We start from the raw sequence: 72,089 nt of genomic DNA, 5'->3' as shown, positions 1-72,089 counted from the left end.
CTATATAGCCCTGTTTATGATTAAAAAACTTCCCCTGATCTTCTCTTGAATCATAAACGGGCTACACATTTTCATACAGTGTGGCATCGGCGGCACACTGAATCTACAAGTTACACGCTACAGTAGGTGGGTACAGTAGGTGGGTACAGTAGGTGGGTACAGTAGGTGGGTGTTATTTGAGCGTCATTCACATGACTATGTCTCGCAGTCCATCACGCGATATCTGTAATGCTGATATTCCCCTCCTCGCGAGCCCTATAGCAACAACAAACTTCAATAACATTGATTTACTCGTCACTTGTTCGAAATGTAGATTGTGCCAGTGTGAAATACTTGATATCTGTACCAATAGGACATACGTGATAGGTAACTTAGAACAATAACTCACTGACTCACTCACTGACTCACTCACTCACTCACTCACTAATAATGGCATGTGAAGGGTCAGTGCCATGCAATGCTGAAATAGAACACATATATTTGTGTGTCTGTCTGTCTGTCTGAATCTGGACCAGACAACCAGTGATTGACACCATGCTCCCCTCCCATTATGCTTGGTAAATATATGCGATTGAGGGAAGAGCGAGGGTGGTGGGATCTATTGTCTGACATGATTCTTCGTGTGAGGTTGTCATGTTTTTGTTTCGTCCAATCAACACACCAAAACATATGAAAGGACGGGTACAGCATTAAGAGTTGTGTCTTTGACTTTAGTGCGAGCATTGAGCTCTGAATTCCATATTTTCTTAAGTCTACATTTGTACTCTTCCCGAAGTCTTACCTTGATATGGGCATTCTGGAGTTTGTCCCTAATCTGCATCCCTGAGTACGTATAGGCCTTCCACGAGATGGTCAATAACTCCTCCTCCAAGTCAACTGACTTATCCTCCCTCCTCTACCCTGCCACGTTGCAGATAAAGAATGTTGCATTTGTCGAGTCCAAAGGACATGCCGATATCATTAGAAAAGGACTTGACAAGGAGAATCTGTTTTTAGTGTGGATTCTTAATTGGCTATAGGGGGCATAGTCGTAAAAGGCGCCGCGATTCACTGTGCAGAGTTGCGTCCCTTGGGCACGCCAGAAACCTATGATTGTGGGTTCGAATCCCGGTTCGCCCCGATTATGTTTCTAGGTTTGTCAGCACTATAACCATGCTCGTGGGTTTCACTGAGGTGGGAAACGTTTGAGACCTGCATCACTTCGGGCTTTCCTCCCACATTTAGCTGACACGACTTAACACTTGGTACTAGAATTTGGCCAATGAATTAATTTATGATGTAGATCGATTCGCTTTGCTTCGGAAACGAATTTTTAATAAACAACGGAACAAAGATAAAGTTGACCTGGTTCTTTTATGACGGTGCAATAGTAGATCTAGTAGTATTTCATTTATTAGATCGGTGCGCAATTTTCCACAGCGGCAGCAATATTGAGACACGAAGACATTATATTATTTCACGTCGGAATGGAGATAAAAATATTAAAATACGGACAGCCTCACAGACTTCGAAACGATGTTCAGATAAATATTTGTTCACATTCATTCTGTCATGTGCGTGAAAATGGGTTTCAACATTATTTTCATCAAGCTTAGATTCAGGTCGCTGGCTACTTCGGCATTAACAAATGTTTTGTCTCGAAGCTCAAAGCAACAATGTTTCTCTCTGACGAACATCTGTCATAATGTTAATGCCTCAACAATCTTCCTGGGCAGTTGAATTCAACAATGTAATACACACGGCCTCATTCAAGGATTCCTTCCAAATACCCACCACGTGATCAGGGTTACGACCTTGGGATAAACTATTAGATTATTTTGCATTTGTAGAAAAGATGTTTTTCGTGAATAGAGGTTATCACGCGAGTGTGTTTGGGGTGTACCATCCCCAAACACACAAGCGTGATAACCTCTTTATCATATAATGTCATTCTTTAATTCTGTGATTCAAAATCGGTTTCCCTCTCTCACATACATAACCGAAACATTGCGAGTTTTCCTGGAATGCGCGCATTAATATTTATTACGTCACAGGGTAAATGATGAGTCAGTCGGACAGTGACAGTAGCCAATGTAGTTCCAACTGAAATCTGTTTCTTATACAGTGGCGAAGCAACATGTACGCATTTCGCGGCAATCCATCGGTCTGTCCGCTAGAGTAACTGTCCTTTGTCAAAGGGAAGCTACTCTAACCTATTAAACATCACGGCCACGGGCAGACGTTGTTGACAGTCGGTCTGTCCTGTCATAACGTTAAGAAGTGTAGTCAGATGTACACACAGCGACAAAACGAAACAAGGTAACAATTCAAACATATTTCGACCAAATCCAACTATTTAAATTTGTGGAGAAGGTTTCAAGCCGCAGAGGTCAACAAGCACAGATATGGCTACTGATTCCGCTTCGCTAGGCCTCGTGCCCTCGCAAAATTGTTTCGAAATTTATATTTCTAAAGTTGCCCAAACTTATAAAATGCCGTAGCTACGTCACAGTTAGACACTTATTTTCAGTATATTAGACTGTTCTTTTGATAATGATAGCAATTATCTCTGTAGTTTATCCAGATTCCCGATGGTTATTTCTTACTCGATCGCCCAATGACGAGGGCGACGCCATGTTTGTTTATAAACAGTGAAAGTAGTCCCTACTTGACCTTTGATATTTGCATCTCTATCCGCATATGACCCCAACGGATATCGTTTTTATCCGTTGGCTTTATCCTGCCGAGAAACCCACCCATTATATGATAAATATTATTATTAAAAAATATCCTGTACATGGTACTTTTGGATTGCACTGCGTATTTCTTTTATTACTTTCTAAAACTTTTTTGTTTTCCCCTTTCTGACCACGCGATCTTCTAGCAACCACGCCCCCTGAGCGCATCGACTGCTGCTTACAACTGTCAAGAACTTTGCAATTTTGCTTGTCTTCAATATGAGCAACAAAACATTTTCATGTGAAGCCAAATTGGACGAAGAGTTGTTCGAGATAATCAGGGAGCCTTTGGTCCTTTCGATTATGACATTGGTGACTTTATCGTGGAGAAAGTTCCAATTCAAGATGACATCATTCCGATTCACAACTCGAATCGACAAGATGGCGCCTCTCTTCTCGCCCTTGCAAGTGCAAAAGAAACTTTGATAAATTCAGTGACGATTTTTGTGAATAGTGAATCAGTTTCACAGCTAGAAATCATTGTGGAACCAGATGAAGCTGAATATGTCTACTGACTTCTTTTGTCAACCATGCGTGACACGGCAAGGCAATCGAAGTTAGGGAATGGTGCGGCCACCATGTTGCAGAAATTCGTCGATTCGAACACATTGCTTGTGGATTGAGCTAAATAAACGAAGTGTTTGGAGAGATTTCAGATACTTGGACTTGAAGAAACGGATATTAAACGTTGCAGCAGATGAAGGATTGGTGTGGACCAAACAGGAAAGGGATCCCAGATTGTATTTTAAAACTTGTGCGCGAAGTGTATCCAAATACCCCGAACAAAAAATACATGGGACAAGTGTGGATCTAATGATCAAACTCAGTTTTGTGTGTGAAAATTCTGTGAAAGAAAAGGCAATTCATTATTAAAGTTCTCTTGGAATATGTGTATTGGAGTCTTCGTTTGTCGTAAGAACAATATTATCTGGACACGCTTTCTGTAGGTCAAAACATCAAGTATATTTCGTTACTTATTTACCAGTTGCTTATGTGCATTGTTATGTTGATACACGTGACATATTCATCTATTGTAGTCAAGCTGAGAAATCATTGTGCTTCAAATTAGGCCCCTTCCTAAACACTAGTTGAAAAATCTGTGTAATAATTTTTAAGTTTTATGAATATAAACTGATTATTGTGTGGCACAAATCTAACTGTTGAATGCAAATGACCAAAACTAAACAAATATCTGTAAGTTTCGGAATGAAATGAAAGAATCACCTCGTCAATTTCGTATTTAAGTATCGTTACTGTTACATTTACCGAAACTGATGTTCTGCTGCTGTTCTGCCGTAAAAATATACAACACAATACACTTTGACCACAAATGCATTAAATGTTTCACATGTACACATGACCATGTGCTTTGCTATTTATAGCGCAACCGGAAATAAGTTCCGCCCAGTGTGATTGATGCAGACGCCAAACACGATCGATTCGATTTTTTATGATAAAACTACAGAAAATTTATTGACTTGATATGTAGCCATTTGTTGTATCCATGGATTGTCATTCAAGTTGATATGAAGTTTGACGGTCAATGGTGATCTGGTTCCCGTATGGTTTTCAAAACACTTCTCCCGACACTCGGTTGTGTTTACATTGTCAGTCATTGTTCGAAACTGAAACACCGCCACCTTGCGGGCTATTTATAGACAGGGTGGGGCTTTAAGAACATTTTTATTTTCAATACAGGCCTATCTGGTTTTAGTTACAGTCTAAAAGGAAACTTATAACCTGAGGGAAATAAACACACAAACTAACGCACACAAGCAAAGCACGTATGGAGGTGGTCCCCCAATCTGGACCTCGTCACAACTGGTAATATTTCTGTAAGGAACTGTACATGGATTTGTTCGACCGGTTATACATTTTCAAAACCCCAGATTTCAAATCCACAGAATACAATAGATTTAACCAGCATCACGGATACAGCTAACAGTTATTAGGCAGATGACAGAAGCTTGCTTCAGAGGCATGGTATTTCGTACATAGCTTCCGATGCTTCATTACATAGGTATTTGATGGATTTTGAAAAGGAGTTTAAAATGTGATAACTAGTTGATTACTTCTGCGGGAAACATGTTTGTGCTTCAGACAACATACCTTCGTCGACGTCTGCTATAATGAAGATCACGTGACAACGTCAATACAAGCATATCAATCAACCAAGACTGAAGATGACACATTTAGGTCAGTTATGTCGACACCGTATGTAGAATATAATACCCCACCTTATCTCATACTATGTACTTGACTCTTTTACATGTATACATGTACGTGTCACTGTGGGCCGTCTATATGATTCAAATCGTGCAATGCAACGATCGAAACAAACATGACGCACGACGACCTTTGACAAAAGCACGGTGCGTTGATCACAATGTGCATACTTTGTGTTGGATATGGAGTTAATCGAAGCTTGGCACTCCAACCTATGTCTATTGATCCAGATGCTTAATATTGCATTGGGCTGTCAAGTGAACACACGATAAGTGCTACAAAGAGGCCAAGGTCAACCCCGCTAGAACAGGGTAAGCAGATACCCCGTGTGTGGGACCAGCTACCTCACAATTTAAGGTATGGTGACCTCAAAACGTACCTGACAGATAACACTTCTGCGTGTTGTGCCGCCTACTGAGATTAGAGTACACGTAGAATGGTGTTGGTAGTTAGTCCTACCCCACCTTTCTTGCAATAAACCCCCGTGAGGACCCCGGGTAGACAAGAAAGTGTCCTCAGCGCCCCATTGCTGGTCGTAAAAGGGGGTTGCACCCCTGTCTTGGTGGAGGACGGGATGCTGGTGGTTGAGGGCACTGGGGCCAGGAACCGGTGTTTCACACCACTTCCACCCTTACTTCACCTGGACGGGTGGTAGAATTGGCCCCGATTCTATCAATGGGCTAGTCACGCCATGCTCTAAACATTGATGTTTCTTTCGACATCATAGAGTGATGACCAACTTTTGTTGCTTAAACTTTTTATAACATTATCATAGCCCAAATCTGCTTAGAGTCCTATGCCAGAAACCTCTAAATTCTATGTTTCGCCAGAAAAGTGTCATGGGCGAACCAGCCTGGCATTTTCTTCTTTCAGATTCCATAGCTATTCAAGTTTCTGTAAAAAAAGAAAAAAGTTAAGTACTCCCTATTTTGGAACCATGACAAATGGCAAAAATCATGGCATGGGATGACTGACCACAGAAGCTGGGCGATACCAAAGTCATCCGGATAGAAGAAACATTTGACAACAAATATAGAAGATATTGGTGAGTTGTGATTGAGACACCAGAAATGGGCTTCCCACATGGTACCCATGTCGGGAATCGAACCCGGGTCTTCGGCGTGATGAGTGAACGCTTTAACCACTAGGCTACCCGACCGCCCCGTAGCATAGTGTGATCACTATCTGCAGAATCAATATCAACACAACATTAGTTCCTTCCTTCATCTGTTATCTGTGGGTGGTTATAAATGGTACAAGGTAAGAACGACTTGTTTAAGTGTGAGATTATCTCTGCCGTGACATTATTGCAATACCTCTGAAACAAAACCCATGACACATTTCCCCTAGCATTCCTCAACAACATGACAAATGTATGGAGATAATGATATCGATCCATGCTGCGTGGAAGTGGACTGCGAGTTGTGTATAATCCTGTTGACTTGTTTAGGAGGTAGCTATTTGATAGACACTATATTTTTCGGACATCAAAGCTAACAGGACCAGCAGTATTGCAAGGCGGTGGATTGTGACACGTTAAATCGCGTCACCATACATGTCCAGAGGATGGAGCCCCGGGCCAACCATATATAGATAATACAGGTCAACTACTTAGGGTCACAAAGGTGAGAGAGACAAAATACTGCATTAGACGTAATTATAATGTCTGTACCTGATGTGTCAAAATTCTGTTAAAACGAATGCCGCTCGCCTAAACATAATCCTATTGTGGCATGTTGACGTTACTTCAATGATCTATATTGTTTGCATAAACCGGTTCGTACCCATTGCTTTGGTTTAAATACACAGGGGTTGAGTTTCGGCAGTCCATACACACGACCCTGTGTCACATTGTAACATCAAATGAGGAGGATTTTCTATTTCCGAAACTCTACAATTACGAACAGCTCTTACAGTATCTTACACCTTTTATTGAAGTGAGTAAGAAAGAGATACAAAACTTAAGCCGACTATCACGAAGGACATCATATTGTGTGTCTTGTTGAATGTGTGTCATCGTGTTCCTTGCTGTTCGTTGCACGTGTTGTCAACCAGTGGTTGCTTGGAATAGTCTCGAATGTTTATAGGGCGTTGCCATATGGCTTAAACATTGGTCACTGGGGCCTAAAACAACATGCAGTTATTCACAAGAATAGAACAACCTCCCCGTAGATCCCAATCCCCAGAAGTGAATACTTGATCCCGGCTGATAGATCCAAACAAATAAATTTGAAATGAATTCAAAACTTGTCCTGGTGTTGCTCTGTTATACCTTCGTTTATATCACAGATTGATTTGGAAGGAAAGCCCGAATTGATGCAGGACTACGTGTTCCCGTTCAGGTTTCACGTGTCACCTACGTACATGTATGTCGTTCTGTAAGTCTGCAGAGGAATCGTGATCAGTATTGCGCTCCATGGAATGGACTCGACATGTGGCTCCAATGCTGGGCATATTTCTACATTGCTGACCTGACAGATGTTTGTGGCAGATGTGACAGATGTTTATGAAGCAATCATCATTACAAATCGAAACACGGACAGGAATGAACATTGTTGAGGTTACACAAAGAATCATAAACAGCCATTGTTACCGACTGGTGCTCGTTTTTCACATTCACATACATAGATATTAAAGATGATATACTACTGACCAGCGTCAGGGTACATGGGCTATAGGAAGGTGCATGTAGATCACGCTTGCATTGTTCAAGCTAAAGGTTCTTTCTTATCCGACGAGTGAGTGTGTATTACTTTACGACGCATGTAGCATTATTCTAGCAATACCAAGAAGCAGTAGGTCGGTGTGATGCACGTTCACCTGAAGAAGAATAAAGGTTTCATCAATAATGATGAAAACTATTGTCATGAATATGTAAGGCCTCTTTAGAATTGACCTTCACTTTGTGTGAGTTCATTGGAGTATGAACCTTCATAGAGTGAGGTTCATACAGTGTTTGGCCCGCACTCTAGTCAATTCTTATAATTTTTTTATCACAATTTCTTACCTCAAAGGATGTAGGCCAAGATCTAAACACAATTTTATTTAGTACGTGTGACTTCATGTTTACACGGACAGCCATACAACAACCAGCTATATCGCGGAGTAAAATAGTTCCTCAAAAAGAGAGGTGACATGGGCGTATGGATGCACAACTTGCTCTTCAGAAACATCTTAAGCAGCACGTGTGTTCAAATCATATCCTCATAAGATGAGAAAGGTCTGTAAAGAACTACCTCAGTAAGTCAGTCACAATGACAGCGCGTCGTAATACATTTACATCAAGTACAAGACGTCAAATTGGCCGACACGATAAACGTGACGGGAGAGATTTCCCAAGTTGTTAATGAACGTGTGGCGGATACATGTGTTAGTCATCATTGATCAACTGGCCGATCATTGAAAGGTGAATAAAGATGCGTCAAACAGACACTAAGGTAAATTCATAGATTGCTGGAGACGGTCAATGTCAGCCTAGGCACGGATCGAGTCGACACTACGATAGTTTAGATGTGCATTTCATCGTTTGTTCATTAGGATGGGCCGCAGCGAGGATATTCGTGAACAATCATGCAGTCACGCTCTCTGACATTTCTCAATGTATACTGAAACGCTGAGACCACGAATAAAGGTTCTAAATGATGAGAAAGAACGCTTATGTGTGTTTTCGTGCTGGGGAATTCCCAGGGGTTTCCCCAGGAATGTGGAAGTAGTCCATCAGTGTTTACGTCATTTCAAGAACACGGTCTCGTGGAAAACGTATGAACGTCAAATTGTGTCGTTCATACACTTAAGAACGTCAATTTCGCGGTCATGTGACCGCTCTCTCGTCCAATGGAAAAGCTGTATATCGTGTAAACTTCAAATTAAAAAATTATTAAAAGATGAGCACACAAAGTCACTCGACACGGTAATTCGTTTCAATACAAGAAAAATGTGTTCCCATGCAAATAAATAAAAGCGACAAAACCCTTTCTATATTCATATAAAGAAATCTCCGCTGAAAGCCGAGTCGATTGTACAATTCCGACTATATCATGAACATTAAATTTTGTTTGTGTCACTATCAAAGAGTGATAATACAAGGTATCCTGCCCCACCGGTGGCACTCGTCACAAACACATGCAAAGCTAAGTACTAATTCGTCCGTCGTTGATTTCGACGGTAAGATATAAATGTACTGTTGACCTCTGCCTATAAAATGCGAAGATGCACTGACATTGGCCTCTGTCTATAACATGCGAAAATGTACTGTTGACCTCTGCCTATAACATGCGAAAATGAGTGAGCTAATGTTACGTCAAAGGAGACATCGCGAATCCGCTTTAGACATAACCCTTTCGGGGGTGTCAACTGGCGTCTTCAACGTGATAAGCAATCGCTTTAGCACCTTGGCTGTACTATCACAGAATTAATCACTTAGAAATGGAGTGAGGTGAGGTGAAATGGGGTTTAACGTCGCGTCCAAGATTATTGCACTTATATAGCGACGTGCATGTACGTGTGTGTGTTTGTGTGGCTGCTTGTACTAGTCCGGACTGATGCCGATTTATAGTGCTAGCTCACTGAGATACAATGCCGCAGTTTAACATGAATACCCCACTCAGACACAGTAAACTGACTCCGAGCCGACCAGTCCTTGTTTTAGCCCCTTAATGCCGATCGCCAGACAGGGTAACAACAAGTACCATCTTTTAACGTCTTTTGGTATAACGCGGTCGGGTTTCGAACCACGGACCTTCCGCTCTACCACTAGACCACGGAGGCGGTCACTTAGAAACGGGACAGAGACACATTAAACACGAGTATATAATTATCCTTGCCAATTGGTTTCATAACACCAAAGAGACTATATTATCAACCTGTATCAATGTGTGTACATGTGACACAAGGATACATCTATTTTATGGCGCTCTTTACATAATCAGTACCAGAGGAACCAGTGGCTGATAACAGTAGCAATGATCCTTGCCGTCGGGAGTTTCGATGACCCATGACAAGCCAATAAATGTATTGTAACCACCCGATTAACAAATGTTATATTTGGGATAACACTTTCTTAATTAAGTACAGATTCTCGATGGAGTCCCATACGGGATTCGAACCCACACTGCCAGAGTGAGGCACCTAGCCGCCAGCATACAAAGAGATCTAACCAACTCAGCCACCGAGGCTTCCACTAAATGAAAGTCCGCCAACAGGTAGGCTAGATCACGCACTTTGTGTACCCCTCTGACAAGTAATACGTAATCTGGACGACCAGTTGAGCGGATTAGATCTCTGACTTTGTGTGCTTTGTACTTTTCTAAGAAAACGTTTTCCAAAATATTACATTTGTTACATTTGACCTTTTTCGAATGGCATGGTGCGTTCACACCCGATTAACACTGAAGAAGTGTATTTCTGTTGGGCACTCTGCCCCGGAATCCTGTGAAGGGTTCAGAGACGTGTAAAGGAAATGTATTACATACAAGCCGTTATTATCAACAGTTTATTGATCATCGTAACACGTATAAATAAAATACAAAAAGCATTTAAAACATGTCTCTGTCAGTCAAAAGACGTAATTGTTGTAATTATCTGGTCAACACCGATGGAAGCGTTATTGAAATACTTCACAAATGTAAAATATCACACAGCGACAGGATTTCCAAATGGTTTATTCCATCCATCCCATTAAACATCGTGTCTAAACCATAACGACGTCGCATAAAATCTTTCACGTTTGAAGCGTCCAAAAATATCCCCACAGCTACATCCTATCACTGAAAGTTACATTAGCTGAATGATCCCCTTACCAAATGAGTTGAAATAAATCGCTACCTGAATTTAAACCTCCACTGCCGCGTTGTTCGTAAGAAACAACACAACATTCGGATCTAACTATTGGTTAGTCTATCCTTCCAACAACCAATAGGAGCGCCCGTACCATAAAACATTTGTTCGAAATACATGTAATTAATTGAAATGTCATCGGAAGATCGGATTTGTGTTGACAGAATATACATATATTTCTCAAAGCAGCGCGCTCAAACAAGCAATAGGTTCACTGGTCATACGCTAACCAACATGTAAAACATCCCTTTTCTGCCACAGCAGCCGTCAGTTGTCGTGACTGGAGATGTGTACATGTGTGTGGGAACAATATCGCCAGTCAAACAGATTAACAGAAAACCTAGAACATAACAAAATTTGGTATAGCTGACAATCTGGCTAGACAGGAAGCAACGCGAGCATTCGACAGGCTATAAAGCAGATCTACATGTAACCATGATGACTATAAACTATAAACAGAAACAACATGATAATAAAGCCGCTTTCGTGGCGAGGGAAAGAGACGACCATGTTATATTCTGGGTTGGACGATTTGTTTGAGACGGAGCATTTTGTCAGTAAATAAGTATAATTCTTATCTGTAACTCAAAACAAATTAATTACATTACTAAATATCAACCATATCCAGTGAAGGAATCATTTTTTTCTATTTTTCATTGCAAAAACTGAGGGCAAATTATTTTTATATGTCTTTTGTGAACAGATTCCTCGCCCCTCCTCGCCCAGAATATCAAGTAGAAGACTCCTGAAGATCTTCCAATCTTCCAATTCCCAAGGAACACGCATTGTAGAGATTATTTGAGGATAAATAAGAGATCGATCATTATTTTATATATATACATATCATACCTTAATAGTGCTTTTGTCAATGATGTTAACTCGTATATAAAAAAACAAAACATCCCAATTGGCACTCTACTTTAACCAAACTCTTTAAAATCCAGACCTGATTGAACAATTACTGTTCATTGATAATTATCCTTAAAGTGTTTCTCAAGACCAAGGTGATTTGTAAACATTGCATCCAACTTCAGTTGTAGCAACGGCAGATTAAATATTCCTTGTAATCACGTTTTCCGCGAGTTATTTTTCAGTTGTACACAAAACTGAAGCTGACAATCGTCACTACGACAGCTCTTGGCATGATGGCAGCACAGAGCAATTAACTGTTTACAGGTCGTGCATCCGCCACTCATCTTCTTGGTGCATGTTTGCATGTGTCTGACGCCTTCTCGTATCCTCTGGCAATCCGTTACAGTGCAGGAAGGGTCCTTACATTTCACGGCATGTACTAACGACTGCACATAGCCCTCTATTTCCTGCTTGCGCGTCTTCTTGGGCGGTGCAGGTTTGTCGCCGACATCCTGTTCTCCATCTCCGGGGGAAGTCTTACTGTCAACCTGCCAAGAAAAGAAACACTGTCTGAATACCCTCCAGTGAAACCATGTACCTAGACTAACATCTAGTCTCTGAAATGAACATAGTTTACAGACAAAAAAACAGTTGTTAAATTGTAGCTATGAAATATAATAAAACAGAGCCTAGAGACTCTGTTCATTTCCAGACTGATATTATCTAGACTTGCCAAATATGATAGACTTACATAGGATGTATTGGACATATTTGTTTCAGGGTCTGTATGATAGACTACCCTGTACCCTGGACCCCCAACTGTATGTCAATATAGGTACAGCCTGATCACCCGATCCCGTTGGTCGCCTCTTTCGACATAGTCGCCTTTTACAGCAAGCATGGGTTGCTGAAGACCTATTCTAGCCCGGATCGGCACGGGGTTTTGTGAGTTGGTCCCCATGGATGTAACAGGGCAACGCAGGTTAAATACAATGGCCGAACGATCGCATCACAAAATGGAAGAGATAAGAAAATCGGTATTAGGAGAAAAGGTACCGATAATGGCAGTGAGAATTGTGAGAATATTCAGGAAATACCAATCTTAACCCCTGTTTATAAAATGGACTTGTCCGATATTGCCGATTCGGATTGTATTCAGGGGTCATCCTTATTTGAATACGGGCAAATATTTTTAAAGCTTGTAAATTTTACTAACATGCTTGGGGAGCTTGTAAATAATGTTGATATCTCAGATATGAAATGAACGACGAGTGGGGGTTGTTAATCGTGCAATAAAACACTGTAGGGAGAATAAGCCACGAGGGGCGCAATGACGTGTTTGAAGCACGGTTTCCAGATAGACTATTCGAGCAAAACCGAATAAGATGCTCAACGCATGCTTGTCAACATCTTACTGTATCAATCTCTCCCTCTTTCAATGTTGCTGTCACCTCTACAGGTTCATCTGTGCAAGTTTTCTCGGCATCTGTAACACAAAAATCCAACCAGGCATATGTCAGTTATATTCGGTTGTATTGATTACGTTTGGTTGTACGCAGTTATAAACAGCACCTCAGTTAAAAAAGGGTGTGTCAACTTATATGGGAGGAAAGCCTGAAGGGTGTAGGTATTTGACATTTACCACCTTGCTGAAACCACTAGCAGGGGTACGGTGCTGACAAAAGAAACATCACAACAATCCTACTTGAAAGGAACGCCTCTCGGGCCCTGTGGCAACGTCATCGGCTTGGGGGGTGTAATAATAATTATAATAATAATAATAATAATAATAATAATAATAATAATAATAAAGCCAAACCAGCCTGACTGTGCAAGGGTCACTCAAGCCCTCTTTGCTGCATTGTTTATCTTTATCTGCACATAATTATGATGCTATTATATTTTCACACCACACTGGGGCTTACTCAAGCCACATCATAATTACTGAAGTCAACGGGAATCGTGTGTACTCGATTTTCATTCTCAGCGCCCTGGGGAGGGCACAACGGAAGGCGCCCTGGGGCGTACACATGACCACGTGCCACCACAGGTGAACGGAGAACAAAGAACAGATGGGGGAAACGAGGGTTTAATGAGGGTCTCGTCTCGCGCATACACATTATACTGATTCAAGCCATCCAGTCATTTTATCCCCATATGCCGAGGTAGGCAGGGTAACAACAAGTACCTTCTCTCAGCGTCCTTTGGTATGACGTGACCATGAGATCGAACAACAGACTTTCTGTTCTCGGGGGAGTCGCCATACCCACAAAAGTTCGGAGGTGGTCACCACGGAGAACAGAAGTTAAACAAACCAAAAGCACTTCGACTTTTAATTTGAAACTGTTCGACTTTGATATAATGTCAGTGTCACCGATGGGACTGTTGTCCTGGCTTGACACCGTTCCAGGATCCGCTAGGCGCGGGTTTGAATCCCAGATTTACCGCGATTCCGTTCCCAAGTGGTAAACGTCTAAACGTGGAAAACATAATCCAAATTAACCAATATTGGGTGACTTACAGAAATTATCAATCAACAGCAAAACGAATATTGCTACCAAATTCAGGGATTTACCTTGACTGGTACAACTGATAAATGGGGAACAGTGAGTGAGGTTTACGCCGCTTTAAGCAATATTCCAGCAATATCACGGAAATGGGCTTCACACATTGTACCAATGTGGGCAATCGAACCCGGGCGTCCGGCGTGACAAGAGAACGTTTTAACTACCAGGCGACCTAACCGCCAGACTACCTAACCGCCCCATGGGGAATTTAATAAGATGGAGTATGGCTTTATTGATACCTAATTAGATTGAACACATGTGTTGCAGTGAACAGTCATAAAATGATAATCACTTATGATAATCACACTCTTTCCATCACAGGCAAAATGAACATGATGAAACAAATCAATTTCGACATTGTATCTGTTATGTTTAAGACTCTGTTCAGTTAAATATGTAATTCTATAGGAGATACCCTATTTGAGTTTCCGTATTTGATCTGTATGCGAAACATATATTATGCTACACTAAGTGGATCCAGGTGATCCAGTAGCCGATGGCGTCAGACGACTGACATTGCCCCCAACACAGGGTATTTCGACCACGAAAAGTGTGTTATGTTCAAAAATTACTAAATTCATCGATAGGGAAATTTTCTACCTAATACTTGGTTATATTGTACATACTTAGTTTTACACAGTTGAAATATTAACCCAGTAAAAAATAATACTTCGATTTATTTGTCATACCCAAATCGTTCTGCGGTTACCCCGAGGACATATCCTCAACCGCCTGACCCGTTCTACAACCCGGAAAACAACCTACAATCCAGCCATTAACTAGGTTTCACTTCTCACTGACTGTCGCGTCTCGTCTATTCATAGGGGTAGAGCCTTATTGTTGTCACCAGGAAGTTAGCGCATGAATAACTCGTAGCTCGCGTATATTCATCTCTCTAACGATTCAATACATCGGGGGAAACGAGATCCAGCTTACAGTCCAGATTGGCCGGAGATTGTGGTCAGTAGTATCATAATAGACTTACCTGGTTCCCCCTTGCTGACGCAGGCAGGCCTGAACGCAACACACGATGCCAAACATGACCGGAGTCTGGAGCCCATGGCCCCCTAGTGGCAGGTATGAAAGGTGGATAACTCTAAGCCCTTGTCTGTGGTATTGCGTGTGGTCCCGGTGTCGCTTCAGCTATGTGCAGGTTAAGGGTCCTGTCAAAGCATAGGTGTACACAGGGTGCACCCACAATGATGTGTACCTATCTGACGCATACACTATATATACCAGACTTATCTCGACGGCATACACCGAGTCTTCTATTTGTTTCCAAATGCTTGACATGTCAAACTTATTTACCATTTTAGATTGAATTATATATATTTTCGTAACGGAAAGACTAATGTGTTTGTAATGCATACCCTATTAATGTCTATACACAAAATTCCAAGCATACATGCAGAGCTATGTAAGGATCCACCCACCCCCGAATTTCTAATGAGGGGTCGGTCCCTTAACACGTATGTATTATGTAGGGGGCTGGGATTTTATCGAAAAATAATTTGTCCCGTAAATTTCTTGATAACAATGATTATTACTGTTGAAAAAAAGCAATCGCCTGCCACGAAAAGTACATTGTTGCATGGTTGTTGCATGACTAATACTGTCAACAAACATGACACATGGTGTACCGTCTCTGTATTTCTTAAACGTGTTCATTGAGGAATGTGCAATGTTTTAAAATTAAAATAAATCTGGTTTGCAGCTGTAGCTGAAATAATATCTTATCGCGATACAAAGTCCCAACACACACACACACCTCACACAAACTACACACACACCACACGCACACCACACACACACCACACACACACCACACGCACTCACACAAACACACCACACACACACCACACGCACACCACACGCATTCACACACACCACACCACACACACACCACACGCACACCTCACACACACCACACACACACCTCACAAACACCACTCACACACACCTCACAAACACCACACACACCACTCACACACACCACACGCACACCTCACACACACCACACACACACCTCACACACACCACACACACACATCACACACACATCACATGCACGCACACAAACACACCACACACACACCACACGCACGCACACAAACACCAAACGCACGCACACCACACTTACATCACACACATACCACACGCACACGCACTCACACACACCACAGGCACGCACACAAACACCAAACGCACGCACACCACACTTACACCACACCGTACCACACGCACACACACCACACGCACGCACACAAACACACCACACACACACCACAGGCACGCACACAAACACCAAACGCACGCACACCACACTTACATCACACACATACCACACGCACAAGCACTCACACACACCTCACACACACCACAGGCACGCACACAAACACCAAACGCACGCACACCACACACATACCACACGCACACGCACACGCACACGCACTCACACACACCTCACACACACCACAGGCACGCACACAAACACCAAACGCACGCACACCACACTTACACCACACACATACCACACGCACACGCACTCACACACACCTCACACACACCACTGGCATGCACACACACCACCACCACCACCACACACCACAAACAACCATACACACACACCTCACACGCACACGCACGCACACACACACACACACACCACATACACACACCACATCCCTTCAGAATATCGACTGGTCGATCCTTTAGATAAACAGGCGTATCTAGTTAATACACATGTTGTTCCACCTGTTGCATTGACCTACATGAAAGACACGCCTCGGGAATCTATACTTGGATAATGTGCACTGTGTGTATCACATCAGGCTGGCGCGTGTCGGGCTTACGGTTTGACAACATCCCAATGCTTCATCAATACAAGTCTTCTATTTAGATCAAATACCGAACAACGTTTACAATTATATATACTGAAATCGATGAACAGGAAAGTGTTGAGTCCAAATACGTCGGACAGGTCCTAGGCTCCCGAGTTACCCATCTGATCGTAAACACACATCTGTGGAGTAGGTATAACGTGAAATAACAAGGAAGAGGCGGTCATATGCTGAACAGGTGTTATAAAGCATAGCTACTTGCGAGGCCGTTGCTGGGTAGATCACCAATAACAACAGTTTATAGCTGGTCAAAGTTTACAATGGGTATTATATAGAGGACATGTCCCCTGTGCTGTTACTTTGTTAATAGAACTGACGGGACATAAATCACAATGTCTAGACACGTGGGCGATACAGGGTCACACTTCAAGACACCGGGATATGTTGATGTCTTCTGTGTTCCCATAACAGTCGGACTTTGTATGTGTACTTTATGATCTCTGAAAAACAAGGAAATATTTCGCCACATTATTTAATTAGATATCCCAAAGTGAAGCAAATTCCTAACGGGGACAGATTAATGCTTTCTTTGTCAGTGGTAGGTGTTGCTGATAATTCGGAATTGTGTTTGTTGATTTCATACCACTTTCAGGTGAAAAAAGAACGTCAGATGTGGGATTGTCGAAGACTCTTTAACAGTCCACAACCTTTTTCACATGAGTTAACGAGTCTGATATTGTACAGGGATATATGTTTTGTTTGTATGAATTCGTCATATCCTTTGGGTTTTTTTATACTTTCCATGTGACTCCGATTCTGATACAGGACACTGATAGGTTGATTCGGCTTACTGTTTGAGTAATGGCTGGCTGGGACTGATATTGGCTTGGATCAGCAACACTGAGTGGCAGGATCGTGACAACCAAGAATAAATGTGTTAGCAGAAAACAAGATCACAGTAGATAGTTTTCATTTTCAATAGTTTATTGTGGAATAGAATAATGTTAAAAATAAATAAAAATAACAGTTACAGCAGCGTCAGTATGAATGACCATTTTCGACACGTACTTGTTGTTTGTTTATGTGTTGTTTAATGCCGCACGCAACAATATTCCAGCTATATGACGGCGGTCTGTATATAATCGAGTATTGACCTGACAATCCAGTGATTGACATTATGAGCATCGATCCACGCAATTGGGATACGATGGCATGCATCAACTAAGTCAGCATGCCTGACCACCCGATCCCGTTAGTCGCCTCTAAAGACAAGCATAGTCGCCTTTTACGGCAAGCATGGTTTGCTGAGCACCTATTCTAACTAGGACCTTCACGGGTGTGTACTTGTAGTTCATACTTTAACAAATTAATGTTTCGAACAACGGTAACTTGTTTACAATGTATGGTATAAGTCAGTTCAGCAAGCAATCAAGAAAGGGTTTTACTTTGTCACATCACACTGATGTCATATCTCTATGTCACCTCATCACCACAACATATGACGTAACAGAACTCCAGTGATAACAATAATAGACATATTCCTTCATCCATACACATAGCATCGTACCACTAAAGCACCAGCATATGTCAAGATCTTCGTGTTACTTACACAGCGATCTTTGATTTGGAACTAAGGCTAAAGGTGATGTATAACGTATTATCGATTAACACATTCGACAAGAGAGTTCACATATATATAAAGATTGTTAAAACAGTCGGCGTTGTTTTGCCAGGCTTTTTCAAAACGAAAGATCTCATTTTTGTGAATTATAGAATCTTCACAATTCCTCAGTCATCCGTTTGTCTCATGAAATATCCACCTTGTTCCGTTAATCGTTGTTTGTCGAGTTGTACAGATTGATCGATGAGATTTGGGTTGCATTTCCCCCAAGCACCAGAGATGAATTTTAGATACGATTATCTCAATAATACAGCAGCATCGTACCCAGCAAGGCCTTGCTTTCCAAATATCCCGTTCAAATCTGCTCTAGAAACATACAGCCCTAGTGAGTTCTAGATACAAAAACGCATTTGCAATCTTGAAACGTTTTTACTATATGCTTAAGTTCACAGACGAACGGTAGAATAAATAAAAGGGAAAGTGCCAATAGAAAATTACATATACACGGTTATACACAAAACGATATATTCTGGTATACGTCCATGGACTATTTACAATATATATAACAGGTCATAAATATGGATAGATGTAAAGTTAACAAAGCCATCTCACAATACGGAGCCGCGAATAACTGTAAGATATTTACGCACCCACTCACCATAAAGAAGGTGGGGTTCTAACCAGTGAGAACTGATTCTGACACCTGACATACGCTGTGTGGCGAGGACAAAGCATGGAACTATCTGCAGTGGTACCGGACAGGATGGGATGTTCAGTAGTTTGCTGACTACGTAAAGACTGCCTCACACTATGCTGCAGGCGGTTTACCTCGCTGTCGCCGGACTTGTCGTAACCTTTCTTCTATTCTCCTCTGCCGCATCTTAAGTTTCAGCCTCTCACAAAAGGAAACCGAACAGAGTGTTTCGTTACATCGTTTTGCATGGAGACAACACAGTGCAATAAGCTGTCTGCAGATCGAACAGCTACCCGTCCGCTTCCTTTCACACGACTCTGTGTGTCCGATAACTTTCTTCATCATTTTGCATTTTAGAATAGTGCATGCTGGATCTTTGCAATGTGCAGTATGCAGTAAGGTGTCGTTCAAAAGATGTATTAATTGTAAACGTGCTTCTTTAGTGAGTTTCTGCGGAGAGTCGACATGTTTCTGTTCACCCGCTCTGGCACTGTTCCCAGGGTTGTTAACCTGCCAGAAACAAAAGTCATGGTTATCTGAATACGATTTAGAGAATAACAAAGAGCTGCGAGGAATTTCGGATTTATATGTCCCGAATGAATGCATTGTGGAAGTCGCGAACCTTTCATCATTAATTCTCGAGGGACAGAGTATCCATATTTCCGAGTAGGTTGCTATACATTCCTCATTGGTGTTTTTGGAAATGTCAACCCTACAGAGCAAATACAATGCAGGCAGCCTATTGTTAAGATTTCGTATTGAAATCAATGTATGACGTCATGAACAATTGATGACGTCATTATATGACACACGATCATTCTACCCTAATTGATAATATGATATAAGGAATTCTATGATGTCAAGAATATGAACCTTTGAAAGATTCCTGGATCCGCTGATCCTAACCATGACTATTGCCTATTATTGAACACAGTAAAAAAGTAGACACGGGGTGTGGAGGTTGAGATATTTGTTTGGGGTGTGGGGTTAAGTGGATCGGAGTATTGGCCTCAGTTTGGTATCACAGTTGGCATTGTTATAATGATACATCAGCCAGAATAATGTATGGGGGAAACTCATGCGAATCTGTTGCTATTCACACACACACACACACAGTCACATAGACACACACACAGACACACACACACACACACACACAGTCACACACAGACACACACGCACGCACGCACGCACGCACGCACGCACGCACACACACACACACATATTTAATATGCTGGAAGAGGTATTGGATTTTTTTTCATGTCTTCAAACGACTACTGGCGTTTCTATTCAGGAATTCCAGTACAAACTTTACCCGGTAAAATCTGAGGCAAAATAAAATTTCCATGAATATGACATCATCGGTCCCTTGGTTGGTATCCCTCAGAATGTTCCAGTTAAATAACCTAACCCTACCCTACCCTACCCTACCCTACCCTACCCTACCCTACCCTACCCTACCCTACCCTACACACGCACCAAACTATATACATGAAGGACTAATGTCCGTGATTCTTACTGGTTCCATCTGTTCCGTGGTTTTAAATGCTGGTTTGTCTTCCGTTTCCTTGACTTTGTTCAGTATCTGTAAGAGGGAACAATCTACAGACATGTAACAACAGTACGTGGGTTGTAGACGATGTTTGTCGTTCTGCACAATGAACCACGTCACTTCCCGACGAATAGAACATATGCTAAACTACTTATTCATTTACATTTATGTATGTATTCATACGCTTTTCGTGTCATCACTAATTTTCAGTGGTCCATTCTTATAAAATTCACAGCTATTGTGCCCTTAACACCAAATGGAATCTGTTTCGGCCAATAATCTAGACTGGCTATTGTCTTGCATTGACACTTTTAATCAACAGCAATATGGTTCGCAGAAGACACTGGTACCTACACCGGGGTAATGCCCCTTGTACTGGTTCTGTGTTGAGTCAGATAAAGGGTAGTTATTCACTTCTTATTATTTACATTTTAAGAGTTGCCACAAATGGGCGTTATCATAACAATAGGGTAACTATGTATGACGTATCACCCTATTCTTCTTGTTATACTAGAAACAGGTTTGTCTGCTGGTGCAAATTCATATACACGGTAACTCTCAACATTCTCCCAAAAGAGTTATTATATTATTTGGTCAAAAATGCCAAATTAAAAAACACATGAAATATATGTATATGCTAGGGAGACAGCGTTTTGAAAATATATCACAAATAGAAAGATACTTAAATCCATGTTTCGTTAACAATCTTAGTAGAACGTTTACTTTGTGTCAGGCCAGTTAGAAATTAGGCAGCTCATGCTATAAAGACTTCTACCAGGAAAACCCTATTTGCCAAAAATTACACCTATTTCGAAATCGTCTGTAAGACCAACACGGTCACTAAGGGCATTGGCGTTGTCATTCTGTATATTGATGTTAAACACTATAACTGAATATACGTTCATTATAGATATCCAATGTACTATACCGTTGTGTAAATAGCCGTGTGCTCTATCGAAATGGAATTAAGGTTTTGTACATACGTCTATATATATATATATATATCAGGGAGAAGAACATATTACATGGGCCGTTTTCAAAATATACACTTCTACTTTAAGAGCTGACGTCAAGCCCGCGATTATATATGCCTCTCTGACCCGAGACCAGGAAGTAAAACGTAAGAATCAAGTACCATATATCTGCATACATAGTGGGCATTAGTCGGGCGTCTTACCCATTACATTACAGTGTTTCACAAGTCAAGGGATACAGTACATTAGAAGAGTCGGGTAAAGGGTTACACGCTTGATATCTGATGTTCTTACCTGTTGAAGACTATGTTTCTAGACTGTAAGCTTTAGGACAAATATAAACAAGTGCCAGAGCCCTCTTGTGGTAAACTGTGAAAGGACGACAACTCTATGTCTCCTAAAAAGAGTTGGGATTAATTGGGGTTTAACGTCTCGTTCAAGGTTATTGCACTTTTAAAGAGACGTGCACGCACGTGTGTATATGTGGCTGCTAGTACTCGTCTTACTTACTTACTTACTTTGGAGATTTAACGTGCGCTCTCCGACTAATGCGTACTCGTCTGCATTTATCCCGATTTTATAGTGCTAACCCACTGAGATACCATGCCGCAGTTCAACATGAATACCCTACTCGGACACGGTATACTGACTCCGAGCCGACCAGTCCTTGTTTTAGCCCCGAAAGGAGATTTACAGTAAACTATAAATATGGGATTAAATCATTTATAAAGCATATTGAAACAAGTGTATTGAAGGAAAAACTTCCAAATGCAATATTTGTTACCATAAAAGTTACAGCCTACTCGTACCGAGAGTTAATGAGCAAAGTTGTCATCACGCGACGTGACGTCATAGTGGAGAGATGACTTGCAGATCACTGTTTCTGTACGGTGTTTGGTAGATGACTAGCGTTCGCAATGGCATCACCTGACAATGCCGTCGATGAAAACGTTGAATTGTCGCTCAGTGACCTTACACATGTCGTCCATATCGATATGCGTCAGTGGTTAGTCAAAATAGTCGTGACAGCAGCGAGGAAATTGAGGACGAGAGAGAATACACTCTGGTGTTAGACGCTACCGACGCATTTCGAAATGAATTGAACGTTCATCAATAAAAATAATTCGTGAGCTAGTTATTCTTGTGTAAAATGTGCCAGGTGTAGATTGATGCTTAGCTTTGTCAAAACATTGTTAGTTGTGTTGTAAATATGCCAAACAGTTAGCAAAGGACTATTTAACATAACTTTGTTTTCTATACAAATGAATGTTATGTATCAAAATTGTATTGTCTAGCGATTGACTCAGTTAATACTGCCGTAAAATCACATATGACTCCATGCTTGGTATAAATATTTACTTTGTAAGACTAAGTAACATATTTTGAAAAGTGATCGCCACCACCAATACCACTACTACTACTACTACAACTACTACTACTACTACTACTAAAAATAATAATAATAAAACCACGACCACTACTACTACCACCACCTATACTACTACTACCACTACTACTACAACTTCTCGTACTACTACTACTACTACCACTACCTCTAACTTGTTTGATAGGGATTACTTAGAAGTTAACGGGTGACAAGGTAGACACAATTTTATGGACAACTTCGTTAATACTGTTACTGCTATCCATAAAATTGTGTCTACCTTGTACTACTACATCCACTACTACTACATCCACTACTACTACATCCACTACTACTACTACTACTACTACTGCTGCTGCTGCTACTACTACTAATACTACTACAATTAATAATAATAATAATAATAATAATACCACTACTAATAATAATAACAACAATAATAATACCACCACCATCATAACTACTACTACAAATACCACCACTACCATCACCACCTCTACTATTACTACTGTTAACACTACTACTACCACTACTACTACAACCACCACCTCTACTACGACTACTACTACTACGACAACTACTACTACTACTATTACCACCCGGAATAAATTCCTGTAGTTATAACAGAGAGTTACGGATAGTTAGTTGTGTTATATGACCGTGTCTTATTGTACCACATTTACATGTATTTAATTTGTGTTTTCATTTAGTTCTGTGTTAAATGCAAAGTGGAAAAAATACATTTATGTACCACTGAGAATTGTCGAGAAAAATTATTATGCTTCAGACCTGTGAAAAAACAAGAAATTGCCTGCCACAGAGATTACATTGTTGCTTCTTAGAGCTGTGTTGTCTTATTCAGTGTACTTTTGCAAGTCTTTCTATTTTTCGTGCATCTTGAATTTAGATTCTTCCTTTTCCGGATTAAGAAATGGTAATTAATTGTCTGCAAACAGGTTGATACAGATCCTATGAGTGGCCAATGAAACGTTCATATGATAAGGGCCGTAACCGTTAGAAAGCATGAGTAATACTGTCAATAAGCACTGCACAGGGTGTCCCTGTACTTATTCAACCTGTTCATTGAGGAATGTGCAATGCGTCTATAATCACATGCATGCGCTATTTATATTGACTGGTGTGTCGATCTGCATTGCGAGATTGTACGCGTCAGAGCTGCTTTTTGTCCTGCATTAAACATACAATATGCATGATATGACCGCATGCGGCTACGAAATACTTTGTCGAGACAGTCCTCTTGACTAGGTGATTGTTGGTATGTTGAATGGGATCCTGTTTGAAGGACACAGGGCCTTTTGCTCGTATCGAAATCACAAAGCGTGACCGTGGGCGAGCGCATATACATATGCCTTCAGTTAACACATAAGGCTGTTCTTATACAAGGGAGACAACTCCTCTCTTACTGTTGCGCCGCTTACTCACTCACTCACAACAATAAATATTCGAGCGAACAGAAATGTTGCAGGTCAGCTCTCGAAATAATTAATCCGGTCAGGACAAATATGAAAAGTATATATTCTACTTCGAGGGATCAATGAATGACTAGTGTCTCCATCAAATCTGAAACTGTCCAGCACACTGCAGCTGCGACATTATAATGACAAAAAACATTCATTTATGCCCCAGTTGATAGTTCCTAGGTCGTCAAGACTTGGTCATGAGAGTGTCTGAAGGCTTCATGTTGACAGGAAGTCTTGTGGTGAAAACATTGCAGGAAAGCCAAGTGGTGAAAACATTGCAGGGAAGCCTAGCGGTGAAAACATTACAGGGAAGTCAATTGGTGTAAACATTGTAGGGAAGCCTAGCGGTGAAAACATTGCAAGGAAGCCAAGTTATGAAAACATTGTAGGGAAGCCAAGTTATGAAAACATTGCAGGGAAGCCTAGCGTTGAAAACATTCCAGGGAAGCCAAGTTATGAAAACATTGCAGGGAAGCCAAGTTATGAAAACATTGCAGGGAAGCCAAGTTATGAAAACATTGCAGGGAAGCCTAGCGTTGAAAACATTCCAGGGAAGCCAAATTATGCAAACATTCCAGGGAAGCCAAGTTATGAAAACATTTTAGGGAAGCCTAGCGGTGAAAACATTGCAAGGAAGCCAAGTTATGGAATCATTGCAGGGAAGCCTAGCGTTGAAAACATTCCAGGGAAGCCAAGTTATGAAAACATTGCAGGGAAGCCAAGTTATGAAAACATTGCAGGGAAGCCAAGTTATGAAAACATTTTAGGGAAGCCTAGCGGTGAAAACATTCCAGGGAAGCCAAGTGGTGAAAACATTACGGGGAAGCCAAGTGGTGAAAACATTACGGGGAAGCCAAGTGGTGAAAACATTACAGGGAAGCCAAGTTATGAAAACATTGCAGGGAAGCCAAGTTATGAAAACATTGCAGGGAAGCCTAGCGTTGAAAACATTCCAGGGAAGCCAAGTTATGAAAACATTGCAGGGAAGCCAAGTTATGAAAACATTGCAGGGAAGCCTAGCGTTGAAAACATTGCAGGGAAGCCAAGTTATGAAAACATTGCAGGGAAGCCAAGTTATGAAAACATTTTAGGGAAGCCTAGCGGTGAAAACATTGCAGGGAAGCCAAGTTATGAAAACATTGCAGGGAAGCCAAGTTATGAAAACATTTTAGGGAAGCCTAGCGGTGAAAACATTCCAGGGAAGCCAAGTGGTGAAAACATTACGGGGAAGCCAAGTGGTGAAAACATTACGGGGAAGCCAAGTGGTGAAAACATTACAGGGAAGCCAAGTTATGAAAACATTGCAGGGAAGCCAAGTTATGAAAACATTGCAGGGAAGCCTAGCGTTGAAAACATTGCAGGGAAGCCAAGTTATGAAAACATTGCAGGGAAGCCAAGTTATGAAAACATTTTAGGGAAGCCTAGCGGTGAAAACATTCCAGGGAAGCCAAGTGGTGAAAACATTACGGGGAAGCCAAGTGGTGAAAACATTACGGGGAAGCCAAGTGGTGAAAACATTACAGGGAAGCCAAGTTATGAAAACATTGCAGGGAAGCCAAGTTATGAAAACATTGCAGGGAAGCCTAGCGTTGAAAACATTCCAGGGAAGCCAAGTTATGAAAACATTGCAGGGAAGCCAAGTTATGAAAACATTGCAGGGAAGCCTAGCGTTGAAAACATTGCAGGGAAGCCAAGTTATGAAAACATTGCAGGGAAGCCAAGTGGATAAAACATTCCAGGGAAGCCAAGTGGTAAAAACATTACGGGGAAGCCAAGTGGTGAAAACATTACAGGGAAGCCAAGTTATGAAAACATTACAGGGAAGCCAAGTGGTGAAAACATTCCAGGGAAGCCAAGTGGTGAAAACATTACAGGGAAGCCAAGTGGTGAAAACATTACAGGGAAGCCAAGTGGTGAAAACATTACGGGGAAGCCAAGTGATGAAAACATTACAGGGAAGCCAAGTGGTGAAAACATTACGGGGAAGCCAAGTGGTGAAAACATTGCAGGGAAGCCAAATGGTGAAAACATTGCAGGGAAGCCAAGTTATGAAAACATTGTAGGGAAGCCAAGTGGTGAAAACATTCCAGGGAAGCCAAGTGGTGAAAGCATTGCAGTGAAGCCAAATGGTGGAAACATTCCAGGGAAGCCAAGTGGTGAAAACATTCCAGGGAAGCCAAGTGGTGAAAGCATTGCAGTGAAGCCAAGTGGTGGAAACAGGGAAGCCCGGTGTTAGCGAAAAGACTAAGCCTTGTGGTTAAACCATAGTTAACACAGCTTTTGTAAACTTCGCAGTCTGTTTACAACCAGTAATAATAAGGTGTTAAATCACACGAACAAATTTATTTAAGATATATTTGATGGGTTCAAATGGTTTTACATGTATATAATATATTTGGAAATAATTTGTCTCGTTCAGAATAAAAGAAGGCTTAAGGTATGTTCATACTATTATACTTTACACTGTCACATTGCCTTGTCATGTACGTTGAACTGTACATGCACTAAGAACCACTGACAGTGATTTCTTTGAAATGAGATCTGTGGATTGAAACAAAATGGCAAGTCATCCAAACACCTGATCAACAATGTGTCAAAGGGTTTACACAGATTATTAAATAACTTATAGCATACATTGGTACTAGCATTATAGGCAATAATGTTAAGGTGGTACAACCGCGGCATATTTCCGCGCTTTCCTACAACGTGAGTGTTCAGTCTTGCTGCGTAGCATACATGGGTCGAGCTCTGTAATGCTGCGTGTAACAAGGTTGGTTACAGATGCTCCTGTCCGCATTTTCCAACACATGTTTCGCCGTCATTGAAGCAGGGCTCCTGACAGGTGTAGCGGGACGAAAAGTCGACGATGTCTTCACATCCCCGGAGGCTGGTGCACATGTCGAAGCTGCTCATGCAGCGAGACTCACACACCTCGTAGGCATTGAAGTGCAGTGGGACGCCAGACGCAATCGTCATCAGCACCAGCAGTGATGTCCGGAAGAGAATGTCTTTCATCCTGAGGGCACAGCATACATGTTGCACATTAACAATTGGAGACACTGATAATCATGCAGCTTATGACAAGATAGTATGTGACTTGATAGCGTGGTAACATGTAAGAAGCTACATCGCAGTAACTGATCCTTATCCTATCATTAGTTGTATATCCAACTGCTAACTTTCACTCACATATATCATTGTGTAGCAAACAGGACACTACACCGTACAAAAGGTAGGAGAGGATATGCCATGAAGTAATGTCAATACACAAGGAGGGGATATGCCATGAGGTACTCTCAATACACAAGGAGGGGATATGCCATGAGGTACTCTCAATACACAAGGAGGGGATATGCCATGAGGTACTCTCAATACACAAGGAGGGGATATGCCATGAGGTACTGTCAATGCACAGGGAGGGAATAATGCCATGAGGTACTGTCAATACACAGGGAAGGGATATGCAATGAGGTACTGTCCATACACACGGAGGGGATATGCCATGAGGTACTGTCAATACACAGGGAGGGGATATGCCATGAGGTACTGTCAATACACAGGGAGGGGATATGCCATGAGGTACTGTCAATACACAGGGAGGGGATATGCCATGAGGTACTGTCAATACACAGGGAGGGGATATGCCATGAGACACTGTCCATACACTAGGAGGGATATGCCATGAGGTACTCTCAATACACAAGGAGGGGATATGCCATGAGGTACTGTCAATACACAGGGAAGGGATATGCCATGAGGTACTGTCAATACACAGGGAGGGGATATGCCATGAGGTACTGTCAATACACAGGGAGGGGATATGCCATGAGGTACTGTCAATACACACGGAGGGGATATGCCATGAGGTACTGTCAATACACAATGAGGGGATATGCCATGAGACACTGTCCATACACTAGGAGGGATAGGCCATGATACACTGTCAATACACAGGTAGGGGATATGCCATGAGGTACTGTCAGTACACAAGGAGGGGATATGCCATGAGGTACTGTCAATACACAGGGGATATTACATGATGTAGATATGTTACACTGGGGACAATGGCTCATTACACATGAGGTGAAGGTGATATGAGAATATATATCATACAGAAGAATAGAAGATATGCTAGGAGCGACGGTGATATAATGTATGTCTTATAAACAAGGAGAGAAGATGTTATATATACTCTGCACAAGGACATGATGTATATTTCCAGTACCATACACTATGTGCAAAGATGACATGGTGTATATATACACCAGGGGATGGGATAACATCATGAAAACAGCATACACTTAGAGAGATGGCATGATGTAGTGACCTGGTTCTAATGCAGCTTTGCACAGTATGGACTAATCTGGGATTCGAACTCACGAACAGAGGATCTTGCCACGCCTTTTGGGTGTTACTCTGCAAAGTGAATTTTGGCGCCTTTCAGCACCGGGCCACTTATTTCCCCAGACACTACATCTATGTTCGTATAAGATGGAATGATGTTGATACCATGCTACAGAAATAAAGGTGACGCTAGACAGAATATAGATTCCAAAATGCCAGAATATAGATTACCATGTCAACACGAACGTGGGGGTAAATAAAGGTAGAATAATATAAGCACTGTACCTATGCAGTAGTCATGATCAGTTGTACGTAGACATACTGGTGACATGATACCGTACACATATATACGGATAACACACTAGGTTGATACTGTTTGGATGGATTAGAACCTGTGTCTAAACCGTGCAAGGATGCTACATTAGTCCAATGATGAGGAATACAGTGATGTGACATCGAAGATGCAGATATCATTCATATGGCTGTGTAATATTCGAATGGGTATATACAACTAAACATATGATAATACATTCACTTATGTTTCCTTCCCAGTAGAGCAGAAGACAACAAAATACTCACTTTGATCTCTGAACACTGCAAGGATCACCGAGATTTTGCAGCCTTGCCTCAAACTTAAACCATTCATGAATTACGACCTGCGCACTTCCTAGGATTCCGAGGGAGATAATAGTTTTAATAGTCGCAATTAACACGGACTCATAGATTGAAAACACATCTATTTTAATAATTTAGACAAGATGATTACTGACAATTTCCCGTTGGTACGGGAAATGGAAATATATTAAAATGACGTTTGCCGATATCCGCTGACATTTATTTATATACGACACGCGGGACACCTACATGGAGTAGGTAGAGTAGGCGTAGTTTGACACATATCTCAATGAAATGTACACTCCTACACTCACTGAGCATTCAGCTTTGTTATGCCTCAAAGTGAGATTGACCAATCAGAGAACAGAACTACTAAGATGGTTGTTACTGGCCTAATATGAGAGCGTATACCGTCAGTAACAGCCATTTTGGATTTTCCAACACCCACCTCACATATTTCAAATGAAGATTCTGGTACTGAATTTCGTTGTGCGACACGGTTTTGTATTTTAATATCATTAATTGTGATGTGCAAAGACATTAATTTCTGAAGAAACCGCGTTCGTGACTTTATTAATAAAAATATAGAAATAAAGTTTACAACGGAGGGCATTGAGTTACAAGTAGCAACGTCATAGAACAAAATATACGATGAGGTCACAACGATAAGCGTGACGCATATGACGTCACATAGCAATAGAATATGGATAGCAGCCCGTCTTTAGGGAAAATCGGATCGCTATCAAGTTACAGTGGCCCGCAGATTTCTGATAACATTCGGGCATTCTTATGATAATTTTATCCATTTCGGAGATGTCGAACAAATGATAATTTGACAAAACATTGGGTCATTAGCCAACCGTCCTTAACTGTTTCTTATACAAGAAGAAAAAAAGAACCAAAGATCGTCGTCTAAACACGTTTCGGAGATGTCGAACAAATGATAATTTGACTAGGTATATTCAGTCTAAGAAACACTCCCGCCTTTTGTGCAAAGAGAAGTGCCACCATTTCAACAATACGATCTCGGACGAAATCCGCACAGCCGTTCAGATGGCGATTGTAAGAGGTTTTTGATTAAAATAAAAGCACTACTGCAGAAACCGTAATGAGAAGATACATATCTCGACAGAGAAGTGGTTTATTTATTTTAAGGATTTACTAGAGCCGACTCGTTGTAACAGCAGTGATAGACTTGATGCAACTGTCAATGAATATATGACACACCACGATGATGAATGTACTTATTGTAACTGTATGGATAATCTGTCAGAACGTATTACCAGAGAAGAGATTGAGAAACCAATCAAGTCACTTAAAATTGGCAAATCCACGGTCATTGATGGTATACCACCCGAATGATTGAAACACGCTCATTCAATTTTACCATATTTTGAAATATTATCCAATGCTATATTGGGTAGCGGTGTTTTCCCCGATAGTTGGAATGTCGGCATGGATATCCCATTGTATAAAAAGGGGATGTTTATGATCAAAATAATAACCGTGGTATTTCTTTGCTAAATGTAAAGGGTAAAATATTCACATCTATCCTTGAATCCAGGATGAGATTATGTCTACAGGTTCACGAAGTATTACATGAATGTCAAGCAGGTTTTAGACATGACTACTCTACAGTTGGTAATGTATTTGTCCTACAATCTTTATGTCAAAAGTATTTCAGAAAACCAAAACACAGATTCTATGCAGCTCTCATAGAGTTTCGTAAAGCATTTGACTTTGTTGACATAAATAAGCTATTGTATGTACTTCTTATCAAAGGTGTACATGGGAAAATGTTTAGAATTCTAAAAGATATGTATGACAGGGTCGCAGCTTGTGTTAGAATCGGACATTCGAAAACTGAAATATTTAAAACATCATGTGGAGTACGCCAGGGATGTATGTTGAGTACTGTTTTATTTATATTATGGACTAAACGATATCATACTGATATTATTTGCAGATGACATAACATTGATTGATGACACTTTAATAGGCCTAGAAAACCTGATGTGTTAAAAGGTTATTGTAACAAATGGAGCCTTAAATTTAACCTGGAGAAGTCTTGTATTGTTGTTTACAGAAATGGCGGATACCTGAGAAATTCAGAAAAATGGACTTATGATCGTAAACATATGAAAGTACTATCCCACTTTAAATATCTAAGTATTGTCTTCACATCAAGATTAATTTGGTCAAAAGCGTGTGAAGCATTAGCACTAAAACCAGAAAGGCTTCGTTTCCTATTATTACCTTATTAAAGTAAAATAGCTTCAATATTGTTATATGCTTCGGAAACTTCGGGTTACACTTCGCGTGAAAATATTGAAAAAATTCAGAGTTTTTACTTTAAACGATATTTATGTGTTAATTAAAAAGTATCAACCAATTCTGTACTAGGCGAAGTAGGTAGAACCTTCTTATGTGTTAAAAATTTTAGTCGTTGTATAAAGTATTGGTGCAGACTGTTGTATATGGATAGCTGTCGATACCCAAAAACATGTTATGACATGTTGAAATCACAGGATGAAAACGGCAGCCACAACTGGGTACCGCATGTTCGTTTGCTGCTGTTAGAAACCGGATTTACGTATGTTTGGATCGCACAGGAGTGTGGCAGCATTTCAAATTTTATACAATGTTTTAAGCAAAGATGTAAAGACATAGAGATTCAGAATTGGCATGCTAACATTATTTCTTCATCATTTCTAAACCATTATTCTACATATAAGTATGTACTCGAACCAGAGAAATATATTATGGAGTTATTTCCAAACAAGGATCTTATCCGCATATTATTTAAATTCCGATGTTTGAGCAAAAAGGTTATTCAACACTTTCGTTACAATGACAAAGTCAATACTGATTTACTTAAGTGCAAGAAATGTAATCAGAATATAATTGAAGATGAATACCATTTCCTTTTTAGTTTGTCCATTTTATCTGGAAAACAGAAAGCTCTACATCCCAAGCTACTATGACCAGTATTCATCACGAGCACAACTTAATCAACTAGTAGCAACAAAATATGTTAAGCTCATTAAAAATATTGCTATATATTTAAAAAGAAATCTGCCTGTATAATGTATCATACATATTGTATTGAGACAGTATAACAGTGGTCCCACTTGTCCATGTGCAAAGATTTATCTCATGTCTTGAACTCTTGGGCATGCGGCCTTTGATACCCAATAAACTTCTTCTTCTTCTCCCTTTATCCATTTTAGCTATAATACTTGTTTGATCGTTCGCATTTAATGCTTTATATATTCCATTGTTAACGTTTATGTTTACATTAAAGCACTGTATCGCAAGCATTTGTACTGGTCCTCTCGTTTATACCGGTTGTAAGTGTCAGGTTTTCATTTTGACATTGCTATTGATATACCAATTAGTGTAAACTTTTCGGCTTATAAATTCGTTATGGTGTCTCTAGATGACGTATACGCTGTCATATTAGGTAAGCAGAAAAATATTGGGCTCGGCAACTACGGCAACTAAAGACACTATAACTAATAATATAGTGAATGAATATTATTTCCCTGCGGCGGTCAGTAATACGTTAGCTTGATTTCAGCACCCTGTAAATAACCAGGTAAGCAGCCGCGAATAGCATGAACAACCAGCAACCCCGTCACGTAGGATGAAAAACAATCAACCACATCACACATTATGATACTCAGATAATACGACGCTCAGACTGACTCATAGGCACAATCTGAATCTATTACATTTAACATAACCACCTCTTACCAAGAAGAACTATGATGTATTGACATGGTCACTGATGCTGAACATCCGCAAGCTGTCACCCCTTGACCACTGGTCACCACGAGTAACGAGAGGTCAGCGGAGACATCCACACACGGGCACCTGGTTAACTCAGCAGGCCCGGTAGTAGCTACACTGCCGACTTGCTGTTTAACACTACGTATCGCCAAATTCTACATACTATATCCCTGATTAGTGACACTCCGTAAAGATACTTTAACCTAGGTGAGGCGTCAGTTTGGCGAACAAAAGGGGATGGATGATCACTGCTCAATTCAACTAATCACATATTCAAAGGCCAACAGGCAAGCTTTTATATTTTCATCTATTATATGTTAAGCTTTTGAAAAAGAAATACTGTCAAGAAACGTTAAGAGCAGTTTAGAATTACTTTATGCTGAACATGAAATGGGTGATTAAATACAATCTTCAAACTGACTTTAGACAGATGTAGACAGTCCCTAGAAGGCCTTTGCGCGCGAGTACATTGACTGGTGTTACAGGCCATCTAATACAAAAATCATGACATTGCCATGGAATTTGACTTTTTGGACATGGTACTAAGTCAAGGTGTTATTGTTATAATAATGGGGATGACATAGGCACGTGTCTTCCAAATTTCGTCGATTGGCATAACAGATCGTTAACACGGCGTCGATCAAAACGAACACTGAAACCATTATTTAGCTATTTTCTCTCCGGACACTACGACCATGACGCTCTGTGGCCATACTTGATTTCACCGAGGGATGGTGTAGCTGTCATAGTTTCCATGCTCTTCAGGAATTCAAATCGGCTACAAATATATTCATATCTTTGATAAGTACATTTTTTCTTTCAAACAAATAACAGATAAGCTAGTTTGGGCAGATTAAAATAAATATAATTCAAGGCCAGCTTAAACCAAAGTGGCATTTGTTGTCTTATTTGTCAATTGGACCTTACGATCATTGTTTCTTGGGGAAATGTGGTGGTCCAGTTCAGTTCTGCATACATGTTTATATAGCAGCGAAAAAGCAGCCAAAACTTTTCCGAATCGTTTTCTTATCTCCAGATTTCCAAAGCCATGTTTTTGTCCTGTCTTGTCATTTCTGGGTGTGTGACAATTACCGGATCCAGTAATGTGAGAGTACATGTGTGCGTCGTCTTGAACACTGTGGAGTTGTTTAAATGCGGACGGTGGATGAGCGAGCTGATGTAGTCAGTGGGTGGATGCCAGCATTGTGCTACCGACACTGCGAGGGGCGGTTCAGAGAATAGAACAACAACCGTATGGACGATGATGATAACGTGTTGCGTGGGCAATATGATGTACTGTAGTATTGATGAGAGTTTACTCTCAGGTGAACAGACACGTGAACATGTTACATCGGGTACACGCACGCGTGCATAACGTGGTCTCTGTCATGGATTTTCTGGATATATCATTGTCATTATCCCTCCTTTATTGCAAGAAGTTAATGCCCTTAGGATCCATGCCCTTCTGAAATTAGCAAGACCCATCCGAACGTTATTGTCATGTACCAATGTCCTGTCAACAGGTTGTCTTTAAACTGTTACTACCACGCCGGAATTGTCATGTTTCTTGAATGGATAAAGAATATTTTAATTGGTACTTATACAGGAGTTACAGCTAGTGACTGTTTTGCTGATTAGTAGGACAATAGGCAGATTGTAGAGTAATCTCCAGGCAAACTTCAAAATGGCAAGCATATTTTTTTTATGAAAAAGGAAAACATATCCCATATCGCATACACAAAGTCAGCAGCGGACATCATCAGAGGCAGAAAGCATCTACAGTGGGTAAAAACATGTACATGTGTATTGTCAAAAGTGTACAGTTGATCATGTATATTATCAAATGTTGTAGACATTTCTACGAAATGTATGTAGTTCCCTTTTGTTAGCCGTAATAAAAAGGCTTCTTGCAGAATCGCAGTTTCAGATCCTTCAAGTATTGCCTGTTTGTGTACGGTTTGATCTGTTTATAGTTAGTACAGATACAGACTTCAATATGGGACATGCAACTTACAAATAACACAGTCGTGTCTATTACTACATTGCAACGGAGGGAACCGATCGTGTTAGGACAAAAAAATATTTTAGGCATAAATATACAGTGGACGGCTCACAGCTTACGGGACAAGCCTACTTAACTACAGCACCAACAAATGGTATCATGTTACAAGATATTAGTCAACAAACAGAGTTAGATCGTCACAAATGTGTTTCACACACATCTTGGCTATCAACTTCACGTCGAGGTGAAACTCATTATAAAAACTACTGGTTCAAGTAACGTTCATGACAATAAAACGTGTTGCAGAGTCACAATGGGGTCAAAGCTCTTTCTCCTTGTCTCAACACTATTGTAAACGTTCCCCGGTGTCAAAACAACTGGTCCTGTAATACTTGTTGTCAGAACGCTATTTAAGGTCCAGTTGTGAAACCATCCCTTGTTATCTCCTAGCTACGTTTTCTTCACTTGGGAGGGACACATCCACACCGACGGTTGGTCAAATCTCCGTGGAGTCTTTCTCAAGTAATAACTGTAATTACTCTGTTTTGGTGCCAAATGGGCCAAGATCATGACGGGTCTTGTGGCAGGAAGAGGCGGATCTTAGCATCAAGAGGAACGCTTCATCAGAGTGATGTAACAAGCACCATGCTGAAACCAAAATAAATATAAATTGTCAATGCAAGGGGACAACCAGTCTAGATTACCCGCCAAAACAGATTCCATTGGGCACAAAGGGCACAATAGTTTTGAAAATTATATGAGCATACCACTGAAAATCAGTGATGATATGTTCGCGAAAAGGGTAATAAGTATGTCCTGCGCTACCAGCTGCATCAGCAATTCACACAATGGAAGTGAAAACAGAAAGTATTTCTTGCCGATACAAAACATCCAATAATATAACTGCAGAAGTGACGTGAACAAATGTAATGGCATTCCCTGTAGCATTTATCACACAGAACTGGCGATGTCTAACTTGTTACATGAATGCACTCAAGCTATTGAAGCGCGGTGTTAGAAATATTCTAATCATATTTGTCATATTCAACTGGAGATACAAAACAACAAACATACCCAGTCTCGTCATCAGACAAAGCCCGACGACGCGACCTTTCAAGCTGAATAGAAGTTCTCTTAAGTTTCTTCTGTAACAGGAAAACGATGATGGCCGCCATCGCCATGGCAACTGCAGCAATTGCAAACACAGGCTTGTATGAATGTGCCTTCTTCAGGATCCAACCTGAAACAGAGGATGTTAACATCAAGAAAGTCATTTGTATTTGCATCTGTTTTTGCAACATATTGGGTTGTGATGAAGGAAGTGTATGACACAGAATGTGATGAATAGTTAGCCACTGTTCATTCACTGATTTTCATGCAGACGTGTTGTATTACTTGTGTGTGTGAAACAATGTTCTATCATTACGTCAGTTCCAGAGATTCGAACAAGCGCTCGCAACTGATCACGTCGTAAATTGGACGAGGTTATTCTTTTAGGGTAGTGTCAAGAGAGTTGTTCCCAATAGTTTGGCAACACAGATGAACATAATGGCCGAACGATCGCATCTAAAAGTTGGAGAAATACGAGGTGGGATCGTATTCAGGGAGTCATCATTACTTAAATGCAGGTTGATATTTTAAAGCGTGTACTTTTTATGAACATCTTTAAAGAGACTGTACAATGAGTGAGTTGGGTTTAACGCCGCATATAACAGTATTCCAATTATATCGCGGCGTGTCAGCTTAATGTGGGAGGAAAGCCAAAAGTGATGCAGGTCAAGACGTTTACCACTTCGGTGAAACCCAAGAGCACGGGTATGGTGCTGACAAACCTAGAAACATAATTGGGGCGAACCGAGATTCGAACCCACAATCATAGGTTTCTGGCGTGCCAGAGGGACGCAACTCTGCACAGCGAATCACGGCGCCTTAGACGACTGGGCCACCCGTGCCCCCAGAGACTGTACCAAAGGTTGGTACATCATAAAAGAAATGAACGATTCGTGGTCGTTGTTTACGTACAATAAAACACTGCAGGGTAAATACACCACTCGGGACTGCGCCTTTAATGGTTCATTCTCCCTGCAGTGCTTTATTCCATTACATTATATTTATTTTTTTCCGAATTGTTAGTATCATCATGATCATTATTATTATTGTTATTCAAGTCGTCAGCAAGGATGCTAACATTTAACCCTATACACCGTACTATATTCCCTTTGCCAACAACCAGTTCAGGTGTCAATGGTACATTTGAACGGGCTTCCCTCCCACTTTAAGCTGACATGCTGTGGTGTTATTGCAATAAACCAAGCCCACTACCTGACAGATAGCCCCGTGAAGATCCGGGTTGGAATTCTGCAACCCATGCCTGTCTTAAGAGGCGACAAACAGGATCGGATGGTCATGCTCACAGACTTGGTTGATGCATGTTATTGTATCTCAGCGGCGTATATCGATGCTCATATCAACCACTGGTTTATCGGTCCCAAATTCGATTATTACGTCGCATGACTGGAATTGCTGAGTGCTCCGTTGAACAACAAACACTTACATATATATTGAGAAATATTCATCGAGATCTTTACAATATACCATTAACCTATTTGCTGAGATAGGATCTATTTTAGTTTGGACATGCCCAGCCACGTCTGTGTATTTTACCACTAGTGTTGCTCCTGGTAGCCACACTATGTCAACTTCTATGCTGTATATTGTAACATGTGTGGCGAACAGTGCAGAGAGTGTGTGCAATCGATTGAGATCGACCTACTTGTTGACAACACAACACAGGTATATATATGTACATAGCATGTCCTTGTGAGTCCTCAATACGCTTTACTGACGTGACCCCAATAGCTCAGCATGAGTATGTTACATTAGGGAATAACTGCAGGGTGGTATGTATCTTGATTAACGCTGTATCGGCAATTATTGTAGCATAAAACAAAGAAGAATAAGGCAAGCAAAAACCTTCCAACGTCACTTACTGCCAAATACATGTTTTCGTGCATCATTAGGCAACTGTGGTATACCTATAATTATTAGGTAAATATTTAAGAGTGTTTAAGCTTTCCCCCCACACACATGTCGAGATATAACTAATTATATAAACCCTCAATGCAAGAGAATAACAAGTCTAGATTATCCGCCGAAACAGATTCCATTTGGTGCAAAGGGCAAAAGAGCTGTGAACATTATATGCATGGACCACTGAAAGTTAGTGATGACACCAGGTGTTCGCGAAAAGGGCAAGGATGTTCTGCTCTACCGCCAGCACCCGCCATTCACACACATTGCATAAAAAAGTAAGTATTGATTGCCTGATGTCGCACAGCAGTGCTCGCGCCATGCACGACGGTCTGTAAACAAACCAAACAATCAAGTGATCGATGAACCAAAAACACGTTAGTGTATTTACTGATTTTGTTGAAACTAATAATAATGATGTTAATTTTGAACTACGTCTGCTGGTCATAAGTAATGAAAAACATTTGATAAATACAGTGCTTACTTACTACTGTTTTCAATAGTTTGACTATATACATACCCGTCGACGGTGAAGCTATTGACATCGCCATTGTTGACACAAATACATTTATTCCAAAGGGGAAGGCAAAGTTGTCTTCTCCTGCAAGGTTGATGATGATGGATGCAGTTATCTCCCTTCCTGTTCCTGCAAAGCTTATTCCAACTAGTGCTGCATAAACGAATATTATGCTTAAAGGCAGGGGGATGATGAACACGAACGTTATCAGCCCGCCCACTGTAGCAAGCATCACGTACCAGTACACAGGGTCAAGCAAGTAGTTGGTAACAACTCCCTGAAGTAGGGTCCACACACAGACACTCACACCCAACACAATAAGCAGCAACTCAGAACCTGGGTTGGCAGTAAAGCTTCTTACGATGACATATTCTTGGATATGCATGAGGACGACAGACACGCCATACCCATACAGCATGGTGGCAAATAAGAGGGCGAAGTAACCTGTCTTTCTCCAGATCTTCATCATGTCAAGTATCCTGCTTACTTTTAAGAGAGCACGTGGTTCATCAGGCCCCTCGTTCCACAAAGTTTCTAAATCTTCCGAGTCCCGTCTCGTGGATAGTCTGACCCCATTGGGTTTCTGTGCCCATGAGTTGCGAACTATTGGCCTTCTGTTCATGTCATTGATGAGGCCTCCTTGCGTGATACTGGGTTGAGGGTTATCTTTTCTGCGTTCAGCGCTAGGGAGGAGGCAGGAGAGGGGGATAATGTTCATCAGTACCCCCGTGAAGATGAGCAACGTCCCCCGCCAATGGTACACATCAAGAACGTTCTGTGTCAGGGGCTTTGTGAAGAAGCCAAAGAAGCTGATGCATCCAACGATGCCAAACACAATGTTTCTGTTTGTAGTGAACATTGTCTTAACTGATTCGTAGATGCCGATATAGACTAGGCTGCACCCAATACCTGTGAAAAACAAATTGTTTATTGAGTCCTCAGTGGTATAGTTCAGAGTATTCCAGATGGCTTATATATTTTCGTCTTTGTTTTTGATAGTAGGGTTGTGACATATGACATAGTAATTAGTATATATATCGGGTGCATCCAAGCTCAAAGTAAACACTACAGACGTTACAATACTACAGACGTTACAATACTACAGACGTTACAATACTACAGACGTTACGATACTACAGACGTAACGATACTACATACGTTACAATACTACAGACGTTACAATACTACAGACGTTACGATACTACAGACGTTACAATACTACAGACGTTACAATACTACAGACGTTACAATACTACAGACGTTACGATAATTATCTTCCACACAAGTGCATGACTGGTAACAAGCTTTCCATACTTCAAATTGTTTACCTCAAGAATACATACAGACCAGTGATGCATTTAGTGACGATATATACCAGTGATGCATTTAGTGACGATATATACCAGTGATGCATTTAGTGACGATATATACCAGTGATGCATTTAGTGACGATATATACAGTGATGCATTTAGTGACGATATATACAAGTGATGCATTTAGTGACGTTATATACCAGTGATGCATTTAGTGACGATATATACCAGTGATGCATTTAGTGACGATATATACCAGTGATGCATTTAGTGACGATATATACAGTGATGCATTTAGTGACGATATATACAAGTGATGCATTTAGTGACGTTATATACCAGTGATGCATTTAGTGACGATATATACCAGTGATGCATTTAGTGACGATATATACCAGTGATGCATTAAGTGACGATATGCATGTATGAGAACTGACATACCTGTGATGATCCCGAAGGTAATAAACGCATGGACACCTGATTGAGCAAAGGCGCTGACCAGCATGCTCAAAGTGACCACTACCCCTCCGACAAGGCTGACCAGTCTGGGTCCGTGCACAGTGGCAATCACACCGCACGTGGGGGCTGGAGGAAGTAGAGAGAAGGATATATGTATCAGATGTAGGAAGGTGGGGTCAGGTAAAATGGGGCGCATGTATGTGTGCTTTTGTTGGTGCTTGTCCTTGTCCGGACGTATGCCAGTCTTAAGTCTTATCCCACTGAGATCTCATGTCGAAATGTAACATGGATAGACACATTACACTAACTCCGAGCCGACCAGTGACTTACAAAGCCGAGTCAGGGTAACATCATTCAACGTTCTTTCGTATGAAGCGTCCGGGGATCGAACCACTAAGCTTCAGCTCTCCGTGTAGATATTCTACTTGTAGGAAGGATTTTAAGGAGTGTTTGAAGGGTATTTTTCTCCATAATAGTCAATGATATTTCCCAACGCCCTTTAAGGATCCCAGGGCAGTGACTGGTATGTAAATATTGTCGTGGTATGATGCCATGTTTGTATATACCTGCTAATCCAAAAGACATCACCATGGCGATGGGCACCCAGGACACCACGCTGCCATAAAACTCGAGTCCGATAATGTTCGCTCCGCTATACACGGTTGTCACGGTGCTTGAGATGAGGAACCCGCTCAGTGACGTCACGATGGCCACAATGACACAGTGTAGTCGCTTCCCCATCGCTGGGACACTATATCACTCTGAAACCAAAGTCGCTGTTACTGAAATGTAAGTGATAGAATTATCTGACTATCATTTAATCTGGTAGTAACTGATTACTTCCGACGACTGAGTGAATTTCGCCTTATTGCCGTGTTGGCAATATTGGCAGCTTTGGGGGTTTTGGAGAGGAAATGTTGTAACGGATAAAATATACCAACTGCCCCCACCACCCACACCCCACCATAATAAGCACCTGCAACACGCCGTTAAACACTCTCAACTCAGGCAATGATCGTAAATATTAGCGCACTGTGATTATATGTGTGCCATTTAATGCAATATCACATTAACAAGACGGCAAACCCGTGAAGATCCGAGTTAGAGTAGGTCTTCAGCAACCAATGCTTGCCGTAAACGACGACTTTGCTTGTCGAAAGAGCTCGATCAGGCGGCCAGGCTCTCTGACTTGGTTAATGCATGTCATCATATCTCAATTACGTAGATCGATGCTCATGATGTCAATCACTGGATTTTTCTGGTCCAGACTCGATTTATCGACCACCGTCATATAGCTGGAATAGTGCTGAGTGCGGCGTTGAACAACAAACAAACAAACATTAACAGGACTGCAGTCCTAATTTAGCCGTGAGTAAATGAGGCCATATTGTTATTCATGGATCAAATCAGATATCCTAAATCACCTCTGTAATATTTATAAACCTCTGAGGAAGTACTTGTAGAACACTTCCTGAGACAACATTTCCTTGTTGTCATCTGATCGTGCTTCATATGTCCTTGTCGTATGTTTTAGGGGCGTTGAAGTTGCCTAGTGGTTACAGCATTGGCTCGTCACGCCGTGATATTGCTGGAATATTGCTGAAAACGGCGTTAACTGAACTCCTCACTCCCTATGTTTCAACTGAAACTGGGTTCAGTTCATATAAACCGTCATTCCATAACCATGACTGCACGAACACTATCACATTGATAACACATGCCTCGTACATCCAAGTTCATACCTCAAAAGTTAGATGGAACAATATAATCCTTTAAAGATTCGGGGGTTTCTTTCTGGTTCTATTTAGGTTATCAAACAATTTATCTTTTACACGTTCGTTCAGTGAGTTTCACCCCAGGGAACACCACATGGTTGAGGCAACCAGATTCTCCGTCATCAGCGTGATTAATATTGCCGCGGGCACACTCGTCTCAACTCACTTCCGCGTCAGTGTCGCCCGAAAACAGAAGCTGCTTACGACGATTGATCTATACAATTTTACACACCAGTTTAATAGTTGCTAGCTATAACCTTTATTGTATCTTTTATAATAATTTTATATTCAAATATGATAAATATATAATATTGCTTTTGTTCAAATGACAATGTCAGTCCCGTGTGTTTACACTGTACAAACGTAAATATGTGTGTTCAGTGACATGCTTTCCCGCAGTGGTGCTTACATCGTTTGAAATACAATTTACTGGTAAAACAACCATTAACTTCCTGTACCTGAGACAAAATTCGGACAGGTTCAGCACATACGGCATGTATTCATATTTCACAATTGTAGTTTACAAAACTCAAACCAAATACACCCCTGGTCCAATTGTCCAACTGAATTAACATGCAGTCGATCTCATTCGACCTCTAACGTTTCATTCACTGTATAATGACACATATCGATATATTCATAATTATTACACGTTACTATATCCCTGTAATATCTACATCAACAACAGGATATACCTACATTGTGGAGCTCTGCCTCTCACTTCGCCTTTAGTATATTCCTGATCAGATCGGCGTGTCACTCGCGCACCTGAGATTAATCAAGTATATCTCAGGTAGCGTCTTGGGTGTTACGTCACAAGGAGCAAGGCGTGAACTGTAAACATGTATTTTTAACTCTACGTCACGCTGAAAACTTTGAAATGCTAAACTGGTAACTGTGTCATCACAATCTTCAGAAAAAGTCCGGCTGATGTCACCAACAGCATTTTACAAAACAATCTGGGTATTGATTTGATATTTTCCTCTTAAAATGGGTCAGATCATGGCCATAAATAGACATACGCTCATTGTGCATGTTGCATTGACACTGTGGTGACGCGCATTGTGGCCACCTGTTCAGATAGCACATTTGCCAGTTGCGCTGAACAGGGAACGATTTCAACACTTTCAACAAAGGCTATGTCTCCGGGATCATTCTTAACAGCATAATGGCGTATGGGACCTTCCCATGGCTTATACAGAGAAAAACAGTGTGCGATTTATCAATCAGGATATCCCGCAGATGTATCTGTTTACACCTCATATAAACATTCAGAGTCGTCATATGTTTTTTTCAATCAGGGGCTGCCGACACTGTCCCTGGGATCTGAGATGTACAAGTTCCGGGGATAGTGTAATGTCTCCATGGTGCCGGGATGACGAAGTCGTCAATCTTGGTATCTGCAGTGAGTGGGCCACAAGGCGACAGAGGAGCTGATAACCGCCATGCTTAAAGAGTCTCTTTGTCAAGTTCGTGTTCGCCAGCAAGAGTTATTATACGTCCGTTTCGTAAGGTTCATGGAAAGTGAGAGTACTGTACAAGGGTTTTAATGAAATTAACCCCTCGAGCTCTGACGTGTTTTATCCTACATATACATGGTCATGCAGGTAGACACGTGGCCATCTCATACTGGATCCTGTAGATCAGTATGCTTCACCTCACACAGAGTGTCATGCAGGTGGACATGTGGACATCTCATACTGGATCCTGTAGATCAGTATGCTTCACCTCACACAGAGTGTCATGCAGGTGGACATGTGGACATTTCATACTGGATCCTGTAGATCAGTATGCTTCACCTCACACAGAGTGTCATGCAGGTGGACATGTGGACATCTCATACTGGATCCTGTAGATCAGTATGCTTCACCTCACACAGAGTGTCATGCAGGTGGACATGTGGCCATCTCATACTGGATCCTGTAGATCAGTATCCTTCACCTCACACAGAGTGTCATGCAGGTGAACATGTGGCCATCTCATACTGGATCCTGTAGATCAGTATGCTTCACCTCACACAGAGTGTCATGCAGGTGAACATGTGGCCATCTCATACTGGATCCTGTAGATCAGTATACTTCATCTCACACAGAGTGTCATGCAGGTGGACATGTGGCCATCTCATACTGGATCCTGTAGATCAGTATACTTCATCTCACACAGAGTGTCATGCAGGTGGACATGTGGCCATCTCATACTGGATCCTGTAGATCAGTATGCTTCACCTCGCACAGAGTGTCATGCAGGTGGACATGTGGACATCTCATACTGGATCCTGTAGATCAGTATGCTTCACCTCACACAGAGTGTCATGCAGGTGAACATGTGGACATCTCATACTGGATCCTGTAGATCAGTATGCTTCACCTCACACAGAGTGTCATGCAGGTGAACATGTGGACATCTCATACTGGATCCTGTAGATCAGTATGCTATACCTCACACAGAGTGTCATGCAGGTGGACATGTGGACGTCTCATACTGGATCCTGTAGATCAGTATACTTCATCTCACACAGAGTGTCATGCAGGTGAACATGTGGCCATCTCATACTGGATCCTGTAGATCAGTATACTTCATCTCACACAGAGTGTCATGCAGGTGAACATGTGGCCATCTCATACTGGATCCTGTAGATCAGTATACTTCATCTCACACAGAGTGTCATGCAGGTGGAAATGTGGCCATCTCATACTGGATCCTGTAGATCAGTATACTTCATCTCACACAGAGTGTCATGCAGGTGAACATGTGGCCATCTCATACTTGATCCTGTAGATCAGTATACTTCATCTCACACAGAGTGTCATGCAGGTGGACATGTGGCCATCTCATACTGGGTCCTGTAGATCAGTATACTTCATCTCACACAGAGTGTCATGCAGGTGAACATGTGGCCATCTCATACTGGATCCTGTAGATCAGTATACTTCATCTCACACAGAGTGTCATGCAGGTGGACATGTGGCCATCTCATACTGGATCCTGTAGATCAGTATACTTCATCTCACACAGAGTGTCATGCAGGTGAACATGTGGACATCTCATACTGGATCCTGTAGATCAGTATGCTTCACCTCACACAGAGTGTCATGCAGGTGGACATGTGGACGTCTCATACTGGATCCTGTAGATCAGTATACTTCATCTCACACAGAGTGTCATGCAGGTGAACATGTGGCCATCTCATACTGGGTCCTGAAGATCAGTATACTTCATCTCACACAGAGTGTCATGCAGGTGAACATGTGGCCATCTCATACTGGATCCTGTAGATCAGTATACTTCATCTCACACAGAGTGTCATGCAGGTGGACATGTGGCCATCTCATACTGGATCCTGTAGATCAGTATACTTCATCTCACACAGAGTGTCATGCAGGTGAACATGTGGACATCTCATACTGGATCCTGTAGATCAGTATGCTTCACCTCACACAGAGTGCCATGCAGGTGGACATGTGGACGTCTCATACTGGATCCTGTAGATCAGTATACTTCATCTCACACAGAGTGTCATGCAGGTGAACATGTGGCCATCTCATACTGGATCCTGTAGATCAGTATACTTCATCTCACACAGAGTGTCATGCAGGTGGACATGTGGCCATCTCATACTGGATCCTGTAGATCAGTATACTTCATCTCACACAGAGTGTCATGCAGGTGAACATGTGGACATCTCATACTGGATCCTGTAGATCAGTATGCTTCACCTCACACAGAGTGTCATGCAGGTGGACATGTGGACGTCTCATACTGGATCCTGTAGATCAGTATACTTCATCTCACACAGAGTGTCATGCAGGTGAACATGTGGCCATCTCATACTGGGTCCTGAAGATCAGTATACTTCATCTCACACAGAGTGTCATGCAGGTGAACATGTGGCCATCTCATACTGGATCCTGTAGATCAGTATACTTCATCTCACACAGAGTGTCATGCAGGTGGACATGTGGCCATCTCATACTGGATCCTGTAGATCAGTATACTTCATCTCACACAGAGTGTCATGCAGGTGAACATGTGGACATCTCATACTGGATCCTGTAGATCAGTATGCTTCACCTCACACAGAGTGTCATGCAGGTGGACATGTGGACGTCTCATACTGGATCCTGTAGATCAGTATACTTCATCTCACACAGAGTGTCATGCAGGTGAACATGTGGCCATCTCATACTGGATCCTGTAGATCAGTATGCTTCACCTCACACAGAGTGTCATGCAGGTGGACATGTGGACATCTCATACTGGATCCTGTAGATCAGTATGCTTCACCTCACACAGAGTGTCATGCAGGTGGGCATGTGGACATCTCATACTGGATCCTGTAGATCAGTATGCTTCACCTCACACAGAGTGTCATGCAGGTGGACATGTGGACATCTCATACTGGGTCCTGTAGATCAGTATGCTTCACCTCACACAGAGTGTCATGCAGGTGGACACGTGGATATCTCATACTGGATCCTGTTGATCAGTATGCTTCACCTCACACAGAGTGTCATGCAGGTGGACATGTGGACATCTCATACTGGATCCTGTAGATCAGTATGCTTCACCTCACACAGAGTGTCATGCAGGTAGACACGTGGACATCTCATACTGGATTCTGTAGATCAGTATGCTTCACCTCACACAGAGTGTCATGCAGGTGGACATGTGGACATATCATACTGGATCCTGTAGATCAGTATGCTTCACCTCACACAGAGTGTCATGCAGGTGGACATGTGGACATCTCATACTGGATCCTGTAGATCAGTATGCTTCACCTCACACAGAGTGTCATGCAGGTAGACACGTGGACATCTCATACTGGATTCTGTAGATCAGTATGCTTCACCTCACACAGAGTGTCATGCAGGTGGGCATGTGGACATCTCATACTGGATCCTGTTGATCAGTATGCTTCACCTCGCACAGAGTGTCATGCAGGTGGACATGTGGACATCTCATACTGGATCCTGTTGATCAGTATGCTTCACCTCACACAGAGTGTCATGCAGGTGGACATGTGGACATCTCATACTGGATCCTGTTGATCAGTATGCTTCACCTCGCACAGAGTGTCATGCAGGTGGACATGTGGACATTTCATACTGGATCCTGTGGATCAGTATGCTTCACCTCACACAGAGTGTCATGCAGGTGGACACGTGGATATCTCATACTGGATCCTGTAGATCAGTATGCTTCACCTCGCACAGAGTGTCATGCAGGTGGACACGTGGATATCTCATACTGGATCCTGTAGATCAGCATGCTTCACCTCACACAGGGCGTCATGCAGGTGGACATCGGGACATCTCATACTGGGTCCTGTAGATCAGTATGATTCACCTCACACAGAGTGTCATGCAGGTGGACATGTGGACATTTCATACTGGATCCTGTGGATCAGTATGCTTCACCTCACACAGAGTGTCATGCAGGTGGACACGTGGATATCTCATACTGGATCCTGTAGATCAGTATGCTTCACCTCGCACAGAGTGTCATGCAGGTGGACACGTGGATATCTCATACTGGATCCTGTAGATCAGTATGCTTCACCTCACACAGAGTGTCATGCAGGTGTACACGTGGATATCTCATACTGGATCCTGTAGATCAGTATGCTTCACCTCGCACAGAGTGTCATGCAGGTGGATACGTGGATATCTCATACTGGATCCTGTAGATCAGTATGCTTCACCTCGCACAGAGTGTCATGCAGGTGGACATGTGGACATCTCATACTGGATCCTGTAGATCAGTATGCTTCACCTCACACAGAGTGTCATGCAGGTGGACACGTGGATATCTCATACTGGATCCTGTAGATCAGTATGCTTCACCTCGCACAGAGTGTCATGCAGGTGGACATGTGGACATCTCATACTGGATCCTGTAGATCAGTATGCTTACCTCGCACAGAGTGTCATGCAGGTGGACACGTTGATATCTCATACTGGATCCTGTAGATCAGCTTGCTTCACCTCACACAGGGCGTCATGCAGGTGGACATGTGGACATCTCATACTGGATACTGTAGATCAGTATGCTTCACCTCGCACAGAGTGTCATGCAGGTGGACATGTGGACATCTCATACTGGGTCCTGTAGATCAGTATGCTTACCTCGCACAGAGTGTCATGCAGGTGGACACGTTGATATCTCATACTGGATCCTGTAGATCAGCTTGCTTCACCTCACACAGGGCGTCATGCAGGTGGACATGTGGACATCTCATACTGGATCCTGTAGATCTGTATGCTATACCTCACACAGAGTGTCATGCAGGTGGACATGTGGACATCTCATACTGGGTCCTGTAGATCAGTATGCTATACCTCACACAGAGTGTCATGCAGGTGGACATGTGGACATCTCATACTGGATCCTGTAGATCAGTATGCTTCACCTCACACAGAGTGTCATGCAGGTGAACATGTGGACATCTCATACTGGATCCTGTAGATCAGTATGCTATACCTTACACAGAGTGTCATGCAGGTGGACATGTGGACGTCTCATACTGGATCCTGTAGATCAGTATACTTCATCTCACACAGAGTGTCATGCAGGTGAACATGTGGCCATCTCATACTGGATCCTGTAGATCAGTATACTTCATCTCACACAGAGTGTCATGCAGGTGAACATGTGGCCATCTCATACTGGGTCCTGTAGATCAGTATACTTCATCTCACACAGAGCGTCATGCAGGTGGACATGTGGCCATCTCATACTGGATCCTGTAGATCAGTATACTTCATCTCACACAGAGTTTCATGCAGGTGAACATGTGGCCATCTCATACTGGATCCTGTAGATCAGTATACTTCATCTCACACAGAGTGTCATGCAGGTGGACATGTCGCCATCTCATACTGGGTCCTGTAGATCAGTATACTTCATCTCACACAGAGTGTCATGCAGGTGAACATGTGGCCATCTCATACTGGATCCTGTAGATCAGTATACTTCATCTCACACAGAGTGTCATGCAGGTGGACATGTGGCCATCTCATACTGGATCCTGTAGATCAGTATACTTCATCTCACACAGAGTGTCATGCAGGTGAACATGTGGACATCTCATACTGGATCCTGTAGATCAGTATGCTTCACCTCACACAGAGTGTCATGCAGGTGGACATGTGGACGTCTCATACTGGATCCTGTAGATCAGTATACTTCATCTCACACAGAGTGTCATGCAGGTGAACATGTGGCCATCTCATACTGGGTCCTGTAGATCAGTATGCTTCATCTCACACAGAGTGTCATGCAGGTGAACATGTGGCCATCTCATACTGGATCCTGTAGATCAGTATACTTCATCTCACACAGAGTGTCATGCAGGTGGACATGTGGCCATCTCATACTGGATCCTGTAGATCAGTATACTTCATCTCACACAGAGTGTCATGCAGGTGAACATGTGGACATCTCATACTGGATCCTGTAGATCAGTATGCTTCACCTCACACAGAGTGTCATGCAGGTGGACATGTGGACGTCTCATACTGGATCCTGTAGATCAGTATACTTCATCTCACACAGAGTGTCATGCAGGTGAACATGTGGCCATCTCATACTGGATCCTGTAGATCAGTATGCTTCACCTCACACAGAGTGTCATGCAGGTGGACATGTGGACATCTCATACTGGATCCTGTAGATCAGTATGCTTCACCTCACACAGAGTGTCATGCAGGTGGGCATGTGGACATCTCATACTGGATCCTGTAGATCAGTATGCTTCACCTCACACAGAGTGTCATGCAGGTGGACATGTGGACATCTCATACTGGGTCCTGTAGATCAGTATGCTTCACCTCACACAGAGTGTCATGCAGGTGGACACGTGGATATCTCATACTGGGTCCTGTAGATCAGTATACTTCATCTCACACAGAGTGTCATGCAGGTGAACATGTGGCCATCTCATACTGGATCCTGTAGATCAGTATACTTCATCTCACACAGAGTGTCATGCAGGTGGACATGTGGCCATCTCATACTGGATCCTGTAGATCAGTATACTTCATCTCACACAGAGTGTCATGCAGGTGAACATGTGGACATCTCATACTGGATCCTGTAGATCAGTATGCTTCACCTCACACAGAGTGTCATGCAGGTGGACATGTGGACGTCTCATACTGGATCCTGTAGATCAGTATACTTCATCTCACACAGAGTGTCATGCAGGTGAACATGTGGCCATCTCATACTGGATCCTGTAGATCAGTATGCTTCACCTCACACAGAGTGTCATGCAGGTGGACATGTGGACATCTCATACTGGATCCTGTAGATCAGTATGCTTCACCTCACACAGAGTGTCATGCAGGTGGGCATGTGGACATCTCATACTGGATCCTGTAGATCAGTATGCTTCACCTCACACAGAGTGTCATGCAGGTGGACATGTGGACATCTCATACTGGGTCCTGTAGATCAGTATGCTTCACCTCACACAGAGTGTCATGCAGGTGGACACGTGGATATCTCATACTGGATCCTGTTGATCAGTATGCTTCACCTCACACAGAGTGTCATGCAGGTGGACATGTGAACATCTCATACTGGATCCTGTAGATCAGTATGCTTCACCTCACACAGAGTGTCATGCAGGTAGACACGTGGACATCTCATACTGGATTCTGTAGATCAGTATGCTTCACCTCACACAGAGTGTCATGCAGGTGGACATGTGGACATATCATACTGGATCCTGTAGATCAGTATGCTTCACCTCACACAGAGTGTCATGCAGGTGGACATGTGGACATCTCATACTGGATCCTGTAGATCAGTATGCTTCACCTCACACAGAGTGTCATGCAGGTAGACACGTGGACATCTCATACTGGATTCTGTAGATCAGTATGCTTCACCTCACACAGAGTGTCATGCAGGTGGGCATGTGGACATCTCATACTGGATCCTGTTGATCAGTATGCTTCACCTCGCACAGAGTGTCATGCAGGTGGACATGTGGACATCTCATACTGGATCCTGTTGATCAGTATGCTTCACCTCACACAGAGTGTCATGCAGGTGGACATGTGGACATCTCATACTGGATCCTGTTGATCAGTATGCTTCACCTCGCACAGAGTGTCATGCAGGTGGACACGTGGATATCTCATACTGGATCCTGTAGATCAGTATGCTTCACCTCGCACAGAGTGTCATGCAGGTGGACACGTGGATATCTCATACTGGATCCTGTAGATCAGCATGCTTCACCTCACACAGGGCGTCATGCAGGTGGACATCGGGACATCTCATACTGGGTCCTGTAGATCAGTATAATTCACCTCACACAGAGTGTCATGCAGGTGGACATGTGGACATTTCATACTGGATCCTGTGGATCAGTATGCTTCACCTCACACAGAGTGTCATGCAGGTGGACACGTGGATATCTCATACTGGATCCTGTAGATCAGTATGCTTCACCTCGCACAGAGTGTCATGCAGGTGGACACGTGGATATCTCATACTGGATCCTGTAGATCAGTATGCTTCACCTCACACAGAGTGTCATGCAGGTGGACACGTTGATATCTCATACTGGATCCTGTAGATCAGTATGCTTCACCTCGCACAGAGTGTCATGCAGGTGGACACGTGGATATCTCATACTGGATCCTGTAGATCAGTATGCTTCACCTCGCACAGAGTGTCATGCAGGTGGACATGTGGACATCTCATACTGGATCCTGTAGATCAGTATGCTTCACCTCACACAGAGTGTCATGCAGGTGGACACGTGGATATCTCATACTGGATCCTGTAGATCAGTATGCTTCACCTCACACAGAGTGTCATGCAGGTGGACATGTGGACATCTCATACTGGGTCCTGTAGATCAGTATGCTTACCTCGCACAGAGTGTCATGCAGGTGGACACGTTGATATCTCATACTGGATCCTGTAGATCAGCTTGCTTCACCTCACACAGGGCGTCATGCAGGTGGGCATGTGGACATCTCATACTGGATCCTGTAGATCAGTATGCTTCACCTCGCACAGAGTGTCATGCAGGTGGACATGTGGACATCTCATACTGGGTCCTGTAGATCAGTATGCTTACCTCGCACAGAGTGTCATGCAGGTGGACACGTTGATATCTCATACTGGATCCTGTAGATCAGCTTGCTTCACCTCACACAGGGCGTCATGCAGGTGGACATGTGGACATCTCATACTGGATCCTGTAGATCTGTATGCTATACCTCACACAGAGTGTCATGCAGGTGGACATGTGGACATCTCATACTGGGTCCTGTAGATCAGTATGCTATACCTCACACAGAGTGTCATGCAGGTGGACATGTGGACATCTCATACTGGATCCTGTAGATCAGTATGCTTCACCTCACACAGAGTGTCATGCAGGTGGACATGTGGACATCTCATACTGGATCCTGTAGATCAGTATGCTTCACCTCACACAGAGTGTCATGCAGGTAGACACGTGGACATCTCATACTGGATTCTGTAGATCAGTATGCTTCACCTCACACAGAGTGTCATGCAGGTGGGCATGTGGACATCTCATACTGGATCCTGTAGATCAGTATGCTTCACCTCACACAGAGTGTCATGCAGGTGGACATGTGGATATCTCATACTGGATCCTGTAGATCAGTATGCTTCACCTCGCACAGAGTGTCATGCAGATGGGCATGTGGACATCTCATACTGGATCCTGTGGATCATACTCATACTGCGCCCCTTAACAGATCACACAGGGTCACACTGAAGGGTATCTTATAAAGGGTATCCCGCAGATGGATCCGTGTATAGCCTATATGTCTTCTTTGCATAGAAATGCACTTGCTGTTACAAAATATAGTTTAGTTATTTGTATGTTTTGCAGCGGCCACGAAAAAGGTGAGTGGTCGTCCCTTCCCTGGATCCAACGCATTATGAACATTCATATCGATACTCAACACCCCAATCTAAATCCTACACCTACCTCTACCTGCATGGCACGGATTGATGCATGAATGTCATCAGACGAATTCACATTTCAAACTGAAGGCCACACGGGCCCACTGTCGTGCTTGACGTGCTTAATAACCAACATCTTTTTAGTTTGTTGGAAATCTGCGAGTCATATACACTGTGACAATTTCATCTCAAATGGCTTAGTGAACGGATAAAAAGAATGAGACTTGAGAGTGACGTTACTGTATCCATATATAACGCCATTAAGACAGGCATGCTAAAGAAGGCGAGAGGAACTATTTGTACATGAGGAAAACTGAAAGATAGGAGATTATCGATATTTCTAAAGGAAGCCTTTTCTCACGCTTGATATGTCATACAAATTGACAAGGACTCGAGTACAGTAACATTCGGGATTCTTTGGAACACATCGCTCTGATAACCACTCAAGCACACCAACGGCACACCCTAAAAGTGTAGTACCAACACAATCGCTATCTCAGCACTTTATCGTTGTGGTACCTGGTCACACGAGGCAGATTTAAGGATAACAGGTCCAGCCCGTGGAAGGTGAAAATGTAAAGGAAATGAGACAATGAGTCCCTCGTCTTAAAAGCCGGCTCTGCAGTACATCATAAGAAAAGTAGAAAGATTTATTAACAACGACGCAACGACGCTGCTTATTGCAGCGGGTGCTAAGAGCAGTGATATCATGCATATGTCTGGATAACCAGGACAGGTTAATTAATAATACCCGATTTCATTATTTATTAAACCGTAGATCAAGTCCTTGTCAGATTGTATTCCCCCGCCGGAGGTTCTCACCATGTCGCTATATCGGTGCAATAATCTTGAACTCATTTTTGCCTCCTCACCAATGTCACCCATAATTGATTGTAAACGTCCAGTTTCCACCCTTGCCGAACTGCGCTAGAATTTCTGGGCTCGATCGTTGCACGACCAGCGACCATTATGAGTTACGTCCCTTCTATGCCCCTCCAACTGACCAATCAGACTTTTCATATCACTTGCATTTGCTTCAAAGGCAAAAGGGCGGTGCCCAGTCAGGACAGTCTGACCAATAATCAAGAACAATAATGTAATAAAACGGGTCTTACTTTGCAAAGTGCATCAAATCATGTATACACTTGATCAAAAACATGAAAATATTTGGAAAATATCTGTTGCCGCCGAGTTAGCAGTACTCATGCTTTGCAAATCCTGCAATCGACCGAGCCGGATGTCGATTTCGTTACGCGAATTCAAATGGACTATGCATAGACTCTACAGTCCAACCAAGATTCAACTCCATAATTCTGGTCTCGTTTGGCAAGGGTGGAAACTGGACATTTATGGTCAGTTAACTCCCTTGCCTCTAGAAGATGGTTGGATATTGGCTAAAGCGTTTGCTCGGCATGGCACAGTGTTTGAAACCAATTTCCGGTGTTTCCAGTCATGATACGGTTGGAATAGTATCAAGCGCGGCGTAAAATTATACTCACGGCCCTATTTGGTCATGAGGGCTGCCATTTATGTCACCTTAAACAACAGGTATATCAACCGTAGACATGGCCATATTGCTGTATAATTGTTATTTCATTTTTCAAAATAGCAATTAACCTGTAGCCATCTGTCGATAAAATTCAGACCAATTAGAAAATCCAACGTGACGCATTATCCGCCAGTTTTGTCCGTCAACTACGTGTCGGTTGTTATACAGGTAAAGGTGCGGGCCTTCTTGCATATATTTGCTGCACAGTGCAATTGCACACAATCTAAAACTTTCGAGCAATTGGGAAAATTAAAAGGTATCCGGTACTTGTTGTTACCCTGCCTAGCGCTCGGCATTACTACTATAACAAGGACCGGTCGGTTCGGAGTCAGTATACTGTGTCTGAATGGGGTATTTAAATGGCGGACAATGTCACAAAAGACGGACAGGTCAAGCTGTTAAAAAATGATATAATTTTATTGTGTGACGTCAGTGCGCCAACGATACTGTTTTACTTTAATGATTTAACTTCTAACTTAATATTTCTTTATGCTAATAAGTTATGGAAATATGTATGCACATTGTAAATATATAAACATAAAAGAGTAGATGTATGACAATATCATTGATTTACTAATCGGTGTGATTCGTGGTGAATGGTGTTTGACGCCGCAGTAGAAATGTTGCAGCTTAATCACGGCAGAATAAGGTTATAGATGCTGGATTCTTCCTCTTAATCGACACATTCTGCTCCAGCATCTCCACATTGTAGCACGAGAAGTAGATGTGGCAGCTATAGTACCGGTAGTACTATCTGCTCAGGGATTGACGTTTAGCGAAACAGTATACGATAAAACTGAACCACGTAGAAACTGTTAAGACTATTCAGGTCAAATACATTACTGGAGATGTGATAAGAATGTATATGTTTATATGTATAAGAAATTACATTGAGAATGTTTGGTTCAGGACATGCGTGGGAAATTGATGTCCCCTTAAGCTTATGACGGTATAACGCTCGAAAATAGTCATCGTGTTGTGATAGCATAAGTCATAGCTGTGAAAGAATGTCCCTCATAATGTCTGGCCTGAGGTTCTCATAGTAAGTAGTTCACCTGCTGAACAGCCATGCATGACGTAGTCACGCCTACAGCGGTGGAACAAACATATAGTGACCATGTTCACTATACGCTTTGTGGTAGCCAACAAATTAAATCAGTTACATATTTTGAAACAGGATGAAAAACCCTGGGGCATGACACTTTAAATAAGAAACGAGACAATTTCTAATTTCGCCCAGATTTTTTTAACAACATGAACTTTCAATATTGTTGCTAGTGTCCACGGTGTGAAGCTGCTGATGTCATCTCTCTTCACAAGCTACAACCCAGACCAGCGACCAGTGAATGACACCAACTCTATTCTAGACGTATCAGTAACACTAAGCCTGGATAGCTTGCAGGGTCTGGATGAGAAGGATAAGGCGATGGTCCTTCATGGTCAGCTCAAGGTCTCGTGGTCTGATGGTCTTTAAGATGGAAACCTGAAGAATATAACGGCCTTGATCATGTGATGTGAAGCAGAATCATCTGTAGTTACCGGTGTGTGTATCAGGAATTATGTTGGGATAGAAGGATAACCAGTTATGCTGACAGGTTCGTCAGTGTGGGTCATTGGGGTCTCATCCTCTGGTTTGTGGAGGACGTATTTAAGACATCATGTAACGCTGATTTAACTTTCTTCCCCTTTAAACACAGACATGTTTAATGATGCTATCCGCAGGAGAAATAATGAATGACGACGTGAAATTGTCAGCCATTAAAGAGACAACATTGTTCACAAATGTTGCGAGTAATGGACAATGGTTACTCCAGTCGACATTAGTGACAGGTGGAACACTTCTAAGTGTACCATCAAACGAAATAGAGTTTCAGCTTGTGCTGCAACGGTGAGCAACCTTCTACGTTCTAACCATCCTTCTGCCGGCTATGCTGCTCTCTCTACTTACTGCATCAGCTGATCTGGTTCCACCAAACTCAGGTGAGAGGCTCAACTTGTGCTCCATCCTGTTATTGTCCTTTTTCCTGTTCCACGTGCTTCTCATAGATATAATGGCATCTGCCCTCAACAACCTGACCTGTCTCAGTATCTACCTCAACGTACAACTAGCCTTTACGGCTGGTGCAGAGTTCGTCACTGCCATAATCACCAGGATGTGTCAGTCTTACACTAACGTGCCTAGATGGTTACAGTCAGGCGTTTCTCCACTCAGTTGTCTTCTGTGCAGACAGAATGGAAAACCTTGAAATACAGGACAAGGTTGAACCCTACGTGGCGTAACCACTTTCTTGTCAGTGAAGGCGAGACATTACCGAAGCAGTCAGGTGAGATGGAGTTGGAGTGGATAGACGTTGCGCAAGTAACAGATAGGATTTTCTTTGTCCTTTGCCTGTCTGTAACAAGTCTGTGCACCACAGCCTGTATTTCACTTAGGATCATTTCTGGTGTCCCCCGCCTTGATATTGCTGGAATATTGCTAAAAGCGGCGTAAAACCATACTCACTCACTCACTCACAGGATCAAATTTTGATGATATAAAATTATTATCCAACTACTAAAAATGGATATATTGTTGTACACAATGTTCGGGTAACTCCAAAAAGGTCTCATTTTCATGATGAACGGACAAGGGCGTTCAGTCATGACACGTGGTGCACGAAGTGCTTGAAAATCTGTGTGGTATATGGTGATAGAATCGTTGCAAAACATGATCAGAGAGCACAACATAATTTGCATCAAAGACGTTGTTTGCTAACCGAAGAACCGAAGAATTAGGGAGACGTCATCACTGGTGACTGCCACCACACTCAGATATGACTTACGGAACACCAGTCCCTCCACTTCACTTTCTAAAAGATTTTGTGACTACAGTAAACTACGGTTATAAGGAACAAGCTCATAACGAACTGACGGATATAACGAACTTACTTTTTTGGACCCGACTATTTGTTGTAGTTACACTTATATATACTTATAACGAACTACGGTTATAGCGAACTAAGAATAGTAGTCCCTGTGAGTTCGTTGTAACCGTAGTTAACTATAATGCCCTGGAATGATTCGCCACCAAACCTTCGTTTCGGAAGTATCTCTTATCGCGAAATTGGGAAAGGATATCTCTCACTAATGAGTGCAATCTAATCGCACAGCTATACATAGCAGTGTTTCTTTCAAATAACGTTCAAACTGAATGAGCCCAGGGTATTTATAACAATAGAATAAAGATGCAACAGTTATATGTTTGACACATGTACTTTCAACCTGACGATACTGTCACTCAACATGTATTTCTTCTTTTCAGTGGTTGTTTATGTTGATTGAATGGAATCATTACTCAGATCTTGTAACTCATATGATTCTCAAACTGTAACGCAAGGTAAGATACTAATAGTGTATCCTTCATGTTATATATAGCATATAGTACTATGTCTGAAACTGATATAAAGAAGATGATGGACTAACGTGGACTTTATTATTTTATTATATATTACATGTACACCGAGTGAACATTAACCTCATGATGGCGGCAATAGTGTAATTATTGAGGGACATATAATAACCTTTGTGAAATGATATATGCTAAACCCCCCCTGTAGTGGTTGCCTGGTTCGGCTTGAACTGACACGATGTCACCATGACAAAGGCTGATGATATCATTGAAATGGCTGCAAGCAGGAACGGGGTTGTGTAAGAACTGGTGGCATCATATATCCAACCTGTGGAGAAACACATAAAGATTGATTATGGTGCATAGTGACGAAGTCAAAGAAGAAGTAAAATGTCTCTGGAAATGATTCAAACGTTGCATACATATTGTTGAAGTACGGCTGTGTCATTCTGTACTGTAAGTAAACACATCCGATCCTGAGAGTTAACCCCTTTACATAGAAACTAATGTGTACCCTATGCTAGAATGTTACCGGACGAGTTCACCTCATACATTTCGACATATTGTTTAGTTTTTCCTTGAGTTAGTCCTGATGAATGTTTTAAATATGTTTCTAGACTATTCTCGGTGTTACTTACTATCTCGGTAACGTACATATGCAGTTTCAAATCTTTTGTTTAAAATTTACTTCAACAACTGTTTTTGTTCCGTTGGGATTCAAGGTTGAAATAGACTTCAGAAAGCCTCTTTTACTATCTCACCTGCCGTTGGAGCTCCTATGAGAGATCCCATAGCTGTGATCACTGTGTAAAAGCCAACAGAGAAGGAGAAGCTGTCGGAGCCTGCCATCTCCAGCAGTATGGATGGCATGAGTGCGCCACCTATGCTAGCATTACTCGCTCCAAACACTACCATATAGGCGTATAGAACAGGAAGAGGAACATTGAACAAGAATAGAAACGTTGCCAAACCACCTATTCCACACACAAATATATGGAGTTTGATAGGGTTCATTCTGATTTTCGTTATCACAACTCCGTGAAGCAATTTACCACATGCCATTGATAATGCGTTGACGGTATACAGCATTGCAGCTCCATAGCTATCTGTAATGTTATTCTCCATGGCATAGGCTGACAAATGTCCCAGTATAATTCCAGCCCCAAAGAGATACAAGGTACCACTCAGTACGTATAGGTAATAATGTCGACTCTTTAAAAAGTAATGATTTTCGAGAAAGGTTGTTTGCAAACTTATATCTTTCAGTGCAACTGTCTTTTCTGTTTTTGGTGAGATACCATGTAATAATGAATCAGTCTTCCCATCATTTATCTCTGAACCAGTATCTCCATGTCTGTTCGATTCGTCTGTCTCCTGTGCTATGGGTGTCTCTACTTGTGGACGTATATGGGGTCCTGGAAATACTGCAGCAATGACAATGATGTTGAGTTCCACTCCTGCCAGAATGAGGAACATTCCTCTCCAGGAGAAGATATCAATGAGGAGCTGCAGCACAGGTGGGTAGATCATGATCCCTAAGTTGGCAATAAATGCACTCACCCCGAACACCAAGTTAACGTTAGTGGTGAACATTTCTTTCACAGCTTCCAAGCACCCGATATAACACAGACCTGCTCCAAACCCTGTATTGAAAATTGCGATTATCAGTACTCAAACTCGGGGTGTAGTAGTCTGCACATTTGTAAATGTAATCTATAGGACCATAAGAACAATGTGAAAACAAAATTAGATCAGTGTAGATTGAGAGGTTTGATTCAAAGTTAAAGTAAATTTCGACATGTAAGAAATCGGATATAATTTTAACGTACTTGATGGTTTATGAATTTTTTTCGTTTTTTTTTTAAGTCATTCACAGTTCATAGGAGACAATTATTTGCTTGATATGATTTAAAAATCCACAGTCAGTGGCGAATCGTACCCGCGAGCATTCCATATGTGACGAACAAGTGAGCGATGTGAGTGGTCCACATACTGGTCAGCAGTCCACCAGACAGGATGATCCCTCCTGTCACGGTGACCAGTCGACTGCCGAAACGATGCATCACCAAACCTCCAACTGCACCTAAAACGGGGCAGATTCCATGGGTTGAATATGATTGATATTGCTTTGGTCGAAGAGGAAAGAGGGGACAGGAGAAAATATTATGCCTGGCACATAAATTAGTACAGCCATATGTTTGTTGGGTCTGGTTTCACAATTGGGCATGCTTCAATCAAATGACTTGCTGATAATTGACATCGAGTATAGAGAAGTCATCAAATGTTTTGCCTAAGAGGGTCACCAAAGTATATTGATCGGTCGTATGCTGTTCAGAAAAAACACACTACACAAACATACCACACACACACACACACACACACACACACACACACACACACACACACACACACACACACACACACACACACACACACAGGTGCATTCACGTCGCTATATGGGTGAAATAATCTATCACGCAACGTTAAACACTATTTTACCTCACTATCACTTACAATTAAAAGGTTCGTAGCTCACGAACATTCTTCTGGGTTTACATATGTTTTGATCATCGTAAGTACAGAAACAAAACGTGTCTCGAAATGTTTTAATTTGTGTTTTGGGGTTGTTTTTTTAGTTAAGAGATGTTGTGTGTCGGAATAGAGTTGGCAATAATAATACTATGTTCCAGAGCTCATGATTAGAGAAAATATTTCGAAGAACATTCTTGACTCACATTAAAATTGTCCTCCGTTAGGATACGGGGCTAGAATACGACCATGGCAAGCCATGCTTTTCATGCCAGGCAGCAGGATAGATCGGGTGTCAGGCTTGGTGACTTGAATGACTGCCTGTAATTGAACGTTGCTATGGACGTCGCTCATGATATCAATCACTGATTTTTCATCCAATTATTGAGTGAGTCGTAAAAGAACAAACTAGAATTATCGATCAGCACACGACGGTACCTGTTATGCAGCTCGTGAAGTACTGGAGTGACGTGATCCATGACGTCACGGCCGCACTTTGCTGGAAGGCGTCCCTGAAGGCGACGTACAGGATGCCGGGTGTGTACCACAAGCCACAGAAGAGAAGACGCACAGACGAAGCAGCCACGAGGACAACCAGATCATGGCCCAGATGACGGCAGCAGCGTGACATGGTAACCATGAGAGAGGTAACCCAGTCAATCTGTCAAAAGTTGATTGATTCTTCACTGTATTATCTGTCACGAAGAGTCACACATTTGGGAACAAAAGACTTGGTTCTGAAAAAAAACATCAGCAGATATTATTATAACCTCCACGAGACCCATGTCGCCTATCCGTTTACTTACTTCTTTAAACGGACACACCGCAAAGAATGTCACTGCGGAATTCTTTTACTGAGTCCCCGTTATATAATTTAATTCCCTCATTCCAAAGCACACATTCTTCTCTACGTGTGTTTAGCATGGCCATTAATTTAGACAGCTGGTTTCCTTAGGCTCCATTTTCGGGGTTCGCCAAGAGAACCATTGATCTCATTATTATGGACACGGGCGGCCGACCACTTAATATTCTTCTGTGTGGATGTGGATGTGTGTGGTTGTTTAATGTTTGATGTTTTACGCCGCACTCAGCAATATCCCAGCTACATGACGTCGGTCTGTAAATAATCGAGTGTGGACCTCAGCCTTATCAAGACATCAGCCGCATAACGACACCAATGTCATCAAAACATCAGCCTCATCAAGACATCAGCCTCACCATGATATCAGCCTCATCACAACATCAGCCTCATCAAGACATCAGTGTCATCAAGACATCACCATCATCATGACATCAGCCTTATTATGACATCAGCCTCATCACAACATCAGCCTCATCAAGACATCAGCCGCATCAAGACATCAGCCTTAATATGACATCAGTCTCACCAAGACATCAGTGTCATCAAGACATCACCATCACCATCACATCAGTGTCATCAAGACATAAGCCTCATCAAGACATCAGCCGCATCAAGACACCAGTGTCATCAATACATTAGCTTCATCATGACATAAGCCGCATCAAGACATCAGCCGCATCATGACATCAGCCGTATCATGACATCAGTCACGGTGTCATCAAGACATTAGCTTCATCATGACATCAGCCGCATCAAGACATCAGCCGCATCATGACATCAGTGTCATTAATACACTAGTTTCATCATGACATCAGTGTCATCAATACATTAGCTTCATCATGACATCAGCCGCATCAAGACATCAGCCGCATCAAGACATTAGCCTCATCAAGACATCAGCCGCATCAAGACATCAGCCGAATCATGACATCATTGTCATCAATACTTGAGCTTCATCATGACATCAGCCGCATAAAGACGTCAGCCGCATCAATACATCAGCCGCATCAAAACATCAGCCGCATCACGACATCAGCCGCATCAAGACATCAGCCGCATCAAGACATCAGCGTCATCAAGACATTAGCCTCATCAAGACATCAGCCGCATTAAGACATCAGCCGCACCATGGCATCATTGTCATCAATACATTAGCTTCATCATGACATCAGCTGCATCAAGACATCAGACGCGAATGTCATCAGTGTCATCAATACTTTAGCTTCATCATGACATCAGCCGCATCAAGACGTCAGCGTCATCAAGACATTAGCCTCATCAAGACATCAGCCGCGTCAAGTCATCAGCCGCATCATGACATCATTGTCATCAATACTTTAGCTTCATCATGACATCAGCCGCATCAAGACATCAGCCGCCTCAAGACATCAGCCTCATCAAGACATCAGCTGCATCATGACATCAACCGCATCATGACAGCAGCCTCATCAAGACATCAGTGTCCTAAAGGCATCAGCCGCATCAAGACATAAGCCACACCATGACATCAGCCTCATCAAGATATCACCGCATCAAGACATCAGCTGCATCAAGACATCAGCCTCATCAAGACATCAGCCGCATCACGACATCAGCCTCATCAAGATATCAGCCGCATCAAGACATCAGCTGCATCAAGACATCAGCCGAATCAAGACATCAGCCGAATCAAGACATCAGACGCATCATGACATCAGTATCATCAAGTCATCAGCCTCATCAAGACATCAGCCTCATTAAGACATCAGCCTCATCAAGACATCAATCCCAGTATGACATCAGTCCAAACACGTGTTTATAAAGGCTTATCAACTGTCGTCAACATCTTTCACCTCTGTTAATGTTAAAGTACCCTCTAAAGATATAGATTGTGTTTTAGACATGGCTACGTAGACAACGTTGTTCCACCGTAAGACTACAAACATCTGGATACTCTCAGTGCATGCATGTGTTAGGAGATAATTCACTTAACAATCCTTCATGATTCACCCATTGTGTTGACCCATATTGCAATTATCATGAAAAAACATTCCACTTCATGATGTCACAGAACATCGTTTTGCCAACACAAGCTAAAAGTGAAGCCTTTTCTATGTTCAAAATATCCAACAAAGACTCGTTTTTCGTGTTTTTTTATGGTTGTATTGTATATATAGAAAGTCATAGTTTCACGTATTTAAAGAAAACACGTTGGTGAGAGTGAAGTCATTTTCCTTCTTTACTCACAGCATGGCCTCTTTCACCAACATCTATTCCGCCTTGGTAAGGGTAATCAAAACAACTAAAACCTCACAAATGAATCATTGAATGTGTTGAGATCAAAAGAACAATATATATCCTCATGTAATTGGTTTTCGAGCACATAAAAGACATATGGCCCCGCCCTGACATCGAATGAACAGATATAGAACCAAAGTTTTATCTAACCTGTTAAATCTGAAAGGATTCGATGCGGGGGCGACGTGCTTGGTTTGGGGTCAGGTTTATTTTGCCAGTTCAGGTCATAACAGCCAGAGTGTCGAAAGGATAACTCCAACATGCCCGGAGGATCCTGAAGATTCTTTGGAGTCAATGCTAATGAGTAGGCGTGACAGGCCAAGTGAAAAATTGAATGTGAGGCCATAACGTGACCGCGCATGAACTTGCATCCATCGTTGTTCTCAAAACGGCACGAAACAGCCGACATCCATGGGCTGCAACAGGTGGGATGTGTGCGTAAAAATAAGAATTCGACCGGACAGAATCTGAGGCTAGTCCTGTCGTTCCATGTGACAACACCTCCATTGGTTTCTCATGCATACATTTTCCCTTGAAAATATTAAATATAGGTATCGATGTTCCTACAGCGCTACCACATCCGAGGATGGTCGGGGTACTTGACTTGGGACGGCATATGGCGTAGTTGAATGATACAATGCGGGGTGGGGTGTGCTGTTCCACTTCCCATTTTCATCTACGTTAAAGATGCGATGTGGGCTGTCTTTCAAGTCTTGCGGCTGGGATTTTATAGAAAAAGTCCAAGAAATTGCTTGAAAAAAATAATTTCAGTCTGTTACAAAAAGGTCTGCCCCATAAAAATACATTGTTTCAATATTCTTTTACAAATATATTTAGGCTCATCGTTATTATGAAAATAATATCTTATTTTGCAATTGCAGCTGAAAAGAAATATCCAGTCTCCATACAAAATCAAATGTTTGGTTCCTAATGTTCGGTATCTATCTTGTTGCTCAACGGAAGAATATCAACATACCCGGTGATGTTAATGTTTAGCTAAAATGGCACGATGCTTCAAAAAAGGCACCAAGCTATAACGGCACCTGAGCGAAAACGGCATATGACTGTTACACAGTCAGGGTCAAGTGTGCCCGAACGCGTCTGACAGCACTAATGTTGGAAGTTTAACAGCTTCTTTTAACTAGCTAGTATGTCCTTACAGTCGTACATTTAACGATTCTTGTTTTACATTTATCCTTGACCAACCATGCTCGCAGGCCCACGGGTGCTGCTCATTGCTCTGTGGTAAGAGCGTTATAGTTAAAACGCTACAACAGACTTGGTAATCACGGCCCATGCGTCGGCATGATCAAATCATTTAATCTGCTGTTACTGGTAACCCTCGGCACCTACCTATATAGCCTCACACAAGGTCTGACAGTCCAGTCTATAGTCGTCCTTTTTCATCGCTTGCATCGCTTCCTGAAAACCTGGATATGTATCGCTACAGATTTTCTGAACGATCCCAGCCGCGAATCTGCGAATCAATGCCTCGTCCATTCCTACACATTATCGGCATTGCCACTGGCGTGATGCCAACAACAGCGACCAGATTCTAGCGCATGCGCGGCAAAGCTTTCGTAACTGCCCTGGTTACGAAAATAACCCGCTTCCCATTTTGCCAAGGTAATTGAATTACATCATAAGAATTATTAGTGGGTCCGAGTGAGAAATATATGTTCAGATTAACTTTCGTAAACATTGTGCATGCTTGCCTCCATGGTATTGATTTGCTGGCTTGTGTTTACAATGTCGGGCCAGATCGATCAAAACCTCGGAACGAATCATTCATGAGCAGCCCGACGTTCCGGGATAAGCGGAATGGCGACTCATGCACCTCTTGAATGATTTCATCTTAGCATATCAACATTGTTCTATAATGATTCTATAATTCCCAGGGAGTTCAGACTGACGAAAATGAACGCATACACACCGTCTGATCGGGGGGAAACAGAAGCGCATTTGAGCAGTTATTGACTGGAAGACTACTATTTAGAATATTTAGATTTATATTTCATTCTTGACAAAATTATTTCAGAGATTTGCAACCCTTACACACAAGAAGTAGGCCTACCTCGGGAAACTTGCCAGTGTATTCGACAATAGCTACTTGCGGGTGAACTGGAGTGCGGCCGGCGGGGAACTGCTCAATCCAGGTCACCCGCTTATGATGGTCAGCACATCGTTTCAGTTTGTTATATTAGCGTTTAACAATTATTTGGCGGCTGTATTGCCATCGGTACTCTCATACTTTTTTTCATTTCACAATACATTCCTTCCTTTTGCTTTTGGTATGTAAATTTGCCATTGACAAAATGATAAAAATGTTTCTTTGTAGACCCCTTTCCCCACACATCACAATCATCTACAAATTTACTTCGACTGGACATCGATCTGCGGGATATATTCTGAGAGTTGTCACAGATAAAGTTTCGTTTTCTTTTATTCCTACAGGAATCTCAGACTGAATGTTTTTTGCATTGATTATTGTCTGACACAACTCCGGTACGTCCATGAACCTTCCACTGTTGGATAGGGAACCACGGACACTTGGTGATGAATCCTGTAGGGACAGCTCATCATTACTTGGAGTGAGAGATGAATGTCCTCACTCGTAGGTCTATGGCTCTGATTTCTGACCCAAAGACACCAATACTGACAGCGTTGAACAGACAGTTCCCGTTTCCTGTCACCTTCAGTGGACTCTCCGGCATCTTACCCCCGTACTGTTGAATACTTGACGCAGCAATATCATAAATAGAACTTGTGGTCACGCTTTTCGGTTTGTTATTTACAGTCAGTTCTGGCAAATTGGAAACCAGGGCTTGGACTTCCGTGGTGAGACTGTCAATACCTTTAAAATAACAAAAAAAAACGCAAGTTTAGGCGATTGCAGATGGGTTAGTATATACTATATACTAAGTAGTGAGTAGTGGCAGTAATTGGATTAACCGACACCATTAATTAATGTTATTATAACAAATTGGTGGTTTGATGAATTGCGTATTGCTTGATTCTCTCCGACAATGTCATAAAATACTTTCCATGTAAAACTGTATTCCAAAACTAACATCTAAATTAAAAACTTAGTAGAGTGTAGATCTTGCATAGTGTTATATATTATTATTGTTCTGCACAAAGATGTTTAATTAAAACGAACTATCTAAATCAACAACAAAAAAGTGCAAAGCGTCGGGGGTTTAACTTACCGAGGGATGTAGCTTCCTTAAGTTTGTCCAGTACAGCACTGTAGTTGAATCTGCACGATTTTCAGCAATACTCCCCATTGCTGGCAGACAATTCTTCAGACTTTTTATCTGTGAGTCCCTCACAATTAATGTGGTGCCACGCCTTGCACTGCTCACAAAACACGCCCTTACGACAACCACGGTTGCGCACCCGGCAAGGGTTGCTGATTGTCCTGGTGGATTTCTCTTCCACAACGAAACAATCCCATTGTCGAGGTTTTCGGTTTCTACGAAATTCCATGATTGCGAATTATTACTCTCTCTGATAGCAATTTCAGATTGTAATGCTACAGTAAGTACGTACTTACTTACTTACTTATATTGGAGATTAAGATTTTGGCGTGTGTGTGTGCGTGTGCGTGCGAGCGTGCGTGTTCATAACCCAACCCAACATTGTGTTAGTATATGTCTTATTTTACCTTACCCAGATCATGACGTTATAATTTGCTTATATGTCTAAGTGTCTCGTAGACCATACCTGGTCGGATGTTATATTTTACTGTTCGTGTACGTGTTTTAGTATGAAGTGTATATAACATGTGACACTATAATAAACATTAACTCTCTCTCTCTCTCTCTCTCTCTCTCTCTCTCTCTCTCTCTCTCTCTCTCTCTCTCTCTCTCTCTCTCTCTCTCTCTCTCTCTCTCTCTCTCTCTCTCTCTCTCTCTCTCTCTCTCTCTCTCTCTCTCTCTCTCTCTCTCTCTCTCTCTGGCGTGCGCTTTCCGACTGCAAGCGTATGTCGCACACGGGCCCGGCCAGGCCATTTAATGTGTTTCCGAAAAGGGGAAAGGTGAGTTTGTGCAACCCAGGAAGGGGGCTTTAAGGTTTGCTTTTATAGTAATTTTGAAATTTCGAGATTTGGAATAAATGCCAAGAGTGGATGGAGGACGAACTAAGGGAGCTGTGTGTGTTGGGTGGTTGTTAGGTAAGGTAGTTTTGGTTTTAATATTTTATTTGGGGTTTGAATGCGACTAATAGGTCATGTTTTAATTAGGTATATGCCTAAGGCTTTAAACTTTTCTATAAAAAAATTTGGATTTAGGAATGATTCTAGTGTAAGTGCGGTTTTAAGATTTAGGGTGGTCTGTAGTGTTGTTCGATGTGTTTGGTAGTGTGTGCAGTGAATGGGTACGTGTTCTGGTGTTTCTTGTTGTTAGCAATGTGGGCAGTTTCCTGTTGTGTGTACATTAGCTATTTAACGGTGATTATTTAGTTTGGTGTGGCCTGTTTGTAGTTTAGTAATTATTCTGTGGATGTTTTTGGATGGGTGTAGTATTTTTAGTTTAGTTAGGTTTTTTTTAGTACTCTCCTGGTTTGGCTATTTGAGTTTTGGTATATATTTTGCCATTTTTTGTTGATTTTTTGTTTTGGTGACACTTTTGATTTCTGACTTTGAGCTGGGTAAGTTTGCGTAAATTATGAGGTAAATGCAATAAGTAGTCTTCTACTGAGAGGATATCTTTATACAGATTATAATAGTGTCCTTTTGAGGAATTTACTTTACTACTCCCCCAGCTTTGTAAAAATTGATCTATAAGGACAGTTTTGACGTTAGCCTTTATTCGTTGTACACTGGGAAATTCCTGAGACAACCAAATGTGATTCAGACCTGTACTTTGTAAAATACGTTGGATTCCGTTTACAAGTGGGAACTTAAACTCTGGGTGGGCAATTTGGAGTTTGAACATAAGTTTGTACATTATACCTGACAATTTGGTTTCTGATAGAACTAATTTACACCAATATGATACCATTCTTAACTTAACATGGATGTTTAATGGGTATCTCCCTAATTCCCCGTACACCATGAAATCAGGGGTAGTTTGCTTAACCTTCAAAATATATTTACAATATCTTAAATGAACACGTTCCAGAATAACAGTATTTTCGAAGACCCAAACTTAGGATCCATACAACAATAGAGGTTGAACAAGATAGTCAAACAGTTTAAGTTGACAGTCATTTGGTACTTCTAATACTCGTATTTTTCTAAAAATAGCGAACATTGCTCTGGAAGATTGGTCAGATAACCGTTTAATGGCTTTACAAAATCGACCGTTGCTTGAAATTAATATGCCCAGAAAGACATAATTGTTTTTCGATAAGTAGAATCGTATCTTGAAGTCTAAATGTACGGGCAATTTTAAAAGATCGTTTAGCAAAAGCTACAATTTTTTTTTTAGCAGTGTTTACCTTGAGTTTCCAGTGATTACAAGAGTTTTCAAATACGTTTAAACATAGTTTCAGGTCGGAAGGTGTCTCGGACATTAGGACTGTATCATCCGCGTAATGAATTACGAATAGCTTGATAAAACTTCCAATTTCTTTTAGAACATAATCATTTACTTTTTCAAGCCCAATAACGCCGTTATCTGACAAAAAAGACTCAAGGTCATTTAGATAAAGGGCAAAGAGAAACACATGATTTTATGTGTTTGTACATGTTATTGATAACATTAAAGCATTTACCAGTGATATTACTTTGAATCATTTTGTACCATAGGCCACAACGCCAAACCGTATCGAAGGCCTTACTAAAATCAACAAAAACACAATACAGCCTCTTATTACGGTTTAAGTATACATCTACGAGTGCTTTTGATATATATATATATATATATATATATATATATATATATATATATATATATATTGATGTATATATATATACTGATATATATTATCAGTAGTTGAGTAGTTTTTCCTGAACCCGGCTTGGGCTTTGCCAATTAGGTCAACGTGGTAAGCTTGTAGTCGATTATTCAAAATGGAGGTGAAATCTTCACCCAAGCAACTTATAATTGATGTGCCCCTAAAGCTATCTGGATCCCCAGGATCGCCTTTGTTTTTGTGAATGGGCCTAATCATGCCAACAAGCTAGGTTTCAGGTAAAACACCATTGTCAGGGATTAGTTAAACAATGTTACATAAACAGCCAACATGAGGTGAATAGAAGCTTTGATGTACTCATTACATATGTTATCTAATCCACAGGCTTTGTTGGTTTTAAGACCATTGACTGCAGAAAGGATTTCGTCACGAGTAATTGCACAATCTATCCCCTGTTCCTTATCATAGCCGAGACGGCCATTAACGATATAAATTCCAGTATTCTTAAATAAGTCTAACACATTAAATGGCCTGGCCGGGCCCGTGTGCGAAATACGCATCAGTCGGAAAGTGCACGTTAAATCTCCAAGTAAGTAAGTAAGTAAGTAATAAGTCTAACAGCTTCCTCCCGTAGTTGTTAGACGATTTTTCCGTTGCAGCACGGTCAAGTGAGATATTTAGATTTTCAAGTACTTGAATACTCGAGTATAATAGTCAATATTGTCTTTCGTTACGAAATCCTTTCTTGCATTAAAGTCACCCGTTACGCAAATATAGTCAGAATGAGTAGAGACGTTGATTATATCATCCTCAAGAGTAAGAAAGTGGTCAGGTGAGGCGTATCGACTGTTCTCAGGGGGTATGTAGACACATCCAAGATATGCAGCATTATCTACCGGGAGTAGGTCTTTTGAGAGCAGACACCATGTTATTGTGTCGTTTGATTTGTCTAATACATGCACATGTTTCTCAATAGGCTGACGAACAGCGACTATGATGCCGCCTGATGTCCTGCAGTAATAATCATTCTTTCTGTTATTCATAAAGATAGAGAATCAGGGTATATTTATATCGTCAGCATCACATGTTTTGGTCTCGGTGAAACACAGAATGCATATGTCATACTGTAATACTTTGTGCATGAAATCAGTGTTTAGCAGTCGTGACTTCAGACCACATACATTAAGGGATAACACATTTAACTTACAACATATATACAAGGGATCTGTAAGAGGGGAGGGTTCTGTTGACGTACGCTCCGCGTCTTCCTAGCTCCCCGTCGACGATGTCGTTCCGCTCGGTTTAGCTCTCAGTTTGTCAACATTATGAGGCTTCGCACTGCTTCGCGCCTGACTGGATACAGTTTTCTTCCCCTCTCCTATATCTCCTTAGGAAACTGCTCGTTGACATAGTACTGTGTTCCCCTGAGATGTTTGTACGCCGCTCTCCATCTCTGATAGTTTCAGGTGAGCAACGTGAAAAATTAGACGGTATTCGTGATTCTTGGGAGGAGGAGGTGGGCACCCTAATTAACGACACATTATTATAATTAATACAGGAACACTATTTTTCACTTTATTCTTTAGTATCATTCTCCAGGACGCTGCAACAAGATGCTCCCCGACTTTGCCCGGACGCTATAGTACCGGACGTTTTACATTCAGTGAACCATCTGGGGCCACGCATGAACTTTTGAAAACGTCTGTCTTTCAGTATTACTTATGAAATAGTATACAGACTATGACACTATAACAGAACGTTAATTTTGTTCCGTAAGCACATTTACATTGTATCCTTCAAAGCCTACGTTACGAATACCTCGCCAGTTCGAATAAAATAAAATCGTATTTGCTTCGCATATTCACCATTTAAAAAGAATAGGGGTGTATGTACTTTCTTTTCCAGCAATATGTTATTTTGTATAATCAATACAAGAACACAATTATATAGAATACACTTTATTATTTAGTATCATTCTCCCGGACGCTCCCTGGCATTGCCCGGACGCTCCCGGACGTTTCCGGACGCTCCCGGACATTTCCGGACGCCCCCGGGCGTTATTTAGTAGG

At 41.8% G+C, this 72,089-nt stretch overlaps 4 protein-coding genes and 2 long non-coding RNA genes across 10 annotated transcripts in view; 2 read left to right on the top strand and 4 right to left on the bottom strand.

Moving 5' to 3' along the window:
- Nucleotides 1-3,603, top strand: part of LOC125377539 — a 7,469-nt gene extending 3,866 nt beyond the window's left edge. The window contains exon 2 of the long non-coding RNA XR_007219693.1: nucleotides 2,864-3,603. This is a non-coding gene — a long non-coding RNA (uncharacterized LOC125377539). The remainder of the gene's footprint in view (nucleotides 1-2,863) is intronic.
- Nucleotides 3,604-10,420: 6,817 nt separating this feature from the next.
- On the bottom strand, nucleotides 10,421-15,338 carry LOC124124758 (histone lysine acetyltransferase CREBBP-like). Its single transcript, XM_046488023.2, has 3 exons — nucleotides 15,183-15,338; nucleotides 13,046-13,116; nucleotides 10,421-12,178 (listed from the first exon to the last, which is right to left on the bottom strand). Exons 1-3 carry the CDS (start codon nucleotides 15,256-15,258, stop codon nucleotides 11,846-11,848), a joined length of 480 nt encoding a protein of 159 aa, XP_046343979.1. The 5' UTR covers nucleotides 15,259-15,338; the 3' UTR covers nucleotides 10,421-11,845.
- A 4,387-nt stretch (nucleotides 15,339-19,725) lies between these two features.
- LOC124124761 lies at nucleotides 19,726-22,255 on the bottom strand. The gene is made up of 3 exons (XR_006859543.2): nucleotides 22,173-22,255; nucleotides 20,872-20,937; nucleotides 19,726-19,862 (listed from the first exon to the last, which is right to left on the bottom strand). It is a non-coding gene; the product is annotated as an uncharacterized LOC124124761 (long non-coding RNA).
- A 540-nt stretch (nucleotides 22,256-22,795) lies between these two features.
- LOC125377483 (collagen alpha-2(IV) chain-like) lies at nucleotides 22,796-26,979 on the top strand. Its single transcript, XM_048391067.1, has 3 exons — nucleotides 22,796-22,884; nucleotides 24,972-26,464; nucleotides 26,564-26,979. The coding sequence occupies exons 1-3, from the start codon at nucleotides 22,796-22,798 to the stop codon at nucleotides 26,977-26,979; spliced, it is 1,998 nt and encodes a 665-aa protein (XP_048247024.1).
- Nucleotides 26,980-35,061: 8,082 nt separating this feature from the next.
- LOC124124760 (monocarboxylate transporter 1-like) lies at nucleotides 35,062-43,794 on the bottom strand. Of its 2 annotated transcripts, none has more exons than XM_046488024.2 (6): nucleotides 43,291-43,794; nucleotides 41,383-41,598; nucleotides 40,799-40,942; nucleotides 39,047-39,952; nucleotides 36,571-36,736; nucleotides 35,062-36,144 (listed from the first exon to the last, which is right to left on the bottom strand). In XM_046488024.2, exons 2-6 carry the CDS (start codon nucleotides 41,555-41,557, stop codon nucleotides 36,120-36,122), a joined length of 1,416 nt encoding a protein of 471 aa, XP_046343980.1. In that variant the 5' UTR covers nucleotides 41,558-41,598; nucleotides 43,291-43,794; the 3' UTR covers nucleotides 35,062-36,119. The 2 variants fall into 2 exon arrangements, with proteins under 2 accessions (XP_046343980.1, XP_048247023.1); XM_048391066.1 differs by having other exon boundaries at nucleotides 41,383-41,577; nucleotides 43,291-43,742.
- Nucleotides 43,795-58,607: 14,813 nt separating this feature from the next.
- On the bottom strand, nucleotides 58,608-66,194 carry LOC124124765 (monocarboxylate transporter 12-like). 4 transcript variants are annotated; one of them, XM_048391395.1, is made up of 6 exons: nucleotides 65,515-66,192; nucleotides 61,461-64,880; nucleotides 61,229-61,343; nucleotides 60,433-60,576; nucleotides 59,255-60,136; nucleotides 58,608-58,821 (listed from the first exon to the last, which is right to left on the bottom strand). In XM_048391395.1, exons 4-6 carry the CDS (start codon nucleotides 60,554-60,556, stop codon nucleotides 58,685-58,687), a joined length of 1,143 nt encoding a protein of 380 aa, XP_048247352.1. In that variant the 5' UTR covers nucleotides 60,557-60,576; nucleotides 61,229-61,343; nucleotides 61,461-64,880; nucleotides 65,515-66,192; the 3' UTR covers nucleotides 58,608-58,684. The 4 variants fall into 4 exon arrangements, with proteins under 4 accessions (XP_048247352.1, XP_048247350.1, XP_048247351.1 ...); XM_048391393.1 differs by lacking the exon at nucleotides 61,229-61,343 and having other exon boundaries at nucleotides 65,515-66,194; XM_048391394.1 differs by lacking the exon at nucleotides 61,229-61,343 and having other exon boundaries at nucleotides 61,461-61,759; nucleotides 65,515-66,194.
- Between the last annotated feature and the right edge of the window lie 5,895 nt (nucleotides 66,195-72,089).

The sequence above is a fragment of the Haliotis rufescens genome, unplaced genomic scaffold (genome assembly GCF_023055435.1).
Source record: "Haliotis rufescens isolate VD_foot unplaced genomic scaffold, xgHalRufe1.0.p SCAF_9, whole genome shotgun sequence".
Taxonomy (NCBI): Eukaryota; Metazoa; Mollusca; class Gastropoda; order Lepetellida; family Haliotidae; genus Haliotis; species Haliotis rufescens.
The sequence above is the reverse complement of the archived record's forward strand: the minus strand, read 5'-3'. Positions and strand labels throughout refer to the sequence as shown.

Coding starts and splice junctions, on each gene's coding strand:
- LOC124124758 (XM_046488023.2), bottom strand. CDS start 15,258: ATGGGCTCCAGACTCCGGTCATGTTTGGCATCGTGTGTTGCGTTCAGG. Junction 13,117..15,182: donor CGTCAGCAAGGGGGAACCAG/GTAAGTCTATTA, acceptor TTTGTGTTACAG/ATGCCGAGAAAACTTGCACA. Junction 12,179..13,045: donor AAGAGGGAGAGATTGATACA/GTAAGATGTTGA, acceptor TTTTCTTGGCAG/GTTGACAGTAAGACTTCCCC.
- LOC125377483 (XM_048391067.1), top strand. CDS start 22,796: ATGGCATCACCTGACAATGCCGTCGATGAAAACGTTGAATTGTCGCTC. Junction 22,885..24,971: donor CATATCGATATGCGTCAGTG/GTTAGTCAAAAT, acceptor TCATGTTGACAG/GAAGTCTTGTGGTGAAAACA. Junction 26,465..26,563: donor AAACATTGCAGGGAAGCCAA/GTGGATAAAACA, acceptor AAAACATTACAG/GGAAGCCAAGTGGTGAAAAC.
- LOC124124760 (XM_046488024.2), bottom strand. CDS start 41,557: ATGGGGAAGCGACTACACTGTGTCATTGTGGCCATCGTGACGTCACTG. Junction 40,943..41,382: donor GATGTCTTTTGGATTAGCAG/GTATATACAAAC, acceptor TACTTCCTCCAG/CCCCCACGTGCGGTGTGATT. Junction 36,145..36,570: donor TTGTCTGATGACGAGACTGG/GTATGTTTGTTG, acceptor TTTTGGTTTCAG/CATGGTGCTTGTTACATCAC.
- LOC124124765 (XM_048391393.1), bottom strand. CDS start 61,662: ATGGTTACCATGTCACGCTGCTGCCGTCATCTGGGCCATGATCTGGTT. Junction 60,137..60,432: donor CACATATGGAATGCTCGCGG/GTACGATTCGCC, acceptor TTTTCAATACAG/GGTTTGGAGCAGGTCTGTGT. Junction 58,822..59,254: donor CATAGGAGCTCCAACGGCAG/GTGAGATAGTAA, acceptor GTTTCTCCACAG/GTTGGATATATGATGCCACC.